The following is a 72,089-nucleotide window of genomic DNA, read 5'->3' as shown; positions in this document are numbered from 1 at the left end:
TCTCTCCTCACGAGTAGCAGTTATATCTGATTGGACAGTCGATAGGCTAGTGGCAAGTTGCGCTAATTATCTAGTAAGTGCATCAATTTGGGATGAATCCATGGTCAATGTATTGGAAATAGAGACGACAAGACGACCACTATGCAACTACATGCAATGTAATACCGGCTAAATGATGTGCTATGATGAGATCAGTGAACAATAGGTGCAAGCAATGAAAAATAACTTGTACCAATTTTTTTTATTTAATTTTAAATATTGGGATTAATTAAATCCAAAATAAGCTAATACTGCTAGTACATGTAAAATGACAAAGCAAGGGTCAATACACTAGTCAAATTCTCCAATCAATTTAAGTGGCTTTTAAGGTTAAAATTATCACGATAACAGCAGCACAAGATTTTAATTGATGCAATTTTAAAAATGAAGCAGTAGTATAAACCAATACTAAATAGAGATCAAGGACTCCCTGTTGTTTAGTTTTGATTATTTGTATGCCGATTGATCTGAATTGCCGACTTATGAGCCCCAACTATGCTTCTGTTCTTCCCTTTGTGTCCAATGGTTTTAGCCCTTGTTGACTGTAACTTGTGCTGGTTCTGGTGTGGACGTAAAACTGTGTGTAGTGACTGTGGCTTTTACATTGTTGAGATGAACGAGGAAATATATGAGTGTGGTAATTGTGGTGGAAGTGTATGATCTTGAGTTGGTGGTGGTGGCCTATGGCGATGAAGCAGTAGTGCTCTGGTGCGTGGGTACAATAGATAATGAAGTGGTAGCGTGATGGTGATTAGAGGCGACAGCGGCAAAAGAGTGGTTGTGAGAGAGGAATCGGGTGAAACTGTGGGATATTTGATGTTAATAGATTGGTTATAATCGGGCTTGGTTGGATATTTGGGACTAGGCCAGATGGGAAGGGGTTTGGATCCTGTTATAGAGATGGGCCAGCTAAGGTTAGTGTTTGGGGAATAGGCCTGGGTCGTAGAGAGTAGGCTGGGTTAGTTGGGCTAAATGGGCTTGAATGCTAGGGTTTGGGATTTGTGGAACAACACTGCAATTTTTTTTTATTTATGAGCAGCAGTAGCAGGGAAAAAAGATGTCTTTTTTTTTTTTGGCGTGAACAATACCAGTGAACAGTATTTTTTTTTTATTTTTTATTTTTTTTGAAACTGACTAAAATACTAAACTGAAATTCTAGGTGAATAGTACCCACAATGAACGGTAACTTTTTTTTTTTGTAACAACTACGAAGAAGCTGGAAAAATAATAACTTGGCTGCTCATGCTAAAAGTTTATTTGTTTGTGCTGCTCCACAAGTTCTTGGAAAAGAAATAGGAAGAGATTTTTGGTTTGGAGATGAGAGATTACCTAAGTTTAGGTTCTGATACCAAATTTGATGCAGGACGAATAAAAAAATATAAAGAAGAAGCAAGAAAGAAAGGAGAACCGGAGAGAATAGGGGAAGAAACTGGAGAAGAAGCAGAAATTCATGGGGGAGGGGGAGGGGGAGGAAGGAGAAGTCATAGGCAACAAACCACCAAAATATTCTTCAATTCATCAAAACTAATGAAATTACATCGCAATTAGATTTAAATAGTAAAGATTAAAACCCAAAGTAGAATGGACTTGGGCCAACACAAGCACAATTACATAAATAAAATCTAAAACATAAATAAAGTCCAACTAAAAATAAATAAAAAGTTGAGATGTCCTCATCAATATGCTTACTATTTCTGATCAGCAAAGAGTACCAGCCTACCAGGCTTTGCAGAATAGTATGTATGTATGTATGCATGTATGTATGTATGTATGTATGTATATAAACTCCGATTAGTACAGGGAACTGCATGCTTATTAATAAAATGCCATTCTCATTTTTTTTTTTCAAGAAAATTCATTTGGTGTTCAATCATCTCTTGATCCTATATACTATGTCATTATTGAGCTTTATGAAGACAGACCTACCTGTTAAAGTAAAAACCTGCATTTACTGAAGTTTAAACAACACAATATTAATGCATCTGAGCAGGATGGGAAAGACCGCATAAATAACTTCGAACTTCCTATCAAACAAGGCATGATAATTCAAATACCTGACTGAAATTTGGCGCTTATAAGTCCGATGAAAGAGAATCCACAAGATCCAATAACCTTCAACATCACTTGCATTCTGAGCCGCCAGTTGATGCAAGACCTGTTCAGCTATTCTTTCCACAGAATAGGGATCTTTTATTGTCTCCATGATCTTCAACCAAAAGCGAGAACCAGGTCTTGACTCAATTGTTTCATTAAGCGTCAAAATAGTGGTGGATGATAACAAGCTCCGAATGTGCCCAAGAATCCGTGGTATAACCTCACGTAACAGAACATCTGAAAACAGTAAAATCTGCTATTATATTTTATTCTTGAAACAAGCTTATGTTAAAAATCAGTATAACTCCAAGAACTTCAGGCTCAAATATTTTAGAGTACCTGCAGATCCTCGGCGACAAATGCGGGCAAATACTTCTCCAACAAAAAGAACAGCACCATCCATGTTAATGTCATTAAAAGTATCTCGTTTGTCAATTAAATTCATGTCACATTCTTCTATTCCATTTAGAAGCTGAGCTGTAATTCTTTTGAAAAACAAACTGGAACACTAGTAAAGGATAAAAATTAGAACACAAAGGGAAGTTGAAAAGAAAAAGAACGGGTAATTAAAGTAAAAATCTAAAACTTGAGTTGCTTTTCTATCCACAATAACTTCCCGCCACTCCAAGTGTTACAGAGTGGATCCTGCTTCATGTGCGCACGATGCATGCAAATCAGTATATACTATGAAGAAGCAATCTTATTTAGACTAGGATACTGAGGTGAAAGTGAAATAGGGGCTCCTCTTCTTGCTTTGTCAGGAATAGCTGTGACAAGTTGTGCCACCCTAGAAATAATCTGCTTGAGCTGTTCATGACTCAGATCTTCAGAGTGACAATAACCAGTAAATTCTTTAACTATCTTAAGTACCCCATCGTTCTCGAGCAAGCAAAGTACAAGTAACCTGTTATGAACATCATGTTAGAAAAATTTTGATATTCTATTAGTTTTCTTTTCTAAAACATCCTGAGAAAGAGAGAAAAAAAGCTGGGATGTGTTTTCATCCTGATATGTCAATTTGTATCAGATAACCACATATACAATTGTGATAAAAGTCACGGAAAGCACACAGCACCAATATGTGCGTGATTGCTATAATAATAACCAATACTACATTGCAGGAAGCCACATTCAGTCGCTCAGTTGTGATAAAAGTCACAGAAAGCACACAGCACCAATATGTGCGTAATGGCTATATTAATAACCAATACTACATTGCAGGAAGCCACATACAGTCGCTTGGAATTAGAAACCAAACTGCTCAAACCAGACGATATATTGAAAAATTTTCAACTCAAGTCTATGGCCCAAATTGCATTCAAACTGATGGGGAACGAAGATAAGAACAATAGATATCCTTAGTAGATTAGGAATTAACTAAGGAGCCGTTTGATTGCAAGAATAAAATTTGGGTGGAAAGAAAATGAATTTCAGGGAATTGAATCGCTTAGAACTTGTTTTAATGGGAATTGTTAATTAAATGTATTTGATTGGTATAATTTTTCATTTGAAAAAAGCTGAAATTTTAGATCTTTTGGTGTTCATTAGGCTTTGTTTTCCATGAAAATTGTCAATTAAATGGATGAAATTTTTTACATTTGAGGATAGAATTTGATCTTATTGCTGGAAAAAAAAATGCTGGAAAAGCATTTTCCCACCAAAACCCAAAGAAAACTAATTCCTTAAAACCATGGAAAATCCAGTCACGTGAGGGGTTGAAGGAAAACAAATTCCATGGAAAAAATTGCTATCAAACATGTCATTTTGGTTGGAAATGGAATTTAAATTCCATTTTCCATGGAAAACATGGCCTATCAAATAGGCTCTAACAGTTTTATAGTTTGACTGGAATGAGGGTTTTATTTTATAGATTTTCTAATTTGACTTAAATTAGGTTTTATTTCCTTTGATTTCATTTTAAATTAGGTTTTACTTAAACAGTTAAAATCTATATAAATAAGGTCTATTCATTGTAAAACTTAGACTTGAATGGAACGAACTAATATTTTCTCCCTCTATACTCTCTTGATTTTCCCCCTTTCTTCTCAAGTCCAGTTCTCGTTTATTACATTCTGTTTCACTAACTTAATATAAACAACAACTAGAGATAAGAACAATAGATATCCTCAGTAGATTAGGAATAAACTAATAGTTTTATAGTTTGACTGGAATCAGGGTCTTATTTTATAAATTTTCTAATTTGACTTAAATTAAGTTTTGTTTCCTTTGATTTCATTTTAATTTAGGACTTAAACTCTATATAAATAGGGTCTATTCATTGAAAAACTTAGACTTGAATATGGAACGAACTCATATTTTCTCCCTCTGTACTCTCTAGATTCTCTCCCTTTCTTCTCACGTCCAGACCTCGTTAATTACATTCTATTTCATTCACTTAGTATAAACAACAACTAGAGATAAGAACAATCGATATGCTTAGTAGATTAGGAATAAACTAATAGTTTTACAGTTTGACTGGAATCAGGGTTTTATTTTATAATTTTTCTACTTTGACTTAAATTAGGTTTTATTGCCTTTGATTTCATTTTAAATTAGGTTTACTTAAACTCTATATAAATAGGGTCTATTCATTGTAAAACTTAGATTTGAATATGGAATGAGCTCATATTTTCTCCCTCTATACTCTCTTGATTCTCTCCCTTTCTTGTCAAGTCCCATTCTCGTTTAATACATTCTGTTTCACTAACTTAATATAAACAAGAACTAGAGATAACCTATGTTCTATATGAATCGTGCTTTTACTAGAAACAGAACAGCTAAATACATTACAGGAAGCAAAATCAATATTCCCAAAAATAAACTACACTGCAGATGAAATAACACTTCTCCAGGAAGCAGCTTCACTGACCGCTGGTTTGCCATTCTCACCGTCTAGAACTAGAAACTTTAGTCGGAACATTGGTTTACCAATGCCAGCATTTCTTTGATTGCTTGTTGTACTCCTACCATATTCCTTTAGCTCAACTAGCGCTTCGCACCTTGCTTGATTGCCTTTTCACACTCACATTAGGAGTCAAAGAATGAACTCTTTACTAAGCCTTAGATATTTCAAATCAAGTCTATCAGATAACCTTTTTCAGTTAAAGTTTCAAAGCTGACACGGTTCCTTCCTTAGACTTAATCATGCAGACCTGCCTAATAATTTTAATCTCAGAAATCAAAAGTCAAGGTCTGAACACTAAACCTAAATTATTTTGACATGAATACAAGAATATTCTAAACCTCAAAAATAGCAGTATCTTTGCCTCCATTCAAGCACAGGACCATAGTCCAACATGCAAATTTAAAAAAAAAAAATGAATTACAGTGTGTCAAAAACAGATCAAAGATATCATAGATTCTGTGGAAAATATAATTTTCCCAACTTAGGAAAATTTTGTGAAGTTATGTAATATTATGTAATCTTTATAGTTGCTTATTTTTAGTATAGTTATTGCAATCCCTGATTTCTAGGCATTGAATTTCTATGTATCTTCTATTTTTGGGTAACTTTCCTTATTTTGCTGATTCAGTTCAGCTATATAAACTATTTTAATAATGATGGTATATCAATACAATTCATATTTTCAATCTTCTATTCTCTGTCAGATTCGATTATCGAAAATGTCAACATCATGCAATTTAACGAATTATTTAATCTATCTTGTAACTGTATTGAAAACAACTTTGCAAATAGAACATCAAATGTGCATAGCATAGACATGCGAAACAATGAATTACAGACTGGCAGATATAAAAGCAACATAATCAAGAGAGATAATTGAGTTAAATTAGTTCTTTCTCATTACCTCTCAGCACTTGCGCACACAGAATCAGTTTCGGTACTGTCATTTCTAATGTGTTGTAGACAAGGAACAACCACCTGAACCACCTCGGCAGTGCTACCATTCACAAAGAACAAATCATACACATCTTTCCTTGCAGAAATTGGGAAGCATGCCAGCCAACTGGAAGCGATATCTATACACAATCACATGATTTGTAAGAAACCAAAGGATGAAACTGTACAGAAAATTAGCACAGTCGATCAATAGAACTTGTAAAAGGAATAGAGAAACAGAGAGACCAAAAGAGATTATTGATAGGTTATTTCAAACTAAGTGGTGAACATAATGATTTGGATTGGCTAGGAATTTTGAGTCAGAACATATAACAATAATGATAAGGAGGTTTTAGATAATCAAGATCAATTTATGAGTGGATGAAACCATGACGTAGAGACATAAAGCATGAATACAAGTGACTCTAACTAACTGAGATATGATGTTTAGCAATATTCTTCCAGGGTAGCAAGGTATATAACATAGTTGTGAACAGAATCTCATTTTCCAAAAGTTTCAGATTAATTCATAAACATTTTTGTTAACATTTCAAACCAAAATTGAGTTTTATTCGTTTGGCCACAATCCAATTTGAAAATAAATACAACCATTTACGATGATGGGCAAGCATACTACAATCTCGAAAACAGCATCATAGATTTTAAGATTTACACTTTTGCCCTAGCTGGAGAATCTTTTTTGGCATTATTCATTTTCAATCAGGAACTTGAACAAAAGTTAATTTGCTATTATTTGACAGCCCTTAAGACCAGATTGAAATAACACTTCGGACACAATAATATAATGCACATATGAAAACTCTAAAGGCGGAGAAAATTTACCATATAATAAAACGCGGGCAAAAGCACGAAATGAGGAACCTTTGTAGAAAACCTGCCACCATTCGGTCCTCTCATTTTCACTTGGCAACTCCACAGCATGTAACTACCCAAAAACCAAAAAACAAAAATATTTCTTTTCTTATGATTTAAGAATCTAATCCCATGAACTACACAAGAAGAATATGCATGTTCCCATACCTTATCTCTGTATTTCTCACTAACACTACCTATATTATCAAAAAAATTAATTAGTTAATTAGTACTCAAGAATCACAATATTAAATATATAACCTAGTTCTAAAATTTCTTGCAGAAATGCCGTTTCACACTATAACCAACGAAATTAAAATTTCCAAAATGAAAAGATAGTATATTTAATCGAGAACCTGAAAACGAGTGGGGATTCAGAGGGAAGAGGCAGGCGGCGAGAGAGTAGAGGGCTGTGATGACTTCGTCGACGTGCTTGGAGACATTGATAGATGTAATTGTGTGTTCCACCTTCTCCAGTACTCTTCTCTCCAATTCTTTACTTTTCTTCTCCGCAGATTCTTCGCTTTTCATGGCTGATGGAGAGGTTAATAGAAAGCAATAGCCCAAATTGAAACGAATGAATTTATAACTTTTATTGCAGGAGATTGAAGTGAATTTCACCGTTTCTCAAGTTCTGTTTTTTCTCTTTTCCGGTTGCCGGAGCCGATCGCCGGTTTCTTGGCGGAACGAGACCTTTCGAGAAAGTGCTAATTAAAATTCATAATAGAACGAAGCATAGGATTCGACTTTCTGTACAACTGAAGAGGAATTTCCCTAATTGCTATGGCTGCATCAATCAAATGAATGATTCAAATCATTTTTTCAGAAAAAATAAATTTCTGTTTAAAAGGACTCATTATGCGGGGTATTTTAAGAATTGTCAAATTTTCACATTGAACAAATTTTTTTTTCCATACATCAAAAGAGCATTTTGAAGAGTAAATATCATTTTTGTCGTTATTATGTGTTGTAATTTTAAAAATATATTATTTGTCCAAAAGATAATAATATTTTTTTTAAAAAATTAATAAATCCAAACAATCTTACTTAAATTTCAAAACGAAATTACTTTTCTTATCAGATTTTTCAATACAGTTAAAAAAAAATTCCTCTTCCATCTGCTTAAACATTGAAATCTCAAAAAATTATCAAAAGCTCAACAAAAAAATATTACTTACAGTCGGCACTTAAAATTGGTAAGTATAAATACGTATGTTTAATTTCATTTTAATTAAATTAGTACATTATTTGAATATTTAAATTTTATTTCAACATATGATTTTAGAAAAATGAAATATTACAGTCTTAAATGGATGTATAATTTTTTTAACAAAAACAAGGAAAAAAACTTATCTGTTCAGATGCAAAATGTAGAAGACAGCTGACCAAAAAGTGTCCGGGCCGGATGTTTAACAGCCTGCCCGAACACGTCGTTTTTCTCCTCCTTGTGTCATATTTTTTTTGTCATTTTATTCTCGTAATTACAATTTTTTTAATAAATGATGTTTTTTAATGCAGATATGGGATCAGCTGCTATCCCGATTTGTTACTTTGATGAATTAGAAAATAATGACAATGATCGATGGGTGTGAAAATGGACAAGTGAAAGACATGGTTGTACTGCAATTGCAATAACATCAAATACATCATATGCAGAAATGTACAATGAGATACAGAACTTGCTGAAAGTCGATCCCTCTGAATACGACATGGAATTGGAAATTCTAATGGACGAGAATACATCCATTTTAATTCTACCTATAATGTTTACTTCTGAAACTAAAATGAAAGTTTTAATTGAAATGAACCAGAAACGTGCGATTCCTATTTGCGTAACTTTGATGAAGAAAAATGCCCTCGAGAATGAACTTCGATAGAGGGAATCGTAATGTGAATGAGTTTTGGGACACAGTGGAAATAGTGCGTGATGATGTTGTAGTTGTTCCAGAGACAGTTGCTCCTCACTATGATCTCACTGTTACACAGAATTTATTCGGTAGTTCAAGACAACGAAAGAGATAATGACTTTACAAATGAGAATTTGATTGCTTTATCCCGTTTGAGACATGCGTCGAGTGGAAGCTCACAGGCTAGACCGAGTGCACGGTCCTCTAATTGTTCGCGTATAGTGCTCGATGATGAAGATTTGTATGTCGAGCAACTGTTTGACACGAGGAAAAATTTGCAGGAAGCTGTTCATCGGATTGCTTTGAAACAAAATTTTGAGTTTAAAGTGAAGAAATCAAACAAGTCGACTTACACAACTATCTGTGTTGACGACAGTGGCCTTTGGCATTTGCGAGCAACGAAAATAGACACAAATGAGTTCTTTGTGGTTCGTGAACATACTTGCGAAGTGGATATTCGTCGAAATGATCACGGGCAAGCCCGATCATGGTTCATTAGTCGAGAAGTAATGTACAAATTTCAGGACCCACGAACAATCTACAGACTTTCGGACATTATGAATAACGTTCGTCGAGAGTATGGGGTGGTCATGGGTTATTAGACGGCTTGAAAAGCTAAAGAATACGCGTTGGAGGACTTGATGGGTTCGACCGAAGAGAGTTATGTTAAATTGGCCAGGTATTTCTTTGTTTGGATGTTTATTTAATAATTATCTAATTAATTCAATCATTAATTTCAATTGTTTTTTTAATTATTTATCAATTCTTTGTCTAATGTGTAATTAATTATTTAATAATTTTTCAGTTTTTTGATATTGTTTATTTAATTATCTAAATTATGATTACTGTTTATTTAATTGGTCAGGTTTTGCTATACATGGAAAGAATTAATACTGAATCGGTATTTTTTATTGAGAAGGATGACGAGAATCGCTTCAAGTATTTCTTTATGGCCCTTGGACAATGTGTTCGAGGATTTCGAAATGCAATGTGACCATTAATCCTAGCCGACGGTACAATCCTCAAGGCGAGATATGGGGGCAAGTTGATTATTACAACATGTCAAGATGCTAACATCCAAAATTACTCTCTTGCATTGAGCATAGTTGACTGAGAAAATGATTTGGCAATGCGTTGGTTTTTCACGAAGTTGAGAGAAGTAATTGGGGATGTCGAGAACCTTGCATTCATAACCGATCGAAGGCAGTCAATAATTAACGGTATCTCCGAAGTCTTCCCCGAGGCACATCATGGTTATTGTATGTACCATATACAAGGAAATCTGAAGATCAAGTATCGAGGCAAGGGCATTGTTATGTTGTTTAGGAGAGTTGCAAAGGCTTACAGTTTTCAAGAGTTTGAAAAGTTTATGGTTGAAATCGAAACTAAATCCTATGATGCATGGGAGTATCTGACAGAGATGGGGATCGAACATTAGACACGATCACATTTTTCAGGACGTCGATATAACATGATGACGTCGAACAATGCAGAGTCACTCAATGCCTTATTTAAGAAGGATCGAGAGTTACCAATTCTCATAATGCTTGAGAACATTCGTGACAAGTTGCAACAATGGTTTCATGATCGTCGTGAGGAATCACAAAGTTGCACAAGTGTGTTAACCCCGGCTCAGGAAGATAAACTCTTCAAAACTCTAGAGGTGGCAAGAAAGGTATATGTAGAACCACTAGATCAGTTTCGCTTCTCCGCAAGATGTGCACGTAATTTCAGATACATCGTCGACATAGACACTTTCAGTTGGAGAGTTTTCCGTATACACATGCAGTGGCGGTGGCTATGTATAGAGGAATTTCACCACACACCTTATGCAGTGCTTATTACACGACTGGTTCTTAGAGAGCAGCATATGCCGAAACCACATTTCCTGTACCGAATGAAGTCAAGTGGGAAGTTCCCGATCACATTCTCTCATTGAATAACTTGTTGTCACCAGTAGTCGGTCCACGTACTCCTGAACGTACACGTACGTCTAGAATACCATCAACCGAAGAATTTTTTCGACCTCGTAAGTGCGGCAGGTGCGGTGCAACAGGACATACTAGAAGATTTTGTACAAGTCAGATCTCACTGCATGACAACGTAACGGATGTATAATTGAAGTCTATGTAACATTATTTATAACATTGATATTAATTATTCACGCATATTCTTAATGTTAATTATTTATGTTAATTATTAGATTTAGTTTTTTTATTTTAATATTTCATTAATTAGTTCCGTAATATTTGAGTTAATCCTTTTTTAAAAATCAGTGCATTCTCCACAATATATCCAAACATTATAAATACGTCATGAAACACTTAAATAAACACATAAACTAAAAAATAAAAAATAAAAATTAAATATTAAAAAAATAATATATGTTTTATAATTATTTCGTAATTACAAATGAATAAATGAATGAAATATACAATGCTTAAACATTACAATATGTACAATTATTTTAAAGAAATACGGCTCAATATCTACGGATTACCATTAAATTCAAATAAATCACAAGCTAATTTATTTCTCCAATTTTGTAGCCTCGCCTGGTTGATTGTATCAACCTTCTGTACTACACTCAAAAATTATATGTACTTGATAGCGAATATGCCACAATCATCCCTACAATTACAAAATATTGTATTAGCACATCACCGTCTAACTAGAACGTAAGTTGTAAATTACAAAAATAAAATAATAAACACTTCCGATATTTGTTGTCTCGTCGTCATCGTGTCCCGTACGGTGACTAGTCTGTCCTGCACAGTAATGTTCGCTCGTCTAGTTAGTATGGGGACGATCACAGACACCGACTACAGATTTTGCTCGAGCTGACCTTGTGTCAGGTATGAATGATCGGGGTCATACACATACATAGTCGAGTCGACAAATACCATTTTCATTGCAATGTAGTAATGATTGACACACACCGGAATGTACAGATGTGTACAACCCTCCTATGGCTTTCCCTCGACACTCGGCTACATTTCTACAACCCACTCCATCATGTATGTAGGCACTGTGTACTTGCTACCCATAGCTTGCAATGTTTGGTACTCAATGTCAACGGCACATATGAACTTAGTGTTCAATATGAGTCGGCCAGGAATTTTGAACGATTTTGGATGTCGTTCAGCTCGATCTCGTAGCAAATCCATGACGAAATCAATGTGCTGCACCAAGAAGTACCAATTAAAAAATGAGTTATTTAATTTCATAAATGCAAAACGCAAAAATATGTATACGTAATAATTAACAATATTACTACTTCACTTGCATCATTGAGGAGCTAAGCCCTCTAAGTTGTGATGTCGTAAAACCACTTGTAAGTGTCCGAGATCGTCTTATGAGCAATCCTGCGACTGACTCTGAAAAATAAGAAAAGAAATTGTTAATAAAAAATATAGATGTATCAGCATCTGCGTAATATACTAATCCTTAACGAATAATACAATACTTACCTGGGCATAAGTACTCTCCACTCCGCTTCGAACGCTTTTCACTTGGCGTGGTCTACCTCCCTGAATAAATTCGGGTGCGTGTCATCAACGAACTTCCTCATTTTTGCCTTCGCGGTAAACGGAGAACGACGTACTGTGATGGTGCCCTCGGTCTCTTGCCAACCACCAGCTCCAACACATCAACAGTACGTGAAACCCTCCCAATATCCGACACTCCCTCACCTACCATCGGGACCACCTCTTTCGTCCTCTCCGACACAAAACTACGTTCAGTGAGTCTAGCGTCTGATATGGTACCCTCTCTGCCTCGAATACCCTCTCCTCCTCCGACACCCTGATGACCTCCGCCTTGGGTATTCCCTCTTCCTCCGGCACCCTCTTGACCTCTGCCTCGGGTACCCCTTCCTCATCCGACACCCTCACGACCTCCTCCTTCGGCACCCCCTCCTCCTCCGACACCCTGACGACCCCGCCTCCGGCACCCTCCCGACCGCCGCCTCAGGTACCTCCTCCTCCTCCAGCACTTTCCCGACCTCTTCCTCCATCTCCATCGGGGTCCGATTCTCCATCTCCATCTCCATATCTATCGGGCCATCGAGATATGAAGCTAATGCATCATCCGATGCCCTACAACGAGTCAACATACCCCGTTTGACCTCCTCGACCCTAATAACCACCGGTCCCTCTATCACCCCCTCTATCCCGATAGCCGCCTATCTCTCCGTCCTGATAGCCACCTGTTTCTCCGTCACCCCCTCCGTCCTGATAGCCGCATGTCCCTCTGCTACCCTCTCCATCCAGATACTCGTCAGTCCCACGTAGGCCTACTATGTCGCCCCGTATCGCTACGACCACAACATATAGGTCTCCTAAACCGACCTATACCATCCCGACATCATGTCGTAAGTTCATAAGCCAGCTACGTCATCTCCATCATAAGTCGGAACATATCATCGATGGAAGCACTCTGACCACGTGCAGCTGATCCACATGGGAGGTGTCCAGATGCAGGAGATAGTGATCTCATGCAGGGAGGTGACACTCTCAATAGAGGTGATCGCATGTAGGGAGGGGACACCCTCGACGGAGGCGACATCCTCGGGGAATGTGACACCCTCTGCAAAAGCGACATCCTCGGGGAATGTGACACCCTCGGTGGAGGTGATAGTCGACGGCACTCCTAAAAAAAGAAACATTACAAATCAATAACTTAATTAAAAAATTATAACGATAATCAACATATTATATTCAATTAACATACCGTGTTCCGATCGACGATGGACTCAGGCTGCTTTCGAGTAGCATGATCTGTCAACAACTCACGGATATAAGTCTGATCCTCCTCCTCGATCGATGGTGTCAGCTCAGTGAGGACTTCAAGTTGACATATTGACATTTCATCGAATTACTGACCACGTATCTAGCTTCGAAAAATGACATACAACAGAAAGTGCAAATATATAATACGTACCTCAGGATCGTTTACGATAACTGATAGCTGTTTTGTAAGGAGCTTGTCTTGTACTCACCAGCGGTGCATCCGAGGGATGCATGTATCCCCTCTCCTCGCATACCGACCAGCCAGGACGGGAACAGCATCGTAGACCTATATCTGCAACAGTCACGATTATTATATGTACAATTTAATAAAAAAATGGATAACGTGTTATGTTAAACATTTACCTGTAAAGCTAACGGTAGGCCATATACATCGTACTTACGCTCCGACCTATCTTCCCTAGGCATCGAATGTCCCCTCCTAAAGACTTATAAAGTATCGAAAAAGCATCTCTCTCCCCACAAATAACTGTTGAACGTGTCGATGTCATCAACAACTTGCAAATGAAAAACGTCAATTGACGTCTTCCTGTGATGACACCTCAGTACGCTCTCTAGTATAAACACCATCCCCAACTTCAACTTGTCGGACATCTGGTCGCATCCCCTAAATGCATCTCCTAATCGTGTCAGTGTCACTATCGTATGCCCATTAAAATAATCATTCAGCAACCTCTTGTCTGTCGAAATACTGGCCCTCACTACTTCTTCGCCCGTACATCTCAATCCAGTGATGAGGGCAAACTCGAATATAGAAAATGTAGCAACCTTACCCCCAAGATCAAAGTGGAGGGCATCTCCGACCGACACAGTAATGAATCAATCAACTGTCCAGAGAACTGTACAGATTGCAGTGAATACAGGGGCCATAGGTAGGATCGACGTAATATCTCTGCGTGCTTCTCGTCCATTGAATCCAACACTGCTGTGAAGCTGACAAAATCTGTAACTTTGCCAGGAATCTCTCTTAAGGTTGCGTCCAAATGTTAATCCATCTTGTAAAATTTCAAATGTTAGAACATTTGAAACATAATGTCACAAAATTCAACTAATCAAACTGTAAGTAATATACACATGAAATAACAGATAATAAAGAAAATGAATAAAAAATTACACAACTTATAAAAAAGGAAAAAACTAATTTTTATAAAATTATTTATTTCATAATTTATTTTAATACATGTTAGAAATTTATTTCAATTCTTTATTTAATTAAATTTGATTATTTATATTTAATTACATATTTAAATAAATTATTTTGAAAATTTACATTTCTTACTTATTTAAATTGTTTATTTTTATTTAAATGTTCATTATTTATTTCAATTGTTTATCTAAATTATTTATTTTGATTGTTAATTTGTTTATTTAACATTTATTTTAATTGTTTATTGAATGCTTAATTTTAATTATTTATTATAATTGTATATTTAATTATTTTCTTTAAATTATTTATTGAACATTTAAACGTAAATATGTAATTATTTGTTATATTTTTCTTTAGTCATTTATTCAATATTTATTTTAACTATTAAGCGAATATTTAATTATTTATTTTAAATGTTAGATATTTATTTCAATTGTTTATCTACATTTGAATTACTTACTTTGATTATTTTTACCCAATTGTTTTTCATTTAATTGTTTCAGTTGTTCATTTAAATTATTTGATTTAATTACTTATATTGATCGATTATTTACATTATTTATTGAACAAGAGCAAACGCAAATATTTCATTATTTATTTCAAATGTTAGAAATTTATTTCAACTAAACATTAATTAATATTTTGATTATTAACATTTATTCATTTATCATTTAATTATTATTTAAATGTTCATTATTTATTTTTTGCGTTTAAATTAATTATTTATTCCAATTGTTTTTGGTTTATTTGTTTCAATTGTTCATTTAAATTATTTGATTTAATTACTTATATGGAAAGATTATTTAAATTATTTATTGAATAAGCAAACATAAATATTTAATTATTTAATTTAAATATTAGAAATTTATATCAATTAAATTTTAATTGCGTATTTTGATTAATAGCATTTATTTATTTATCATTTAAATAATCATTTAATTATTATTTAAATGTTCATTATTTATTTTTGTGAGAAATTAATTATTTATTCCAATGATTTTTCATTTCAATTGTTCATTTAAATTATTTGATTTAATTACGTATATAGATCAATTATTTAAATTATTTATTGAACTAATAAACGTAAATATTTAATTATTTATTTCAAATGTAAGAAATTTCTTTCAATTAATCTGTAATTAAATTTTAATTGCGTATTTTGATTATTAACATTTATTCATTATTTTCATTTTTCTTTTATCATTTAAATAATAATTAATAATAATTTAACAACATTTCAATTATTTTAATTCTCATGAAAAAAATTAAAATAAAAAATTAATACTATAGAGGACCCAGGCAGTCTGTTAACAGATCGCCTGGGCCGTGTCTTAACAGACGGCCGTCTGTTAACAGACGGCACAACCCGTCTTCCTTCTAGCAAAACAGACGGCCTCTGCCCGGAGATCGCCATTTCCGGCGATCTCCGGCAACCAAACCCTAAAAAAACTTAATTTTTAGTAATTTTACATATTTTACAAAGATTTCTACCACTATTCCCAACAAAATAAACCTTTAACATTCAGGTTCAAAGATTAATGGGGGGAAAATAAGCAAAACTTACTTTCTTCGCTTCTAATGGTGGCCGGTCGATCTTCTCCCAAGAAAAACTCGTCGGTTTCCTTGTTTTTTCTTCCCCTTCTTTCTCCAGACGTAGGTTTGAGAGTGAAATGTTAGGGGCAATTCTAGGTTTTCAATGTCTTTAAGGTTTTTGCAAAATTTGTTTTTTTTTAAACAGCAGTCAACAGCCATTTTAGAAAATTGTATGTTTTTTTTGTGGCTATCTACCACCATTTCCTCCTCATTATGCCCTGAGTCCCATTTTTTCCACCAAAATATATCATTCAACAGTGATTTGATATCATTTTAACCACACATTCTTCAATAAAATAATATTACACTCCAATCAAAAAGTTTTCCTTATTTTTTAATCACACAATTCCTATCAATACATTTTTCAAAAATTCATTTTCTCTCTCAAAATGGGACTCAAACAAGGGCTATATTTTCATTGGGTTAATTCCACGGACGGTCAATCAACTTACGCGAAAATTATAAAACGATCACTTGAGTTTCAGGACACTTTCAGAAACAGTCACTAAAATTTAAAAAAACACTTTTTTTGTTTTTTAGGTTACTTTTGCGGCAACTTTTCAGTAACATCAGACCACCAATACCGTCAGATTTTGATATCTTTGGAAAGCCCACAATGTCTTCTTCAATTACCACTAAAAATCTTCTCCAAACTCCAAAGGATTCGACCAGAATAAATCCATAAAGTTATCTACCTGAAAATACGAAAATCTTGGCAGATTTTTCAATTTTTGGGGCGATTTTTGCGACAATTTTTCGACAACTTCTGACATACTAATTTTGATAACGTTTAAAAGCCCACAATGTCCTCTTCAATTATCACCCAAAATCTCTCCATAGCTTCAAAGGATTTAGCTGGAATAAACCCACAAAATCAACATCTCGAATTTGGGCAGATTTTCGCCTTTTTTGATAGCCGAATTTGTGGGTTTATTCCGGTTGAATCCTTTGGAGCTTGGGAGAGATTTTGGATGGTAATCAAAGAGGACATTATGGGCTTTCAACTGTATCAAAATCCTACGATTTTGGTAGTCGGAAATCGCCGAAAAATCTCCGCAAAAGTGGCCAGATTTTTAGATTTTTTGGGTAACTTTTACGAGGATTTTTCGGTCAAATCCCTTGGAGTCGTGGGGAGATTTTTGGTCGTAATTAAAGAGAACATTGTGGACTTTCCAAAGTATCAAAATTCGGCGATATTGATGGTAGGAAATCCCCGAAAAGTTACGGCAAAAGTAGCCCAAAAAATTGAAAAAAGTGTTTTAAAACTCAGTGACCGTTTCTGCAAGTTTTTAAAATTCAGTGACCATTTTAAAAGTGCCTCAAAACTTAAGTGATCGTTACTGCAAGTTTTAAACTTCAGTGACCATTTTGTAATTTTCGCGTAAGTTCAGTTACTATTTGTGAAATTAACCCTATTTGCATTTATTAATTCAGAGCATGTTTGATAGTATTTATTTGACAATAATGAGTTATTGAATAATATTTTTTGAAAAATGTGTGATTTGAAAGTAAGAAAACTTTATTAATTTGTATGTAAAATATTTTATTGTATGAATGTGTGATGAATAATGATATTGTAGCAAACAATTTAAATTTTTAAAGGATAACAAACAAGGATTCAGTAAAAGATGACACGTTTTATTTTGAAAATGAATATTATTTGAAGGTCCAATTTTTGGAGGGGAAAAATCACGTCTCACATTTTATGCAACAAAGCAATTTCAGACATTAAATTTCAAAATCCAAAAGTCAGGTTTCTATTTTAATTTTAAATAATAATATTATCAAATTAATCAATCCACACCCATTCCACCAACACAACCGTCCCTATCTTACCCGTCGACGACTTCTTCAGAGATGAACTAATCGTCGACGACTAATCATCTTCTTCATTCATAACTTAGTAGGTATAATTTAAAATTGAAAAACAGTTCACCGTGTAATTCATGAAGTACTTACTTGAGCATATAATTTCAATTCTCTCTGTAGAAATCTAGTTAATTGAATTTGTGACCAATTTGAACAACTAAGGTCAGAGAAATCAACGGCATGTGACTATACCTCTGGACCTGTGACGACCTAAGCCAATAATCTGTGACCAAATCTCTTGATTCCTCAACTTGTGATCTATGCACAAGACATTTGACATATGACTTGATTTAATGGTCTGTGACCATATCTCTTGGATCTGTGACAAAATCTCTTGAATCTATAACATATGACCTATGTATTTTGATACATGCCTTGTTATATGTGACAGTGACCTGATTCAATGACAGGTGAACATCTCTCTTGTATCTGTAACATGTGATCTAATCCAATGATTTGTTACCAAATCTCTTGAAATTGTGATCTGTGCTCTATGCATTTTAACATGCGACCTGTGCACTTTGTTACGGGGGTACTTTTACGAAAGGCTAAGTCAAAATTCCATTTTTTCACTTTAACCAAAAATTTTTGCCAATCATCAAAATGGCATTTTGTTGAATAAAAGACAAAAATCTCTTTAAGTAGTTTATACAAATACAAAGATAGAATTTTATTTAAAAAGACAAAATTTCCTTAAATTACAAATTAAAAAACCAAACACTTTTCGTTTTATATTTAACTACTTTATTTAATTATTTTTTAAAACACTCACTTCAATAAAAAATTAATATTGAATCTAACTTCTTCTTAAAAAAACTCAGAGATTTAATATTTAATTACTTTATTTAATTAATTATTTAATCATTTATTTAAATAAAAATTTAATATTTATTTAAATATTTTTTAATTAATTGTCTTAATTAGTTATGTATATTATTAGTAATTAATATTTAAATACTTTATTTTAATTACTTATTTAAATAAAAACATTTTACCATAATATACAAGTGGTATAACATCATTGGAGTGTTGAAAAATAAATCTTTTGATGCTCCATCCATGAAATTCCATATGTAATGGACGTTCTTATGAATTAGTACATGTAGAATTATCCAATATTTAATTTGATTTCTCGTTTAAATATTTCTTTATTAATTACCTTAATTATTTATGTATATTTAATTACTTTATTTAATTATTTTATTTTAAAGACTTTCTGAAATAAAAAATTAATATCTAATTTAATTTCTTCTTTAAATATTAATTAATTAATTATTTTAATTGGTTATTTATATTGTTTATTTAATATTTCATTACTTTATTTAATTTTTATTTAATCACTTATTTGAGTAGAAAATTGATATTTAATTTAATTTATTCTTTAAATATTTCATTAATTAATTCTTTTAATTGGTTATGTATAGTATTTATTTAATATTTAATTAGAACATAAATCACACGGTGCATGAGAATATCTAATAGAGATGAGAGTCGAACATTAGGCATGATCACATTTTCAATACATATACTATTATTCAGGAATGACGAAACTATATTTCCTCTACCAAATGAAGTCAAGTGAAAAGTTCCCGATTATAGTATGTTACTCTCTACCCAACAGATATGTAATATCTATTTAAATCGTATGTACTCTCTATTTATAGTATGCTACTGATTTCCTCAATTTTCTATATTTATAGTGTGTTATTGATTACATGAAAATTGACAGGACGAATATGTAATATCTACTTAAATCGTATGTACTCTTTATTTATAATAAGTTACTAATTTCCTCAATTTTCTTTATTTATAGTGTGTTATATATGTAATTAAAAGTAATTAGTTATTGATTATACAATTACATAAAAACTAAAGTATTACAAACGTTTTAAAAAAATACTTACATTTTAAATTATTATAATTACGGATCACAATGTACATAAAAGAATGCTTACATTTAAAAAAAAATTCTTACATTTTTAATGTGAGTTTGGTTTATCAGCTCCACGCCACGTCTGACACTAAAAATTCAATGTACTTCAATGCAAAGACTCCACAATTGCCCCAGGTCGATTTCACAGAAGAGGTTGGACAACGTACTATCGACGAATGTTCTCTGTTTTGCCTCGATCGTGTACAGAGAATCAATATGTTATGACAACAATCTAATCCTTTTACTAACCATCTGTTCTAGCACATCAATAACATGTTTCTTACAGGGTGTCACTTCCATTACCCCTCTCTGATATAGTTATGTATATTATTTATTTAATATTTAGTTACTTTGTTTAATTATTTATTTTATCTCTTAATTAAATAAAAAATTAAAATGTAATTTAATTTCCTATTTAGATATTTCATTTATAAATTATCTTAATTGGTTCCATTGGATCTGTTCTTGGGAGTAGCCCAACTAAATGGTGATTCAACATTGCTAAACAATTATTTCATAAAAAAAAAATACAATTATTACAATTATTTCGTCCCCTTTACCTGCACCTTTCCTATTCCCACTGACATCCATGACGATTCTAATGAAACATCTGTGTACATCCTCATCCCTCCTCCACCAACCTTCCTGTTACCATCTTCGTTACCCTCTCTGTTACTGTTTGGGATCCCTATCACCTGCCGGCTATATCTCCTCAAATATGACTCTGACCCTCCTCTTTAATCAATGGTGTCAGCTCAGTGAGCATTTTAAGCTGACATATTAACATTTGACCGAGTTAATGACCATGCATCGAGATTTTAAAATGACGTACAACATAAATCATAAATGAATAATACGTACTTCAGGATTGTCAACAAGAACTAATAACTGTCAGCTCTGTCCCCATGGATCGTCGTTGAATGTGTCAATGTCATCAACAACCTTCAATTAAAAGACGTTGATCGATGTTTTCTTGTGATGACACCTCAGTATGCTCTACAGTATAAACACCATCCTTAACTTCAACTTGTCAGACATATTCTCGCATTCCCTGAATGCATCTGTTAGAGTTACCGTCGTAAGTAGGATCGATGTAACATGTCTGCTTGCTTCTCATCCAACAAACATATGACTAATGTGAAACTTGCAAAGTTACATTTCGACGTAACTTTGTTGGGAATCTGTCTCATGGCAGCATCCAAATGATAATCCATCTTATAAAATTTAAAATATTAGGAACTTGTGTAAAAGACAATGGATAAAGCATAATATTTGAAAATTAAACTGTTTATTTAGTTATTTAAATTGTTTATTAAATATTTAACTGTTAATTATTTATTTAGATTGTTTATTTACTTATTTAAATTATTTATATTTAAATGTGTATTTAAATTATTTATTTTAATTGTTTAGTTGTTTATTTAATATTTATTTTAATTTTTAATTGAATGTTTAATTGTTTATTTTAAATGTTTATTATTTATTTCAATTGTTTATTTAATATTTAATTACTTATTTTTATTATTTATATTTATGGTTCATTTAAATTATTTCTTTAATATTTAAATGCTAATTATTTATTTCAATGTTTGAATTGTTTATTTAATATTTAATTACTTATTAAACTATTTTTTTATTGTTTATATTTATTTTTTATTTATGTTAATTAATTATTTTTATTGCTTAATTAATATTTAATTTACTTTTTATTGAATTTATTTCAATTATTTATCTATTATTTAATTACTTATTTTTATTATTTATATTTATGGTTCATTTAAATTATTTCTTTAATATTTAAATGCTAATTATCTATTTCAATTTTTTGTTTGAATTGTTTATTTAATATTTAATTACTTATTAAACTATTTTTTATTGTTTTAATTAATTATTTTTATTGCTTAATTAATATTTAATTTACTTGTTTATTGAATTTATTTCAATTATTTATTTATTATTTAATTACTTATTTTTATTTTTATATTTATGGTTCATTTAAATTATTTCTTTAATATTTAAATGCTAATTATTTATTTCAATTTTTACTTTGAATTTTTTATTTAATATTTAATTACTTATTTAAACTATTTTTTTATTATTTATATTTATTTGTTATTTATGTCATTTAATTACTTTTATTACTTAATTAATATTTAATTTACTTGTTTATTGAATTTATTTCAATTAGTTATTTATTATTTCAATTAATTATTTTAATTGTTTTATTAATATTTATTTAATTTATTTCAAATAGTTTATTATTTCAATTAGCTATTTATTAGTTACTTAAATAAACAATATACAGAAATAATTAACATAATTCATGAAATATTTAAATAAACAAATAAAGTATAAAATTAATAATTATATAGTTAACAAATAATATACATAAACAATTAAAGTAATTACTTAAATATTTAAATAAACAATTAAATTAAATATTTAATTATTTATTTAATATTTAATTTAATTTTTTATTTAAATAATTCATTAATTATTTTAATTGATTTTGTATATTGTTTGTTTAATATTTAATTACTCTATTTAATTATTTATTTTAATTTTAATTTACTTCATTTAATTATCTATGTTAATTTCTTATTTATTTTAATTCTTTATTGAATATTTAATTGTTTATTATATTTATTTAAATTTTTTATTTCATTATTTAAATTATTTATATTTTAAATAAATTGAAATAAAAAGCAATTAATTATTTTACTTAAATAAACAATATACATAATTCATGAAATATTTGTAAGTGGCAACATCATTGAAGAGTTGAAAAATAATTTTTCCAATGCTCCACTCATGAAATTTCACACGTACATCATGGACATTCTTATAAATTAGTACATGTAAAATTATTCAATATTTAATTTTATTTCTCGTTTAAATATTTTTTTATTAATTACCTTAATTTGTTATGTAAATTTAATTACTCTATTTAATTATTTATTTTAAACTCTTACTCAAATAAAAAAATTATTATTTAATTTACTTTTTTTTTGAAACATTACTTTAATTAATAATCTTAATTGGTTATGTATATTATCTATTTAATATTTAATTCCTTAATTCAATTATTTATTTTAAACACTTAAATGAAAATTTTAATATTTAATTTAGTTTCATCTTTAAATATTTCTTTAATTAATTATCTCAATTGATTATGTATATTTAATTACTTTATTTTAAACGCTTACTTCAATAAAAAATAAATATTTAATTTAATTCCTTCTTAAAATATTCACAAAAATAAATGAAAAAGAAAAAAATTTGGGCCTTTAAAAATGCGGACTCGGATGGACATTTGGATCGGGAGAAATGGCGATCTCCAACAATGGTGATGAGATTTTTTTTCTCTCTTCTCTTAGTTTTCTCTTTCTTTCCTCTTCTCCTCTCTTAATTGGGGATATTTTCGACCCTTTGGTATTGTTTTCTTTTTCAGTTTTTTTAATGGGATTTTTCAATCAAAGGCTATTGTGGACTATTTCCTCCTTTGATAGGTCACATATTCAAGAGATTTAATCATAGAAACTCAATCGGTTGTGACCTACACATCGAAACCATCACCACCTATGGACATTGATCCACGATCAACATTCCATCATAACCATCACTATAACACTCCACTATAACAGCTTTGCTGGCCAGAGATTCGGTGACGATGTTGCAAGACTAGAAGAGTGAGAGATGAGAGAGAGCGAGTGAGAGATAGAGATAGAGATGAGAGTGATTAATTTTAATTTTGATTAATACCTAATATATGCTCAATTAAACTTAATATTTGATTTTAGAATTGTCATCTTTAAATACATGAGGTGCTGTAATTTCCACTTTTTGGAATAGCAATTGACCGATGCGCGGTTCATTTACACGTATGAGTTGTAAGAATTTGATTTGTGTCAGGCAAAGCTCGTGAATTGAACCAAGCTTGACATCTTGGTCAACGATTCAAGTCACATTAGTCAATGGGCGCTTGGCCAATTGGTAAGCCCATGTTGAAATGTAAAAATGAAAGAGACAATCACTAGGGAAGTGATGCCCGACCGTAGTAAAATGGTGTAAGGTCATGGAAGATTAGGGAATGAGTTGTGTAAACTTCCCTGGATAGGGAAAGTAATATATGCTTCATTGATGTACTAGAATCAGTCACATCAAATGTAACTCAATTTGTTTCCTTAATAATTCAAAAGACATTTTGAAATGTCTTTTTCTTTTTCTTTTTTTGATACCCAGGTATCTGCCTTACAGCGACTAATTTGAGGGGCCTACGATCGAGCCCCTTTTCACGCAGACCAGGTAAACCTTGGGTTGTGCCACAAACTGGCCAGGGTCCAAGATCTATCCCAACTGAACTGCCAAAGTGCCTAGTTTGATTTATTGTTGGGGAAGGCAAGACTACATCCATAAGAAATAAAATAGCGAATATTAGGATTGGGACGACAGTGTCAAGAGATAAAGGATTGGAATTTATTTGCACTTACGTAAAAGTTAGAGATTTCACTGTAGTTTTTTTATTAATAAAGTCTATTTTTACTATCAATTGCCCCAGGATGAAAGATTTGGTGATAAATTTTTATATATATATATTTTTTAATTTTTAGTACTTCGAAGTTCCAAATCTTTCAAAAATCTTGGTGTGAGAAATTAAAGGGGCCAATGTGCGAGTCATCCATTTTTTTAGAGAAAAAATAATTTGACAAGTATAATAAAGGTTAACTATATTGACACTACAATTTCTATTTGTCAAACTACATTTTAATTGTAGTTAAGCTTCTGATCTTTGCTCATTGTAACAATTATTTCATCAACTTTTTTCCTTCGCCATTAGATCATCAACCCTTCATCAATTAATAAGTCTTGTCATTGATCATAATTTGTATCAAAATATTTTGTTTTTTATTATTTGAAATGAGGAAAAATATTTTTTTCACTTTTATTATTTAATTTTTTAAAAGTACGATGAAAAAATAAGTTATTTTACATTATTTTAATAGACATTCGGACATAAAATTTTTATCAAATATATAAATATATTAACTAGTGGGAATTTTGAGGATAAGAATGATACGAAATTTTTTTAGGCACATAAGTGTTTTAATGACCAAAAATAAAAAAATTTAAATGCAATTAAAATATAATGCAAGAAATTGTGGTGGAAATATAATTATCCTATAATAATTTATTAGTTAATAAACAATTATTTTCATTTTCCTTTTAGAAAAAAATAAATATTCTTTTTTTTCCCTTGAGTTATGCCTATTAAAATTGTACAAAGGGTTTTACACGCACCTTTCAATCTCGTTGTAAAACCTAACGATGTCGTCGACTGTTCTTTCCCCATATTTAGCACAATCTCAAAACCTTCGCCTCCCCCCATCTCTTTCCCATAGCAATAGCGATAGTAGCCGATGTCGAGAAGGTACTGCATCTTGGGCGAGGCAGAGTAATCCCTCACGAACAATCGGAGGAGGAAGTCCATGTCCGTGCAATTACTGAAATCGTGAAAAACATGGTAAATCTCTCTCGCAAATAGAATAATTAAATATGAAATGAATAATATAAGTAATTAACAAAATATTTAAATAATAAATTAAATTGAATAATAGTTTTCTTACTTAATCAATTAAGATAATTAATTAAAGAAATGGTTAAAAGAAAAATCGAATTAAATATTATTATTTTTATTCAAATAAATAATCGAAATAGAATCATTAAATATGAAATGAATAATATGCATAATTAACGAAATATTTAAAGAATAAATTAAATTGAATAATATTTTTTTTACTTATCGAATTAAGGGGTGGAGGGAGGGACAGGAGTGCCAGAGGGGGTGACCGAGGAGGTAGCGGAGGGGACACCGGAGGTAGTAGTAGAGGTGAATGAGGGGGTTGCGGAGGACGAGAGGACGCCAGAGATGACGGATGACGATGTAGTATTCGTGTCAGAAGGGGCGACGAAGGTGTCGAAAGGTAAGAAATGTGCTAATGACACGCCAGAGCTAACGGTCGGTAAGAGATCGAGATTGCCGTTATAATACATCGTTTCCCCATACACGGCCGAGGCGAAGAGAAGGGGGGTTTGTGGATGGGACGTTCCCCAATCTTTTTTCGCGACGTCGACCCGGTCAGACAGAAGGAGTTCGATGATTGGTTCAAATCCCTTAAGTCCGAGTAAGTATTTTATAATTTTGCTACTCTTTTTTTGTATTTTTCGTAACTTTTTTTCATTTTTCAGAGATAGTTATACCATCGGCTGTATAACCGTGCCTAACGCTAAAAAGTGGTTCGAAGATGTACTGACGACCTCAACTTGGCATGATGTAAGTTTTTTGAGTTTCCATTTATTATATTTATAGAAGTTGTTGGTTCATTTACTTAAACGACTCTATCTTTTTTGTTGGTATTTTTTTGTTTCAGCATATCGACTTGGCTATGGAATTGTTGCACGATCGGGCTCAGAGATACCCGAGATCTTATGACAGTCCTAGTCGAGTTATCCTGAGCTCTGAGTTTGTTCGTATCATAGTTATTGAGCATCACGAGCTCCTAAGCAAGGGGAATGAATATGTTCTGTCTGAGTACATGCTATAGTGGGCGATTGGGCTACAACCGAGGTGCGGAAAGTCGTGGACGGATTGTACACATATGTACATTCCAATGATCGCAAACTCACACTGTTTTTCAGTGGAGATCGTATTTGCTAATTCCACTACGTATGTGTACGACTGTGATCATAGCTGTCTGATACAAAGTCAACTGGAGCAAATACTGGAGCCAATAGCTGTGATCATGCCCATGATGGTTAGTCAGGAGATGATTCGAGTAAATGACATATTAGATATTGTGCGGAACATGATGACGGCAAAACAAGAAAGATCGTAAGGATTTAAAACTTTTTAATTTTAAGATTTAATTTTCAGCTATATGTTATCGAACTAATATATTCTTCTTCGGTTGCAGGGGCGACTGTTGCTTATTTCCAATAAAGTACATAGAGTTTTTAAGCATTGGTCGCAATGTTGATACAATGAATCAGTCTTGAATTAATATGTGGAGGCATAAGTTAGCTTGCGACTTGTATGAATATAACTGTGATCCTTAGTGCATTTTATATTATTTTATTGAAATGTAAATGTTGTTTACTTCAGTATAATTCGTGTTGTAATGTAATAATTTTTTTAAATATTTAATTAACAAAATATTATTATTTTAATTTACATTGTTGTTGTGTCTGTAATTTCTCTATATTGTCAGTTAATTTATATTGTTGTCTCACTTGTATTAAAAGAAAAAACAAAATATTATTATTTTAAATTACATAAGTAATCGAAATATATCAATCAAATATTAAATAAACAATATACACGTTAAGATAATTAACGAAATATAATTTTTAAAGAAATATAAATAATCAAATATACGTGCCAAATGAAGATAATTAATGAAAGAAATAGTTAAACGAAAACTTGAAGTAAGTGCTATTATTTTTATTCAAATAAATAACCGAAATAAGTAATTAAATATGAAATAATTAATTTTTTACTTAACCAATTAATATAATTAATTAAAGAAAAACTTAACCAATTATACATAACCAATTAAATATTTAACTGCTGCAATATATCAATTATTAAATCATATTATTTAAATCAATCCTATTTTTTTTATTCAAATATGCTGTTAGAAAGAGTAATTAAACAATGTGATTAAAATTACATCCGATTTAAATTGAGAAAATAAAAAACATATTACAAATAGAGAATACATATGATTTATATAGATACTACACATTCGTCGAGTCATTGTTTAGTGGGATCTGACTTGTACAAAATCGACGTGTATGTCCTGTAACACCGCACCTCCCGTACTTACGCGGTTGTGAAAACTCTCCTGTAGATGGTATTCTAGACGTCCGTCTACGACCAGGAGTACGCGGTGGAACTTTAGGTGACAACAAATTATTAAGTGCTACAATATAATCAGGAACTTCCCACTCGGCTTCATTTGGTAGAGGAAATATAGTTTCGGCATACGCTGCTCCCCAAAAATCAGCCATGTAGTAATGATTGTGGAAATCCTCTATACATAGCCACTGTGACAGCCTGTGCACATGGAAAACTCTCCAATTGAAATTGTCTACACGTAAAGGTATTGTCATTCAAATCTACAATGTATCCAACATTACGCTCGCATCTCATAGACAAGCGAAATTGATCTAGTGGTTCCACAAATAGAGCTTTTGCCACTTCCAGAGTTTTAGATAGTCGATCTTCCTGTGTCGGAGCTAGCACACTAGTGCAATTCTGGGATTCCTCACGTCGGTTATAAAACCATTGTTATAACTTGCTACGAATATGTTTAATCATTGCGAGAATTGGTAACTCTCGATCCTTCTTGAATAATGCATTGAGCGACTCCGCATTATTCAACATCATCATGTTGTATCGACGTCCTGAAAAATGTGACTGTGCCCAATGTTCGACCCCCATATTTGATAGATATTCCCATGCACTTTCTGATTTATGTTCTATTTCGCCCATGAACTTTGTAAACTCTTCAAAGCTGTAAACTTCTACAACTCTACTAAACAACCATTGCCCTGGTACCTAGTCTTCAGGTTGCCTCGAATGTGGTACATGCAATAACCATGATGTGCTTCCAGAAAAACTTCAGTTATACCATTTATTATTGATTGCTCTCGGTCAGTCACAAATGCAAGGTTCTCGATGTCCCCAATTACTTCTCTCAGCTTCGTGAAGAACCAACGCATTGCTAGATCAGTCTCTCCATCGACAATGCCAAATGCAAGAGGATAAATTTGGATATTGGCATCTTGACATGTAACAATAATCAACTTCCCTTCATATCTAGCTTTTAGGGCTGTACCATCAACTAGAATTAGAGGTCGCATCGCATTTCGAAAACCTCTAATGCATTGTCCAAGAGCCATAAAAAAAATACTTGAAGCGATTCTGTCCATCGATTTCAATAAAAAACTCCGAGTCAGAATTAGTTCTCACCATGTTGTGGTAATACCTGGCCAATTTGGCATAACTCTCCTCTATCGAACCCATTAAATCTTCCAATGCACATTCTTTTGCCTCCCAAGCCTTCTGGTAACTCATAACTATCCCATACTCCCGACAGCTATCGTTGATGATATCTGTAGGTCTGTAAATTGTTCGTGGGTCCTAAAACTTGTGCATTATCTATCGACCAATAAACCATGATCAAGCTTGCCTGTGATCATCTTGACGAATACCCACTTTACAAGTATGTTCCCGCGCATACTTGCGAACTACAAAGAACTCATTTGTGTCCATCTTTGTTGCTCTCAAACGCCAACAGTAATTGTTGTTCACACAAATAATTGTGTATGTAGACTTGTTTGATTTTTTTACCTTAAATTCAAAATTATGTTTCATTGCAATTCGGTGCACAGCTTCTTGCAAATCTCTTTTCGTGTCAAACAATTGATCGACATGAAAATCTTCATCATCAAGAACTACACGCAAACAATTAGAAGACCGTGTACTCGGCCCAGCATGTGAACTCCCATCAAACTCATGTCTCTGTCTGGATAAAGCAATTAAATCCTGATTTGTAAATGGCCTTTCATCCTCGTTGTCTTGAACTTCCTCGTAAATCCTTTGTGTATCGATGACATCATGACGAGTAACAACTGTCCCGGGAGTAACCACATCATCATCACGAGCAATCTCAACAGTATCCCAAATATCATTCTCGTTACGATCCTCTCCATCGAAAACTTCGTGTTCACCATTGGAGACATTTTTTCTTCAACAAAGTTACGCAAATAGGAGTTGTCTTTCGACCTTGGTTCAATTGAATTACATACTTTATTTGCACTTCAGAAGTAACTTTCAAAGGTGAAATCGAAATTGTTGAATGCTTGTGAAATAAAAATCCCAATTACATATTGTATTGAGAGGAATCGACGTTAAACATGTTTTGTATTTTATTGTACATTTCCGTAAACGATATATTTTTTGTTATTGAAATAACAGCAACCCCTTCTCCTCCACTCATCCATTTCCATTTCCATTTCCATTGACCATTTTATTTTCTTTGAAATTCTTCGAAATAACAGATTGGGACACATGCTTTTGTCATAGCGGCATTACGAATTAAACAATTATTAGCGACATCATAGTAATCATAATACTCAAGTTCGTTGTTCTGGAAGTGTTCCATAGTTTTTTACCCTATAGAACACAATTAGTAACAAAAAAAGAATAGTACAATTAAAACAAAACTCAACATTTTTGTATGCAATAAGAAGAATTTGAATGAAAATCACAATCTTTTCAGGTGATTTGAAATTCAATGCCGTTAAAACAGCAAAATATTGTTCAGATTTCCCGAGGAGAGGAACCATGATCAAATAATATTTATTCGATTTTTCATTTAAGTCTTTTTTCAATTAATTATATTAATTGTTTCCATAATTAATTATTTTAATTTTCTTAAAATGTATATTATTTATTTCATATTTAATTACTCTATTTCAATTATTTATTTGAAACGTATATTTAATTACTAAACATATATTTAATTAAAAAAGAAAAAAATTAAAATTCTAATTTATCTTTAAATATTTCCTCACATTATTAATTTCGTATTTAATTACATTTTTTAACATAAAAATTAAAATAAATTCAGAAAATTTTGAAAAAAATTCGGGTCCGGTCCGGCCAAATGGTCTGCAACGGACCACGACGTTGAGGACCACAACATGGTCCGTTCCGGACCACGCAGTGGACCATTACGGACCATTTAGTGGTCCGTATGGTCCGTAACGGACTATAATTCGTTCCGTCGATCGGTGTTGGTCTTCACTTCAGTTCTAATATTATTTTCTCTGCCATTTAAAAAAATATACGACTTCAATAAAAATAAAATTAAATACTAGGAAAAGATACTTACCGAATTAAAGTGCTGAAATTTAACGAAATATTTTTGTTGAGATTGATAACTGATAAGTTTATGAAATTTTGAGGTTGAAGTGGATGAAAATGAAAGATTTTTTATCGTGTTAGAGTAAACTGATGAAAAGAGTGATTTCGTTTTCAAATCTCAATTGAGAGGTGTTTGGATTTTAATTTGTAACTTAAGGATATTTTAGTCTTTTTAATAGATTTCTATTTTTGTAATTGTATAACTCATTTAAGGATATTTTTATCTTTTACACAAGAATATGCCTTTATGATGAATGTCAAATTTTTTTGATTAAAGTGGAAAATTGGTTGTTTGACATGACTAAACTTAAAAATACCCCAATGACCCACTGCTACCTAAGTCATCGAAAAATGGTCCCTTCACCAGTAAGTTTAACCCACAAATGCCAAAAGCAAAAACCAAAACTCTTTTTCAAAAGGAACACCCCCACGCCGTCCTCTATGCCGTGGATGTAGATGGAGACTTACCACCGTTCTGATCTCAACCCACTACTACCTTCTTTTAAACTTATCGTCGCCCCCTGCCGCCCTCTCCAATCTTCAACCTGATGATACTAATCTTGGTTTTACCTATTCTCATATTAGTTATTTTGTTTTTTAGTTCATCCATTTATTTCACACACCACTCAAATTCTTCATCTCAATTAAGTGAAAAAGGGCTGGGATTCACTCATCATCGTGTTGGTATTGTTTGCAATTTTTTGTTGCCTCTTTGACAAAATAAACGATGATGTTCCATCCTCTGAAGCAGCTGGTCAACAAAACTTAAATGTTTCATAATTTTCTGAATTTGCAAGGCTGTCGCCGAGTGAATCTGTTTTGAGTTCTCAGTGGTATGGATTTTTCGTCGGGAAAGAGTACGACGATAATGTTTCGAGTACTCCGGTGCGAATATGGGGTTTTGGTTTTGGTTTTAGTTTTTTCTTCTTAAGGGTTTGATTTTTGGGATTTTGGTTTTGCAAGGCACTACTGATGGCTCCATTAGAGGGGAATGTGGTGTTATTTATTTATTTATTTTTAAGTGTATTATTGTGATTGATTTGTAATTTTTTAAAAATTTGGGATTATAGTTGCAATTAACTCTTTACTTTTTCTATTCTTTTCTTTTGTTTTATCTAAATAGGGAGTAAAATCGTCTTTTTATTGAAAAAATGGATAAAAAGTACTTTTTGCATAATAAAATGTGGAAATAGGGGTGAAAATGTCAAAAAACGAAAGATATGAAGATTTTGCAAAATAATATTGAAATGTAGGGATATTTTGTGCTATTTATCCCCTTAGTAAATATGTTTTTTTATACTATTAGAGTGTGTTAGATTGACATGAAAAATATCACCTAACAAAGAAAATGTTTTCCATCTTCTGTGGAAAATAAAAATCACATCTACCCAAGGAAAATGTTTTCCTTAAATTCAAGGAAAATTAGTTATATTTTCAAAAGTTGAAAAATATTTTCCATGAAAAAAAATATCAATCAAACACTTCAAGTATAAATTTGGGTAGAAAACTAATATTTTCTAAGAAAAATAAATGTAATCAAACACACCCTTAGTCTTTTTATACTATCAAGTTATAGTTAAACCCTGAAAGGAAAAGAAGGAGATAAAATAGAATAACTAATACTATTTGGTAAGCTCAAAGAACGGTTGTAGCAGAGGAGGAAGAAGCATTGTGTGAAAAAGTAGAAAATTGTGAATAATTTTCAATCGTGCCACATGACCTGCATGGATGATCGTGGGGATGAACTCACACACACACACGGGGATCAAGATTATTTTATTCACACGAGACTCACACATAGCATGTGAGGGTGCGGTCATCAATGATGTCAACCATGCGGGTTGAGTGACATTATTCTAATAATTTTAGTGGCTTAAGAAATAAACAATGCATTTAACATTTAAAAAAAAACGTTGGAGCATGATGATAACACAAGAATCTTACTTCAAGATGTGAGAAAAAACAGTAAAGAAAGAGAGAAAATAAGAAAGGACATGATAAAGCTGCAGTGCGTGAAATAAGGATTTCGTACGATTGTGTGTGTAAAGATGATTGGATTAGGACGCTCAAAATGGTAGTTTGAGTAAGAACAAAATCACCTAACCAGGCTTAAAAATAGGAGAGTGAACAGACAAACTGATGTGTTAGAAAATGATTAAGTATTTTTGTTTTAATTTTTCAAACTCCAATCATTGGTTAACACGTGTCTCATTTGGTTTTGAGCCTGGAGTTGAGCTTGAATTTGTAGTATGATTGCTTTAGTAAAATACCGAAGTTTTGAAGCATAAAGAAAACGTCAGCGTTTTGGCCATATATAGGCCAAAATGACGTTTATGGACAAAACGACATCTTATTCAATAGAAATTAGTGAAATATGAGTAGTAAAAATTTTAAGTGCTTGTATAGCTCCCGTTTGAGCTCCATTTTAATGAGAATTTGAGGAAAAATATATTTTGAAGTAATGTTTTTTTGAGAATATGTGGTCAAAAAATAAGAATAATATTTTGATTTATATATAATAATATTTTATTAGAGAATGTGTAACTGAAAACAAGAAAGAGAAAAATTCATTTTTTAAAATGAAGGCTAAACAGGAGCATAGTGTAGTAGAAGTAGAAGAGAGAACTATTAGCCCCCAGGGCATATCTCCAAGTGGTAAAAGGGGAGGGTGGAGAAATCCAGCTTTACTTGAGGCTGCTGCGTCAAGGGTTCGAATCCTGAAATATGAATTTGGCTCTTGGGTAAGTGCAAGTGTACAAGCAGCCTTCCACCCTGTACTCTTGGAGGTATAATCTGCGATTTACCTCCCTCACGATACTCTAGGGCAGGGGTGATGGGGGACCCTTAAGGTTAGGGTTTAACCTTTTTTTTTTTAGAAGAGAGAATTATTAGAAAATAGCGAAAGATGACTAGTAAAATTTAAAGGCTCTTATATGACGTGGTAGAAAAAGGCTAGACTAGTGAGTGAGGAAAAAAATTTAAATTTGCATTCTAATTTTTAGATACGATTTGTATTCATTTTTTTGCCTCTATATTGAATTCTCTTTTTTACTTAAAATTAAAATTTTCTTTGTTGTTTACGAGTTTCTCTTGTATTTTAAAAATAAATAAATAAGAAGTTTTTCTCATATCAATGATCCTCAGCACAAACTAAACAAAGAATTAACTTGGGTGTACTGACTAATTTTTCACAGAGGAATTCCAAAATACTCATATGAGGTGGATTCCATGTGAGTAAAATATTGTAAAAAAATCTCTCCCACCCCCCTTATTGTGAGTATTTACCCCCCTTATTGTGAGTATTTAGGTGGGGTTACAAAATCCCTCCCTATACATTAAGCATTCTTCCTAATCAAAAGTGCTTAGAAGATTATATTTAGCTTTTTATTTTTTGTCAAACATATTTGAAATAATATTGTTCAATACAATCTCAAATTTTGTGGTTATAAAATTGTCCTTTTAACATGAGAAAACAAAAATAGGCTTCACACAAACCCTGCGGCTAGAATGTATGAGAACAAATAATTATTTACTTTAATATTTTAAATGTAAATTTACTTAATTTTTTTAGTAACATTCTAATTGTTATTATTAACATGTTATATGATTAAAAAAAAAAGGCAGCCGTGAGGTAGACACTTGCATTTACAAAAAGGTCGCTACAATTGCATGCATATTTTTGCAAGCAACCACCAAGACTAAAGATGTGATACAACAAGCCCCACGGGCCAACTCAGGGTTGAGCCAACGTTAAAAAATGAGGCTCGATTCTCCCTAATCGACTATTTCTCGGGCCAAGCCACGACCTATTCGAGTCGACGAGTCAAATTAACATGCCTAAACTCATAATTAGGTGAGACGATTTGTTGATAATGTTTACACTAATATTTGATTGTAATTGTTCATCAATAAAATCGACTGATTTTATTAAGACAGTTAACTCGTTGATGTAGAATTAGATAAGAACACCTAACAGATATCTTTTCATACAATAAGGTGGAAATTACAACAATCTTGTTATGTGTACGGAAGACTGCTGATAGAATTTATATAGATAAGACACAGCTAGAGAGGGTGGGTTATTTTTTGTACTATTTTATGGGATCTTAACATAACTCGTAGTTTTAATTATCACATTTCATCAATAACAATCTCATTAAAATATTTCACAAAATAGGTGGTAAATAGATTAATTAAATATTAAAATATAATATAATATACATTAATTAATTTCACTCATGCCACCTCACCCATCTCATCCTATCACCCTACTATACCACTTTCCCTCCACCTCTTCACCAGAGACGGCTTCGGCTCTGGCGATCGCTCCGACCGTTGCTCCGGCGATCACTCTGACGACTACTCCAATGACTGTTTCGACAATCACTTCAACGGCTGTTCGACGATCCTTACGGAAAATTGCTCCAATGACCACTCCGATAATTATTCCGGCAACTGCTTCAGCTCGCTGATAGAAAAATTTCAAAAAATTGAAAATAATTCTCTCTCTATACCCCATTGTAGAAAAATTTCCAAAAATTGTGGTGGTTGTAATGGTGCATTGTAGGTGATCAAATTGCAACCGTGTTATGTGTGACCACAACTGTTTCATTTGTGACTATTTGTGATCAAATTTATTTTCAATGTGACTGTATGTGATCGTCTAATTTGTAACTATTTGTTACAAATTCACTAACCTATGTTATCTGGCATTAACCGTGACCAACTTTATCTTCGGTGTGACTAACTGTGACCAAATTTGTATTCAATGTGACTGTCTGTGACCAGATCAATCTCAAGTCGCAAGCAATCACAATCAACATAAAATTGGTTACAAACAGACATAACAAACACTTACTTAATCGCATAGGTTCATCACAAACAAATCTGCACACATCACAGATCCGTGATTAACTATGACCAACTTTGTCTTTGTTGTGACTAACTGTGACCAAAATTGTATTCAGTGTGGCTGTTTGTGACTAGATCAATCTCAAGTTACAACCGATCACACAACCATCATAGCCAACCACAGAACCATCATAGCCTACACCACTACCAACGAACCATAGATTAGAAAATTATCGCACCCGCACCACCAACATGAGCACCATAGCATCTATACTATTATGTCCACAATTACCACCACCACAACACCCGCAAAACTGCCGCACCACCACCGCACAACACACCCACAGCACCCCACAATCACCGCCACCATATCTTTTTATCTCTATCTACACCACATCACTGCCCTACCAAAAAATCCATAAACCCGTCGTCGCCACCATAGCACACTACCACTGCTAGCACCTAAAAAACCATAACAAAACATGCTGCAAAATCACCACATAAATTATAGAAAATTACAACCTGATACAATAGGTGATTGGTCTTGTGAAACACCAGCGAGAGAAGTAGTAGGTGGCTGGAATTTAGAGGGTGGGGTCGGGAAGAAGCCGTCAAATCGCTGAGAGTGGTTGCAGTAGCCGATGTAGTAGGCAACCGATTTCGCAAAACTCCGCGTGAGAGAAGCAATAGTGGTCGGAATCTAGAGGGTGGGGTGTGGAAGAAGTCGTTGACCTGATTTTTAAGTAAGAGAGTGACCATCTGATTTTTGGGGAAGAGAGAGACTGTGTAGGTTAGAAATGAATCAGGGTCTACGGTGTAAAATAAGTATTCGAGGGTGATAGGATGGGTGGTGTAATTAATTTGTTTTAATTAATTTAGAAATTAGTATTTACCACCTGATTATTGAAATTTAATCTTTTACCCACTTGCTTTTGAAATGTAATCTTGAAAAGAAGGGTTCTAGGTAACTTTTCCCGATTTTATTCACATGAAGCCTATCCCAATGTGAGAGATCTGTATTTATCACTACAACAAAAGTGGATTTTTTACGACATGAATTTACGGCGTGCATTTAGGGCATGTTGTAAAAGAAGACTATTTACGGCATGCGTTATATGTATGCCGTAAAAAATCAATAACTTGATATATTTAAGACGTGCACAAATGAACGTCGTAAAATGTGAATATTTACAGTGTTCTTTTAGGACATTATGTGTTTATTAAAAAAAAGTGAACTTATTACGGCATGCATATGCACGTCGAAAATGCTATTTTTCTTGCTTTTCTTTACCTTATTTTGTTTCGTCCCAATTGTTTTCCATCTTTTAAGAAAACAGGGTCGGCGTCTTTGTTCTTATCCTGTTGTGTTCGCGCCACTCTCTCCCAAATTACCACCTTCAATCAGCCACCAATCGTTCAATCAACCATCAGCCCAGCAATTTAGGAGCCTCTGATTTTTTTTTAATATATGAAAATGAAAAACTTAGATTGAAAGGCCTCATTCTATCCCTTTATCGCCTGTGCGAGAACAACCCAATACAGCAAAACCCACCCGTCTGCCTTGATGTCGTCTTCTCACTTCTCTCTAGCCTTCTGCTACCACCATGCCACACCACTACCGATCGCGTGTTTCTAGGTTAGTATTACTTCTTCTCATTTTTGCACCAGACAATTTTCCAAATGAAGTGGGCTGAATAGGGCTATTTTATTGAAATTTGCCTTTTAGTAATGGTGATAAGGAGTTTCATTTTTTTTTTCTATTGTCTACTTTTTCCATTGTTGCAGAAATTATTATCACTCTTTTACCTTTGTGCACTCACTCATTTGTATATGTGATCTGTCCCAGTAGACGAGGTCTATGATGCTTTAGAAGTTGCTGAAAAGAATGTTATGTCGACTACTTCAGTTGTGATAACTAAGCTCATTTCTTGGAGTAATTTATTTTACTACTTGCAAAAGATGTAACAGTTCCTGACCAATCATAGTTTTCAAGTGTCCATCCTTTTGCATTTTATAAATTAGTAATTGCACAGGTTGTGATATACTACTGGGGCTGCTGCCTAACTATACTGTAAGTTCAGTATTATGTTAGTAATATAATTAAGGGGTAAATAAACACAGTTGCTTGCTCAACTTATAGCAGCATTTTATGTTATTCAACGAACTTTATGTTGTTATAATTTTGATTATAGAGTTCACTTCTTGTTCCAGTTTCTAGAGGAATGTTAGATATTGATGCAATGTTTAATCCATGTTCGTCAAAATAACTAATGGAGTTACACTTCTTGAGTAATTCTGCAATCTAATGTTCATGATTTCCTTTACATTGTTCCCTTTCCACTTTTTTAATGGACCGCAGTTGTGCTATGATGCTGTGTATGTTTACTAAATTCTGCAGTTTTTGATGGTCTTGAAACTTCATTTGATGGCTATTCGTGATTTATTATATATATTGATTAGTTATATTTATTATTTCGCCGTTCTACGACGGACTCACTTGAATTCCATGGTTGGGACCATCCCAAGACCATTTCATTGAAGAGTGACCAAGCTTATTTTGATGATATATATAAAGAGAGACACTCCCTCTATTATTAGTAAAGAACTCCTTGCTCGTCCTTAAATATAATCAGCTAGGATTGTTTGTTTGGCTAAACATTAAAGACTCCACTTGTAAGTAAACAGGTAGATTCTCATATTAATAATATTTTGGAACTGTAACCTACTACTACCAATTAAGTACATTTTTTAACTTATAGGAAGAAAATAATCAAAACATGTTCGGAAGCTCAAAGTTACTTAAAATAAATGTGGCTTACTTTTAACTAAACATGCTTATATGAACTCATAATACAGATTTAGGTTGACTTGAGAAGCCATTAGTTATCAATCAGGCTCATCATTTGTTGAACTTATGTCTGTTGGTTGAGGGAATATTGGAAAGTATTTTTTACATTGATTGATACATTTTATTTATATGATAAATGTTTGGGTTACTTTTTTCATTTAAGCTTAGCATAATTAATTAGTTAATGTTATTTATCATGCTAGCTTGTATTAAAAAATATTTTAATTTTCATCTTAGTTGAGTTGAAATTAGATTTGTGTAATTATTATAGATGCTGGTAATCAAATAAATAAATAAAATTTTAAAATTAAATTAACATTTAAATGGTAACAGGATCACCTTTCACGGCGTGTGACTGCACATCGTTAAAAGGAAAAATTCGCATTTACGATATGTAGGCGCACGCCGTAAAAAATCATATAACTAATAACGGCGTTCGTAAATAGCGTACATCGCATGCCGTAAAAAGTCCTTGTCCACTTTTTATGGCATTGGCTGCACACCGTAAAAAATCCTTTTTGTTGTAGTGATATTCTGTCAAACCCATTTCGGTACAAACTGATTTTTTCTACAATACATGCATCATTATATAAACTTATTCCGGCTATTTTTATGCCACCATACATTCTTATTAATACCCCATTCTCGTACAAAATCCCCAAAATTACGTATCGCTGAATCATAATATCACCTTCCACAAGAATCATCTATAGAAACAACATAAACATATTCTTCATTGTTGACGTTTCATCTAATCCATTTTATTCATTTATATGCAATTTATACAAACTCTTAGTCTCTAGATAACGTTAATGAAGCTGACATAAATCAACAGAAACCTATTCTAAATCTGGCGTCATTCTCATTACAGTAGACGCTACCTACCATTACTGGCATCTCCAAGTCACCCTTCAACTATGAGTTTTTCCAAGAATCGACAATCAAACCAAGACAACTCTGTAACTACAAAACCAAACCCTCGTTTATCTGTGGGAGTCATAAGGAACCACCAGAGGGATGAAGCTACACCTCTTTAAGCAATCACAAAATGGTCGTCTTTCCATTAAGCAGAATCAGATGGATGAAGCCCCAAAATCGATTTTGCAAACCTCGAGCATGTGAGTTTAAGTCGTTTTCAAATTTTATTTTAAATATCTACTTTTTATGTGTCTAAACTACTGGATTAAACATCCATTTTGGCACCACTTAGGTTAGTTATTACATATTGCCTGTCGTTACACACATATGCATCAAACCTACAAAATGTTAAACTTTTCATGATTTTTTTAATATTAATTTGATGTAATCCCACATGACTTCGCAAATTAATTGTTGTTTGGAGTATTGTAATTTGTAATATGTTGGGGTAAATTTCATGTGTCTTTTTTTTCGGGGCAAATGATTTCCATTTGGGTAATTAGCACAAAACATCCCTACCTTTCGATGTTTTTGTGGAAAACGTCCATACCTTTCATTTTTTGGTGGATTACACCCTTACCTTTACATTTTTTTGCGCAAAACGTCCTTCTGTCAACTCTCCGTTAAAATGCTCCGTTAAATCAAAAAGGTAATTAGCATAAAAGGTCCCCACCTTTCAAAGTTATTGTGCAAAACGTCCCTACCTTTTATTTTTTAGCATAATTAGCAAAAAAGGTCCTTACCTTTCAATATTATTGTGCAAAACATCCCTACCTTTCATCTTTAGCATTTTTACCCCTACATTTCACATTTCATTGCGCAAAAGGTCATTTTCATCCATTTTTCAATAAAATGACGATTTTACCCTCCTATTGAAATAAAATAAAAAGAAAAGAAAAAAAATAATTAATTAATTGCAATCATAGTTCTAAATCTTTCAAAACATTACAGATAAATCCTAAATTCTCCACTACCGCCACTTTCACAACCCCACCAAGCCACCACCTATAGATTCATATAGCACCACTTTTCGACCACAACACATAGGACTCTACCACCACCAGCGTCGCCTCACTCTCCCCAATAACCTCCTCCATAGTATTGGTCACCAATCTGTCCGAAACAACCACATTTACGGTGATGGAGTCTAGTGGGCATGGTGGCCGAAAGGTGGTATTATGTGGATTTATAGTTGGCAGCTTGATAGGTTGTGAAAATGGTGGTGGTTGAGAATTTATGATTTTTTTTAATTTTTTAAAAATTTAAGGATTATGGTTGCAGTTGGTAATTCATCTTTTCTTTTTGTTTTATTTGAATAGGAGGGTAAAATCGTCATTTTATTGAAAAAATGGATGAAAATGACCTTTTTGCAATGAAAGGTGAAAGGTAGGGGTAAAAATGCTAAAAATGAAAGGTAGGGACGTTTTGCACAATAATATTGAAAGGTAGGGACATTTTCTGCTAATTATGCTAAAAAATAAAAGATAGGGACGTTTTGCACAATAACTTTGAAAGGTAGGGACCTTTTGTGCTAATTACCTTTTTGATTTAACGGAAAGTTGACAGAAGGACGTTTGGCGCAAAAAAATGTAAAGGTAAGGGTGTAATCCACCAAAAAATGAAAGGTAGGGACGTTATCCACAAAAACATCGAAAGGTAGGGATGTTTTGTGCTAATTACCCTTTCCATTTTTATATTTTATTAGTCTATTTGTTAATAGCAATATGCCTAGCAAACACTGCTGCTACGACATGTTTTATATTGTATTTCAGGATATTGTCAATAACACATTCAACAATTCCAATAAGCATTCATGAAATCCATTAACATGTAATGCTATGAGTACACTCAAGTTATTATGTAACTAGATATTCTGATCCGGACTCTCTTTCCACCTACATCATACTCTATTTTAAGACTAGTCATCTTCATGTCTATTCTTAATTCGACTAATATCATGCAATGAGGTCTACAAACTTGCAACCAATAGGTACAAGTGGACGAAAAATATTCATATAGCATGTTATGAACATGTTCACGAATTCTATAGTTGCAACAACACGAAACAGATAACATCACAAACATGTATGTTTAACCTTAAAAGGAATATTTGAGAATAATAACTATTATAGTCACACAAATCTATAAACCAATCCACCTAAAAACGTTACGAAAACAGTTACACACAGATTTACACAATTTCAATTGCACAAAATTAGAATGAAGGTCCAAAGTATAAAGAAAATATAAAATGGTGACCAAAAACCTAACAAATGTCATTATATACATAATCATGCGCGAAATTAAAGGAAAAATAATTCATCAAAAAAGGACAACTGTAATATTTCATGAATTCAACCAATCGAAGTACACGTAGCTGATTATCTACAAAAAAATCACAACAATTTGTAAATAATTCATACAACGAGGAAGATTAAGTACATGATAATGTCGATTTTGATGATATCTTTGCATTCGCACAGGTTCGGATCCAGCACCTGGCGAGCCGATCGCCCGTGCTCGATCCGTAGAGTTATAGCAATTTTTAATGAAACAACCTACAGGTCATATGGACGGGTGTCGCTTTTCCATGCAATGATACACAAGTTCGATTCCTTTCCACAACACTCCCTTCTTACTTTTTAAACACAATAAATAATAACTAAATATTAACTAATAATTACATCGATCTTCAACAAAAGAAAATGTAGCTCATATGGTAGAGGTGCCACCTTGTATTTGAGAGGTATGTTGGGGGCGGGGGTTCAATTCCATTTACTCCCATTTTTGTTTAAATTTTTAATACAATAAATAATGCCTAAACAATCATATATTATTAGTTTTCATTTTTGAAATAATTTCTTTAAAAAATTTATTAACTCAAATTATTATTTCATAAAATATATATTTTTATTGTTAGGTTTTATCAATTTATTTTATAAAATTCAAATTTGGACATACTAAGTATTGCCTTTAATTATTTTAAGAGTTCGAAAAACATTTTTCCTTTTGAGATTAAAAATTATTCTAATTCTAAAAATCATTATTTTCAAAATTTTGCATAACCTTTGCCTAAGCACAGAGCTTATCTTTACCGTTTCATCATACATTATGTATAAACTTCATCTTATCTCACTTAAATTCGTAAAAAAATTTGAAACTTGATCATATATATACACACTATTGGAAAATGTATTTTTTCTCATTGTTTTAGGTTGTATTTGATTATATTTTTAGATTAATATGATTTTTACGTTTTAGTGTATTTATACATTGATTGAAAGTTCGTTAATATTATTTAAATAAATATTAATAAACAATTTTATTATTGTGACCGTTAAGAGTCAATGACTGCCCTAGTTAATTACATATCCTAGATTCGTATTTGCATTCGCAAATTAAAAAAGTCTTTAATTACATACTACGCATTCTTGTGGACATAAATATGAATTTGAAATCCCACATCCTAATGCCCAGCTTGACGTAAGGTTTTTCAAATTTCAGTTACAAAATGAAAAAATGGAAGTTTTTTCCCAGAAATATTTATGTTCTTTTACACGTTTGTCAGATAATAATAATAATAATAATAATTTATTTATTTATTTATTTATTATTATTTTTTTTTAAAGGTGTATATGATTTTATTCCTTAAAATAAGAATCTCTAACAGGAGTACCACTACCAGACAAAAATCTTGACATAAAATAGGGATCGTCTCAGTATTCCATCCTCCCTCCAATAGCAAAAGGAGTTCAAAAGGCACCCATTTCACACACAGAGAGAACCAGATATCGTAGTGGGTGGCGATGGGTTGGGCAATAGCACTTCACGGCGGCGCCGGTAACATTCCACGTTCACTGCCTTTGGAACGCGGCAAGCCGCGGGAGGCTGCTATCCGCCACTGTCTCCAGATCGGCGTCGATGCTCTCAAAGCTCATCAATCCCCTCTAGACGTCGTTGAACTCGTGGTATACATAAAATTTGATTCTCTCTCTCTCTCTATTTGAAATTATATGTTTATGTGCAATCATTTAGTTCTTACATCTTCATATTTTTTCTCTTGTTCACTTTTAGTTTAGTTCAAATCCATTTTGAAAACCCATGAATTTGTTTTCTCTGTTATGAAATTTAGAAACTTCCCTCTAATATTTTATGTTTTAAATTAGGATGATGAGACTTTTATTTTTATGCTTTTTCCCCCTTCCATAAATGGGATCCCTGCTTGATCAAATGATTGGAAATAAGCGAAATGAGTTTTTTACCATTTTTTCTAAGGAAAAATTAATGAATAGTATTAAACTAATAATTAACAGAAAGATAGATGAGTTTCTAGTTTTTCACTATTTATGTATTGTAAAATGAAAAGAGATGATTGATTGATTTGATTCTGATATTTAAGTTAAAATTTTCAGGTTCGTGAATTAGAAAACCATCCGAATTTTAATGCCGGTCGAGGGTCTGTTTTGACTAGCCATGGGACTGTTGAAATGGAAGCCTGTATCATGGATGGAAATACGAAGAGATGTGGGGCTGTTTCCGGTCTGACTACTGTTAAAAACGCTATATCTTTAGCGAGGCTAGTTATGGAGAAAACTCCTCACATCTATCTTGCATTTGATGGGGCGGAGGCATTTGCAAGGGAACAAGTTAGTAGTGATTCTAATCAAGTTCTTATAAATTATGTGTACTGCAAAACCAAGTTTACCTACTAAATAATTGATTCTATTTCGTGATTTTTGATTGCTTCATCTGTTGTACGAAACTTATTGTATATGACATGGAATCTCCAACACAGTATTGACTTGCCATGTGGCATATTCTAATATAATGGGAGATCACCTCCCATAGACTCTGGCGGATCCAGGAACCGAAGTGAGCGCAGGCTGCCAATATAAGGATTTTATTTATTTATTTATTTTCGGCAGAGTCGGTATGGGTTACCGCAGGGGTCCAGATCCTAGCTCCGCCCCTAGCCATAGACATGCTCATATGCACTTATTTTATGCATATAACTAAAAGGTAGATATTTACTTTGTATATATTAATATCTAATTTTTACCCCAAGAAGAAGTGTAAATTGTGTACTATTCACATGTGATGTCCGATATTAAGAAGTTATCTCCAGTGCGATCTCAATCACAACATACTGCAGATCTTGTGCCTTTTCAATTTTTATCTCCCTTTTTTTCTGGAGTTAGTCTCCGCAATATGGTATCTGAGCATATTTGTTTGCCACTTTGAATTGTTCGGGAAGTGTTTAGCTAATGAATGCAAAAGTAAACGTTAGTGTATTTCTTTAACTAGTTTACGATACTAAATAAGCTAATCATTCCTGTATTTCAAACGTTGAAGATGATCCATTACCACTAGTAGTTAATGGGAATGGTATTTTACAATTTAAGAATCTTGATTGATCAGTTGACTATATTCATTACATATTCTGCTGCCTCCTTCCGCATGCATTATCTTTTCTTTATTCCCTTGCATCTGATTGCTTGATACAGGGGGTTGAAATGTTAGATCCGACTCATTTTATAACTCCAGAAAATATCGAGAGACTGAAACAAGCAAAAGAAGCTAATAGAGTTCAGGTATGATCGGTTAAACCCCTTTCTTTGCTCTCCACACCTCTCTAGTTGAGCTTAAACCATTTTGCTGTGTTTATGTGCTTTTGGCTCTTCGTAAATCTGTCTTTGGAGGTTATCAGTTGAAAGGTAACAGAGATAAGTAACAATTGACAGATAATTCATGTTTGGGAAGTGTTTATAAATGGTTTAAATTATAAATATATAGAAATGAGTGGTGAATAATCGGGTATTACTTATGGTCCATGAAATGTGTGGTTACACATGTTTATAAATATGAGCCAAACATAGGGAAAGGACTCACAAGAGTGATCGCTGTGAAATTATTGTAGTTAAATTCTTAGGTCCTTTACCCACTAGCAAAGTTCCTTGGGATTTTGAACAAAACTATTTGTCCATTAACTTTGGAGCAAGCCTTGTAAGTTTTGTCCTCAGCATTAACCTAAGAACTCACACTAAAGTTACTAGAGAGGAAAGATGTTATAGCAATTGTTAAGTTACAGAAGAGAAAGAAGGTTAAGTCGTAATCAATGTGATTATACCTAACAAAATCGAAAAAAAGGGACCGATTTCTTCTTGATTAAGCTCTCCAAATTGGGCTCTCAAATAGGCCAAGGCTTATTTAATGTTGAAATCTGTCACGAGGACTTATTACAGTATGTGATCGTTATGACAAAATAACACCTTGTTAATTTATTCTTATGGACTCGATTTAATAGACGACCTTTTACTAGTTCTAAATAGCAACAACACCCTACTGAAAATAGACTGAAGTTCACCACCAGAATTGCCCGTTGAATTACCAGAAGCATGACTTATATATATTCCTTTTTGTCAAATCACAGAGAATTCCGCAAATTACAGATTGTGTAAAATTTACAAAAGCATCTGTAGTCTGTAAAGATTGCTAGCAGCAATTCAACACTAGGTCTACACTTGATCTCTAAGATTTCCTTATGAACTCAATTGGAAGACGACTTCAGTTTATCTTCCCTGCAGCCTGCACTCTCAAGAGTCTCTCATTTTGATCCTTTCAAATCTTGGTTTTATCAACTTCCGTGATGCAGGTTTACGCACAATTTCTTCCCTTCCTAACTCACCAAAGCTGAAAGTGAATAGAAAGTAAAATAATAAGGATAGTTGCATCCTCTAAGATTAATGTAAACAACATATTAATACTTGGTAAGACTAGAAATCTTATCTGATATTTATTATAAATTTGAAGCTAGACTATACACAACCCATAAAAAATGTTGGAGATGAAATACCAGTTTCCGAAGGGGATGGTCAAATTGGCACAGTTGGTTGTGTGGCTGTTGATGGTCATGGAAATTTAGCCACTGCTACATCTACTGGTGGATTTGTTAATAAGATGGTTGGGAGGATTGGTGATACACCCATCGTTGGGGCAGGGACGTATGCGAACAAATTTTGTGCAGTCTCGGCTACTGGTAAAGGAGAAGCTATTATTCGTGGTACGATTGCAAGAGACGTGGCTGCACTTATGGAGTATAAAGGGCTTTCTCTGAAGGATGCAGCAAAGTACGTCGTAGAGGGAGCACCAAGTGGCACCACTGGCTTGATTGCTGTCTCGGCCAAAGGGGAAGTTACAATGCCATTAAATACAACTGGTATGTACAGAGCATGTGCTACCGAAGATGGTTATACTGAAGTGGCAATTTGGGCAGGTGAGACATGTGATTGATTGTTTCGGAATTTTTAAGGTTGTTGTTGCCAAAATGTAATGTATGGGATATTATGCGCTTGAGGCTCGGAGATTGACATAATAAATGCTTGCTGAATAAGATTGCGCTTAGTTTGCCTGACATTTTATTGTTTGCTGCATACCTTTCTAGTGTTCCAAATCATGCTCCATAGGTACTCTTTCGTTAAGAACGTTAGTTTATACTTTGAGTTACCTCTGTAGAACGAAGATGCATCTAGGCTTTCGCCTTGACTTGTTAAGCACCGCGCATCAGGTCATGAACCTTAGGATGTGGATGCGCATACCCTTTTTTGGATTGATGTTTCCGCAGCCAAAATTTTTTGTAAAGATTTTTTTTGGGCAGTTTAACAGCTAAATATTAAAATTCCCAAAAATGAAATAAAAAATTTAGAAATGTAAATCGAATATTTCTCAATTTCTTGTTCATTCGCAACAAATAATTCTTTTTAAATCAATATTCTTTTTTTGGGCCAATACAATATTTCCATTTTTCATAGAAATGTAAATCGAATATTTCTCGGTTATGTTGAAGAACAAACAAACCAAATCCAGCAATTAAGAATATGACAAGAAGAGACCAGATACAAAATGACAACCTTATTCGACCCGGGTGCCAATAATGGAACAGTCGCCGCCTCATATTAGCCGGAATCTTCCAGAATTCAGTATCAGTTCAAGAATCCAAGATAGCCCTTTACTCAAATCAGATGAATCCAATCAAAATCAACAGTGGTTCACAGCTAAAATCAAGACGACCCACAAATCAATTTATACTATGAATCAAGAACTGCACGACATTTGATCCATAAAGAAAATAAGAAATGTGGGTGCTTCTCAATATTGACCTATGTACACCAAGAAACCTATCAATGAATCGTTCATTGAGATGGAAAGTGAAATAATTGGTTCAAGAATGGCTTGATTTTGAAAGTGAAATGATTTGATGGAGTGTTTTCTTGGAAGGGGGCCATTTGGCGAATCTAATTAAGAATGTCACCACACAGCTTAAAAATAATTATAACCTATGTTTTGAAAATGAGTAACGAGTAAATTGAAGTCAGACCAAGTTCGAACACGTGCTAAAAGAATTAGACTAAAAATAAAATAAAATTTTTATGTAAATCAAATTAGGACGGAATCTTGTCAATAAATGGATCGATTCTTGACCCTTTTTCCTTTTTTCTTCTTCATTTTTTTTCCCCAAAACTTCTATGCATCAATTCTTGCTTTTTACGTTCAGTGGATCTTGTCTTGTCCGATCCAATTTAGACTACTTTACTTAATAAGAGTCAATTTTAAAACGAAAAATTTGTTTAGTGATTAAATTAAAAAGGATGCTGTTATTTATATATATTGTTGTAAAATGTAAGTTTATTAACGTTTAGAAGTGAATGATAATTATATCTCTGCAGCGTTAGAAATTATTACTATTTTATCACTGATCCTGTCCTATAAATACAAAATTTTGGTTCTTAATAAAATACACACAAGTTTATTGACTTCTCTAAATTATTTTCTCATTTCTCTCTTTTCATAACACCTTATTAGCACGAAAAGCATAATTCTTCAAAATTTTTTGAAGGTAGTAAAATTTTTTCTTTCTATTACATGTATCAAAAATTAATTTGGTAATATGTGAATTTTTTTTGTTATGCATATACATACAACATGGAGTTTACAGAATTTGTAAGAATGAATTCATGCTAGTTTGTATCGTAACTATAATTTGTCAAAATCTGTTCTTTATTCTCTTCCATGAACCAAGTCCCATAATGATTATTTAAATGAAGTATAATGATTACCTTTTTGCGTATAGACAAGGAGTCACCTGCACAAGAGTCAACCTATTCATTATGTCCTCGTTTGGCCCCCATTTTCTGAAATGAAAATGGGTGGAATAATTTTTTTTTTCCGAAAAATTAGTAGTTAAAAAAGAAGGAAAAATTTTCGATTGACGTGTAATATTATTTTATGAAAGATTGTGTGGTTGAAAATAAGAAAAATAAAAATGTAATAGAATTTAATGGGGGCCAAACATGAATTATATTCTTATTTCTTCCAAGTAACCAACTAGATTTTTTTTTTTAATATTTTGATGGCATGGTTTCTGTGCAAAGCTTTATATATACAATTGCTGTATCATGTTAGCATGCATTATATGCCAATTTTTCTAGTGATTGCATGGTTAATAATAATTTATCATATGGTGAAGAACAATTTTAAAGCATATCTTTTCAAGATTTTTTTTATTTTTTATTTTTGGTAATACATGTTTGGTGATTAATTTTAAAATATAAATTCATATCCAATCTATTTGGTAATTATTTTTTATTTGCATGGTAATTAATATTCTTTAACTCGATTAAATATTTGTATTGTTCTATCATAAGTTTTAAATTAATATTCTATCATATTATTGCTCTTGAAATATCACAATATTGTAATTAATATTCTAAAAGAATATTAATCGAAGATCTATAAATTATAAATAGTTTGTTGATACTCATGAAATAGAATAATATTATAATTAATATTCTTGAAGAATATTACTTGCTTCTGAAGAATATAAATTATATTTTTCAATATTCCAGATTAATATTGATATATTTAGTTTTGAAGAAGTAATAATAAAATACAACGTGCTCTTGAAATAACACATATTTCGAAGAACATATTATTTTAATGTTTATCCTTGAAGGAAAACATGTAATTTATGTTATGTTACTTGATGAACTATTATATAATATTTAATCATATTCTTCGAAACTAATTATATTTTCTTTTTACTTTATTGTGCAATTAATCAAATACAAATATCACAAAATAAAGTTTGCTGCACTTGACATCTCTAGCACAAACTATCTATAATGAGTATTTGACGCTGATATCCATCTTGTCTTAAAAGATTTGGAAAAGACAATAAAAGAAGGAAACAAAGAATCATTGTAGGATCGTGCAAAAGCACTTATATTCCTTTCCATCATCTTCACGATGGATTGAAAATTGAATATCTCACTGAGAAAGATCCACAGATTCTTTGGAAAAAATTAATTGAGAAATTTAATCATCAAAGGATTATAGTCCTCCCAAAACTCGCTATGAGTGGATGCACCTTCATTTGCAAGACTTCAAGACTATTAATGAGTACAATTCTGAATTGTTCAAAATATGTTCAAAATTGACACTGTGTGGAGAAAAAATCAATGATGAAGATATGTTGCAGAATTTTTTTTTTCCACCTCTCGAATGTGCTCCTGTAGCAGCAATATCGTGAGCATGGTTTCAAAACTACTTAGAACTTATATCTTGCTTGCTTTTCTGAACAGAATAATGAACTGCTAATGAAAAATCATGGGTTACGTCCAACTAGTTTTGTATTATTGCCTAAAGCAAATGGTACTATATTGTCTGAAGTAAATGCAATATCAAGACAATGACGTAAACGTGGATGTCGAAGCGGACGCTGACGTGCGCGTGGAGTAAACATGGATAAAATAATCAACAAAGTTATCAACAATAAGACAATAATTTCAAAAGGCACAAAGCAAACGAAAGTAACACATTTAAAAAGGTACATGAAGAAAGTTGTTTTAGATATAGAATGAAAGGGCATTAGACATGTACCTGTCGTACGACAAAACGCCTTGTGGATCTCTACCAAAAATTAATCAAGGAAAATAGGAAAGTGGAGATAAATTTTGCTAACTATGATGGTCCAATTGATGTGACTCATTTGTATGTCTCCGATTTCTTTGTTGATCCAAATGAGAATATTGACCATTTGATTGGGTGTGGTGTGATGGAAGATATATATTAATTTTTTCTATGTTTCTAATATTTCCCTTTATTTTAGAAATTTAGTTTGAAATATGTTATTACTTTTTACAAAAAATTTGAACTTTATTATGCATCGTTAATTTCATAGTATTAATTATGTTTATCATTTTGAATTTAAATTCAAGTTTTTTTTTAAATATATCAATTTTGTAATATTGATAGATTCAAGACATCTGCTTGATTGATGTGCAACTACATATACTATTATTGAAGATAAAAAATATTTTTTTGGACTTAACATTAGAAAAAAAATAATGTTAATACAATATCAGCTGTATCGAATATCGTTGAAGTCTCCGAAAGACCTTGTATTATTTTACCAAATAATATAAAATTATCTATTGGCGATACACTTTATTTTAGTAAATTCAAAAGAAATTTGCTTAATTTTAAAGATATCCATTGTAATAAATATCATATTGAGACGATGCAAGAAAATAATGTAAAATATCTTTACATCACTTTTTTTTTATATCTGGTCAGAAGCAGATAAAAGAAAAATTTCATACACTTCCATCTGGTATGTATTATACATTTATAAAAATGGTTGAATGAAATAATGTCACGAACCAGAAGTTTGTTGACCCAAAAAACTTTATACTTTGGCATGATCGATTTAGATATCCAGGAGCTATAATGATGTGTCGAATAGTAAATAACTCACATGGACATCTTTTAAAGAATTAAAAGATTCTTTTACCAAATGATTATCCATACGTAGTTTGTTCGCAAAGCAAGTTAGTCATTAGACCTTCGACTACAAAGGTCAATATTGAATGTCCAACTTTCTTGGAAAGAATTTATGGAGATATATGTGGGCCAATACACCTACTATGTGGACCATTTCGTTATTTTATGGTATTAGTTAATTCTTCTACTAGATGGTCACATGTTTTTCTACTTTTCACTGGGAATGTAGCATTTGCTAGACTACTTGCTCAAATTATAAAATTACGAGCGCAATTTTTCAATTACTCAATTAAAAATATTCGCCTTGATAGTGCTTGTGAATTTAGATCACAAGCATTCGATGATTATTGTATGTCAATTGGAATTGTAATTGAGCATTCAGTTGCGCATGTCCACACATAAAATGGTTTAGCGGAATCGTTTATTAAACGTCTACAACTTATTGCTAGACCATTATTATGTAAACAAAACTCTTAATTTCTATTTGGGGTCATGCCATCTTACATGCTGCATCATTGGTTTGTATTAGACCAACTGTCTATTATGATTATTCACATTTGCAACTGGCATTCGGTCACGAACTTGTTATTTCTCACATACGGGTTTTTGATTGTGCAGTCCAAATCCCTATTTTACCCCACAACGTACTAAAATGGGCCCCCAACGAAGACTTGAGATTTATGTGAGTTTTGATTCACCATCAATTATTAGATATTTTGAATCTTTAACGGGCGATTTATTTACTGCACGTTTTATAGATTGCCATTTTTTTTATATCTGGTTCGTATCGATATGTTGGTTGTCGTTGATTTTCTTGGAATATGATTATATCTTTTGATTGATAGTAGTTTATTCATCGATTTCATGATGGAAATTGAAAAGGATGATTCACTTCAATCCATTAGTGTTGTAAAAATTATTCACATTGGAGTACCATGATGAGGAAAATTTAAACAAGAAAAATATTTTGGGGTTATGTTAGTAAAACTATTGTGAAACCCGAGAACATTTCTGAGAATTATGTGACATAGATAATTGGAAGTTAAACAAAGCAAAAATTCTTACTTGGATTCATAATTCTATTGAGCAATCCATTGGTATACAATGAAATTTGAAACAACAAAGGAAGTTTGGGATCACTTTTAGAAGCTATACATTAAATCTAACTTTGTAAAGTGGTATCAGTTGGAGATTGATATATTGGCATTACAGTAGAAGACTATGAGTATTCTCGAGTTTTACATGGCTATGAATTCCATTTGGAATGAGTTGACTCTTATAGAATAGCTAGATTGAAAAAGCATGTGATGAGTACATTACTTTAAGAGAAGAGCAAGGATTAGTCAATTTTTTATGGTACTTCACAGTGATTTTGAGGGATTTAGAGGCTCTATTTTGAGTCGCACTTTATTTCCCTCAGTTGATTTAGTGGTTAGTGAACTTGTAGCTTAGGAAACACATTTGAAATCTCTTCCTTCATCTAGCACCTCCGTGTTTGCTGTACCTCCCGACCGTCCACATAGAATTAGAATAAAGGTTATGTGCAAGTTGCTAGTAATGAGTGTATCTTTTGCAAACAAAATGGACATTGGAAGTCTCAATATCCTATGTTATTGAAGAAGCAACAGCCACAACAGTGATTTTATCGTCCTCATACTAGCATAGCTACTTCCATGCCAACTAATGACTCATTTATACTTGAACACCACCTTCCTTTAGTTCCATGTTGGATGATTTAGCATAGTAGTTTCAGAAGTTCTTAGCTACATAGTCACATACTATATAGCCTCTGCTCATATAAGTTTGTCATCCCGGAATCCCTCATGTATTTCCTAATGAAATTTTGACTCATAGGCTTCCAAACACATGCCATCTAACTTAAACTTCTTTAATGACTTAATCCTTCAAAATGTGTGGAAAAGGGGCTATATATAATGGAACTATTAAGAAAAAATTTCTTGTGTGACCGTTGATTGAGTAATTTGTGTCACATGAATGTTGATTTTTGTTTGGCTTCATAATGGGTTAGATTGGAGAACAATTATTATTATTATTATTATTATTATTATTATTATTATTATTATTATTATTATTATTTCTTTAGGAATTCAGCTTCATATCTATATACCTTTTATTTTCTATTAAAAAGAAAAAAAAGGTTCCGTGGTCTATGTTGTTTCATATTTCCACCACAAATAATTTAATTTACTTTCAAAAATCATAGCAATATATATAAAATAAAATAAAAGTCTTTAGTAGTAAAAAAAAAAAATGTTAAACGAAAAACAATTCAAGGACAAGATTTATCTCTCAGCATCATATATATATTTTTTTCATTTCGTCTTTTTTTACACAAAATTATATATTATCATTAGTTATATTTATAGTTCTACTCTTTTATAAATTTCTTATGGAAAAGTAAGAAAAAATTCATCTACAATCACTACTAAAAATAAACTTTTCACCTACGGATTAGAAATTGATTATCCGTTGGAAAAAGTATTAGACTTTTAACTACGAAAATTACAAATGAAATTTCCGTTGATAAAAATGGTAGCTCTTTTCCAATGGATATTCCATGCCTAATATTATTGTTTAATATACATACAATTTACCAACAATATTTTAGTAGGTGATGTAATTCAACTGTTTTTTCTAAAAACTGTATCAACCTTTCATCTGCGAATTTACCATGAGTAAATAGTTGTTCATATTACCAACGAAATTGCCATTGCTAATATTAATCAATTTCAAAGGAATTCTTATTCCACATCGAAAGTTCACAACAAAGTCTTTGGAGTTGCCATCTATAAATTTGTGGTTCAATAAGTAGTTAAACAATTTTTTGGGCCTTTCAACTCAGTTTGGTAAAAGTTAAAAAAATATAATTATTAAATAAATAATAAATAAATAATTTTTGTTTACCATGCCTCACACCTATGTAGTTATTTACAACACTGATTTTTACCAATTGTAATGGTAGACATTTATCAACGAAAAGTTGGTTAGTAATGGTTAAGATTTTTATCAACGAAAATTTCATTTGTAAAATATTTACTCTTTATCAACAGAAAATTCGTTGGTAAAAGATTTACTTTTTACCTACGGCACAATTCGTTGACAACTATCAGCGACCCTCCAAATTAACAACCTATTTGTGGTTGCTAATATTCCATTGGTAAAAAGTAATAGTAACATATATCGTGGTTTCAGGAACGGACAACTGTGCCCGAAACCATATATTTTTGTAGTGAATAGATACCAATATAATTACGCTTTTGCATTTTGAACAATATTTCAAGTTTAGAAATTATAGCAACTTAGAATGAATAAGAAAAGTTTTTAGCTACATAATAACCTCTAATATAAAAAAATATTTTAATTTATTCTTTTTAATTTTTATTCGTCAAACAAGGTTTTTTTTTTTTATGGGTCAATTTCACAAACGGTAACTTAAGCGAAAATTACAAAACGGTCACTGAAGTTTAAAAATTTTAGTAACGTTCACTTAAGTTTTGGGGCGCTTTAAAAAATGATCACTGAAGTTTAAAAACTTTCAGAAATGATCACTGAAATTTAAAAACACTTTTTTTCAGTTTTTGGACTACTTTTGCGACAACTTTTCGGCCATTTTCGACCACCAATACCGTTGAATTTTAATACCATTAGAAAGTCCACAATGTTCTCTTTAATTACGACTCAAAATCACCCCATAACTCCAAGGGATTCGACTCGATAATTGCCGCAATATTCGCCCAAAAAATTTGAAACCTGGCCTAGATTTTCAGTTTTTTTTGGCGATTTTTCGACGACTTCCGACCACCAAGACCGCCGGATTTTGAAACTATTGGAAAGTCCACAATGTTCTCTTCAATTCTATCCAAAATTTTCCCCAAACTCCAAAGAATTTGGTCGGAATAAACTTACAAAGTCGGCTACCCAAAAGGCAAAAAGCCGGGTAGATTTTTCAAATTTTTTGAGCTACTTTTGAGGCAACTTTTCGGTATCTTCCAACCATCAATACTGTCGGATTTTGATACCATTGGAAAGCTCACAATGTTCTCTTCAATTACCACTAAAAATCTCCCCAAACTCCAAAGAATTCGGAATAAACCCACAAAGTTGGCTACTCAAAAAAGTGAAAATCTGGGCAGAATTTTCAGTTTTTTGGGTGACTTTTGTAGTAACTTCCGACCATCAAGATCGTTGAATTTTGATACTGTTGAAAAGCCCACAATCTTCTCTTCAATTATCACCCAAAACTCCCCACAACTCCAAATTATTTGGCGAGAATAAAACCACAAAGTCAGCATCCTGAATCTGGATAGATTTTCGCCTTTTTGGATAGTCGACTTTGTATATTTATTTCGGCCGAATCTTATGGAGTTTGGGAGAGATTTTATATGGTAATTGAAGAGGACATTGTGGGCTTTTCAACGGTATCAAAATTTGACGGTCTTGGAGGTCAAAAGTCGCCACAAAAGCCATCCAAATTTTCAGATTTTTTGGGCTACTTTTGTGGCGATTTTCAGGTCGAATCACTTGGACTTACGGGAAGATTTTGGGTCTTAATTGAAGAGGACATATGGGCTTTCTAACGATATCAATATTCGACGGTATCGGTGGTCGAAAGTGACCAAAAAGTTGCCCAAAAAACTGAAAAAGTGTTTTTGAACTTCATTGGCCGTTTCTGAAAGTTGTTAAACTTTAGTGATCATTTTTGAAAGTGCCCCGAAACTTAAGTGATCGTTACTGAAAGTTTTAAACTTTAGTGACCGTTAATTTTTTCATAAGTTCAGTGACCGTTTGTGAAATTAACCCTTTTTTTTTTATTATAAGATAACAATTAAGAATTTTTATTTATTTCTATGCTAGAAGTTAGGAATAGAAGATAAATTTTTTTATAAATCTTTAAATATATCAATTAGAGAAAAAATAATATTTAATAAAAAATCAATACTTAGAAATATAGCAGGCAAAATGTTGAGTTAAATGTTTCATTAGCCACCGAACTTTACACCTTGTCATGGTTTAGTTACTGAATTTAACGAAGCTTCCCAATGGCCACTGAACTTAACTCTGTTGCACTAAATTGACCACTGGACGGATTCCGTCTATGGTTGATTCTACGTGGAGGATGGAAAAGTGACGTGGTAGTTAAAATTCTCCACATGGACGCCAAATCAGCAAACAAAATTTTACACATGCGAAATTAAAAAATACTTTTGCAAATCAACTCCAAAATCCCTCTCCCATCCCCATCCCCCCCCACCCCCACGCCCACCCCACCCCAAAACCCAAAACCAAATCCACAGCTACCTTACCGGCGTCGATGCGGTTATGTTTTATTCAAAAACCCTTTTACACAAATTTTGTTTTATGTGTTCTACTTTTCCTATAGAAAAACACTCTCTATCTCCAGTAACCCTTTTACACAAACACCAATAAATGACAAATAATTATAGGGGGGGAGAGAGGGAGGAGCAGAGAGGAAAATCATAACTCTTAATGACATATTCTGCATTCTATCTCCTTCAATTGCTCCAAAATGAAAGACCATTTAACGGTAATTTTTTGCTTTTCCTAATCAGTTAATTTCATTTATGACTTTGGTTGATTATTTAAATGTTGGAGATTTTTATTTTCACGAACCCTGCTCTTTTCATTTTTTTTAGGGTCGGGAAGGTTGCTGCTGCCGTCGACGGCGGCGAGGTGGCCGTGGAAGAAGGTGGCGAGTTACCTTTGGATTTGGTTTCTAGTTTGGCATGGCGACGGGAGTGGTTTTGGAGTTAATTTACAAAAGCTTTTTTGAATTTCATATGGGTAAGACTTTGTTTGGCTATTTGGCATCTAAGCAAGCAAATTTGTTAACATGTGGAGAATTTTAACTGCCACGTCACTTTTTCATCCTCCACGTAGACACAACCACAGACGGAATCCATCCGGTGGTCAATTTAGTGCAACGGAGTTAAGTTCAGTGGCCATTGGGAAGCTTCATTAAGTTCAGCGGGTAAATCGTGACGAGGTGTAAAGTTCAGTGGCTAATGAAACATTTAACTCCAAAATGTTATACAATCACTTTTTGATGTAGTTTTAAAAATTGATAAAATTTTAAATCAAAGTCAATAATTAATTTTAACCATACATTTCATTAACATTTATCAAATTTTACTATTAAATGTAATCACATCATATAACATGGTGTATTTTCTAAGTTTTCTTAACATTAATAGAGTATAATTAGTGTTAAAATAATATAAAGTGGGAGGAGAACTAACTGCTGAATGGAATTGTGTATTTGAAATTTGAGGAAACAATAGTGAATTATAAAGATAATCAATTTGTTAAAAATGTGAACATTTATATGAAAATGTTAAGCGACCGTTATTGATTTATATTGTTTACATTCATTTGCAATACAAATTCTGAAAAATATGTCCATTATATAAAAATGCAAATGTTAACATTATGTATATAATATTAATATTTTTTTAAAGCAATAATATTAGTAATTAAAATTGAGTTTACGGGAAATTTTATTTGCTGTGTGTAACTTGTATATAATAATGCTCGTAAATCTGTGATGGATATAAAACCCAACATTTCAGAATTTTTGCAATTTGAATGTTTTATTCATTAAAATGTTGACCGTAATTATTTGTTGGAAATAAATTAAATGTTAAAAGTATTTTTAACCATAAACTAATAAATGTGAATATGAAACGAGAAGTCGAATGTTTCTCACTATCCACATGTTTTATGTAATGTAGATTAAATCATGTAAGTTTATACAAATTAACATCATTACTGATTTAAAGATTGAGACCACTGATTTAAAAATTCAGATTTTGATTTTTAAATTTGGTGTTTATGCTGAGGTGTTTGAAATGTTCTAACCAACTTGTGGTCGTTCAGTTCGCTGATGGTGGACTGTCGGTTTTTGTGGTGTTTTGTATAGTTATGATGGTTTTTTTTAATGTTTTTGTGATGATGATAAGATGGCTTGGGTGATGAAGTTTGTTTTGGTACGTCTTGGGGATAATTATGATGGTGATAAGATAGCGTGAGTATGAGGTTTTATTTTGGTACGTCTTGGGGATAATGATGATGGTTGTTGATGGATTGTGATGTAGACTTGGTCAATTTGATGTTGGCGATGGTGACAGTGGAGATCGACGTTGATGATAGTAATGGTATTGATAGTGACGGCTGGCGGTATACATAGATTTTATAGGTGGTGGTGAAGATGACATTAGTGGAAAAGATGATAGTGTGAAAATAAATATTATAAGTAGTGGTGGTGGCGTTGTTTGTGTAACAATGAATGCTAGCAGCAATATCTGCGATAATGATGAAATTATATGGGAAAAAATGTTTAACCCATCAAGATACAAGTGATAGTGGTGGTGAAGACATGTGGTGAAATATGTGTAATATAATATTTTAAATTATAACAAACTGTTATAAAATTTGGTAAAAAAAAAAAAAAAATGCTGCCAAAAAAAAAATTAAAATTAAGACATAATTATGAAAACAAATAACACTAAACTGGACATATAATGGTTTTCACACTCTACTTTCTCATAGATTTTATTTATTTATTTATTTATTTAAATCACAACGGCACATTTCTATTTTACTATCGTTCCTCTCTCTATTTGTCACCCAAAATTATTAGGGCAATAATTGTCTTCTTAATAGTGGACCTACAGATTGTTATGTTGATAGGTGAGAGTCCGTAAAAGAGTATTAAAAAGCATTAATTGTTACTTTCATTATGATTTGCTTCAAATTTTCAATAATGAAAGCTAACACAAATAATTTTGTAAAGGGTTTGGACCCCCTCAAGTTTTATAGAAAGGGAATGACCTCACGCATGACCTAATAAGTGTGAAATTGAAATACTCACTCACATTGTTCATCTCGTCCAATGAACACGACACGAATGACGAAACAACACAATACTTTGTAAATGTTAGACGAACAATCACGTACAATACTATAGGAAAGGAATTCAATGTTGCATTTTATCGAAATGAATTTCAAGATTCTTGTCTCTCAACTTTTGTGCTCATAATTCTCCAAAAGGTGATTTTGTATTAAGATTACTATAACTTCGATATAGTCCTTGTTTAAGCATTAAAATTAAATTTCCTCCCAACCCCAACAGATTAGGCACAATTATGAAAATTTGAAATTACATGCATACTTTTTACATCCACATTCATAATTCCATTATAACATTTTATTATTATTATTATTATTTTTATTTTTTTGAAAAAGGGAAGTGAAAAATTAAGCCAAAAGCCAGAAATTTTTGTGACTTCTAGTAGTAATCAAATATCCTCCATATTTCTTGTTCTTCTTTCTCACTGCAATTGTCATGCAATTAGCATTTTGAATGCAGTAATCCACGACCCTATTTTTCTTCCTTAATCTGGTCGACCAAAATCTACGTAATCTCCAAATTATCGTGCGTTTTCGCTGTCCCAAAACTAGTAGTAAAACCCGTCTATGCTTAGCTTCTTCGACTATAATTTCTCCCTTTTCCTTGCCTTCTCGAAACACCATCTCCACGTTCACCTAATTCATCATAGCATAAATTAAATCATGAGGATGAGACTCAGCTTTTGATTGTGTAACGACTGAAAAATAACTTGTGCAAAAGATTATTTTGAAAAGACATTCATACAAAAAATATTAATAAAATCTGTTGTTGTCTTATCCAAAAGGCGACCTAGCATGTGTTGAGGTTGTTCCACATCGGTTGTGCATGAGGCTGATATTTAGTTTAAAAGTTTGAGGAAGAGTCTTACATTTTGAGCTAACTTTTTGGGTAAAAGAAACCTGATACCATCTAACACTGGTATCAGAGCCCGATTTATCAACAAATCTTCGGCCCAACAGTCATGAAGATACGAGTTTGAGTGAGGAGAAGACGGGTTTGGTCTCCTGCAAGGCCCGATTGGGAGACGTGTTTGGTCTCCCGCAAAACCGATGTGTGAGGAGGAGATTGTTGAAGTTATCTCACATCGATTGTGGATGAGGTTGGCATTCAACTTATAAGTTTGATGGAAAACCTTACCTCTTGAACTAGCTTTTGGGGTGAGAAAGATCCAATATCACCCAACAGCTCGTTTTACATTTTATCAAAAGAAATAAGACAAAATTAATATTAGACCGACATATATTTGTCATACAATGAAGAATATTTGAACTGAAGTATATAATTTACTCACCTCTGGTTTTCTTAATTGACATATATTTTTCATAGAATGAAGAAGTTCATATGCCCTTTGATTTATATCTCCACGATAATTTTCATCTGTAAAACAAATTTTCATCATGTAATAAAAGAATTTGCTGTCACGATCTCCAAAACTACGCCCCTCGACCGGAGCACTAGGTCGGTCTCCGAGGGGTAATTTGGGAACCATGACTAAAATTTCTCGGCATTTTTCCCGATCAAGAAAATAATGCAAAAATAAACAAATTACCTTTTTTGGTAACATGCAAGAGTATAATTGAATCCTTTGCTTGAACAGTATGAGAGAGTGCCCATTCTAGAGCACTTTTAGCTTCCGGGCTCGAATCGACCACTACCATCACTCTATTCCCACATTCAAATTCTGATTTCGACAAATTATTGTTGAAATTCAGTTCATTGACTTCACTTGAAGCATCGGATTTCTCTCGACCCTCTATGAAACTCGCCCTCTTCTTATACTGCACAGAGGGCGAACGGACACGAACACGAGCACGAGCACTAAAACGGATCGCAGCTCCATTCATGCACAATCCTGTCATTCTTGTATTGATTTTCAGTCACCACTCCCCATGAATTTGTGTGTGTGAACTGGTGGGTTTTTGGGATAGAAGAAATTTATAGAGGGCGTGGTTTGTGTAGGACATGTACGGATTTGCCCTCTATTCTTTTTTTTAATAATGTTTCATTAGACATTTGATAAGACCATGGGTATCATTTTCTTTGTTTTTTTGTCTTTATTCTACATTTTTCCAATGTGGGGTTTCTTGAAAGTGACTACCATAGCCCTAAATGACTAGTATTTAGATTGATTGTTCGATTTATGTACTGCTTGGTACTCATTCTTGTAAGAATGAGAAGGAAAAATATAGTTGTTACGAGATTCACACAAAAAGATAGAAAGTCAAATTGACGAATTGATGTAAAGGATAACGATCATATTTTTCATTTTTATGAGCCAAATAATGAGAATCGAACGGGCCTTAATATTATCACGTTAGAATAAACTAATTTAACTTAGTCGACTTTATTAAAGATGCCTATTAATAGATGTTAAAATATTATATGTCAAACCTTAGCTACATTGGTGGCGGGCAGACAAAACTCTGTAAAGCATTAAATGTTTCATTAATTTATTTTTTATTTTTTATGTCACAATCTAGTGGATAGGAAGAATTCCATGATTCTACTTCATGACTTGCATGTATACATTATGTCTATTTTGTGGAATTTTATTGCATCCTCTTGTAGTTTTATGTTCCCAATTTTATTGGAGAGAGAGAGGAGAGCATTAGCCATAGGTAGCAATAGGTCCCTATTCTTAATTAATAGGAACGAAAAAATGACGTCTAGAAAGTTTTGTGAAACGTCATTTGCCTATTTTAAAAGAATCTTTAAGTTGAAGTGTTGTTTTTATAGTCGATCGGGACAAAAACTCTTTAACTTGAACTTTATAAATTAGTTTCTTACATTCATTTCTTTATCAAAATCATATAATTATTCTTTAGATCTGTTGTATGTACAGAAATGGCTGTCAAAATTTCATCAGAAGACACATGGCAACAATCCATTGGATAATGACCAAAAAAAAAAAAAAGAAAGACAGATAATTTCTCAAACTCATTTTAACTACACATTTAATAGGATTTACCAATTGTATCAACTTTGCAACCTTACATTTTATCAATTTCTATCAAAATCTACTAAAAATTTATTTATTTTTATCAAAACCAAACAGGGGCTAAATAAAGTGAAACTGATGGTTAGCCCTGTTTGACAGCCATTCTTTTGAATTTAGGGGAAGAATGAGCTATGAAAGAGTAATTTTTTAAAAAATGTTATGTTAAAAAGTAGGAAAAATTTTGAGTTTACTTGAAAAATATTTTATTGTGAAAATTTGTGGTAAAAAATGAATATGAAAAATAGAGAGTTTTGAAAGAATAATTGTGAAACAGGGTATCGATGAGTTTTCATGACGTCATTAAGATAAATTTGCTCATTCGAGTGCTAAAAGTTTCAGCAATTGTTTTAGAGTAAAATGCATTTTTCTTCTTAACCTCGAAAGCACTCTTGAACTAAATTGTGTCATAATAAGTGTTAACCTTTGTTTGAGCCACATTTTTATCTCATTAAAATGAAAAATATGACAGTTATCCATCACATCAAGCCACCATTTTTGAATTTCTATATCTGGTGTGGGGTCAATAACGGCTCTATTTCTTATTCTCATTTTCGTTATAATGTGGCTCAAACAGGCTCTTAATTTCTCTAATGGTCAATGAAGTACGTGTGAAATTTAAATTTCGGATTGATTATTGAAGTATTATTTTAATCATATATTCACTAAAGTTAATAATAGTTTTACTGATGTTGACTTGATTTCACAATTGATCACTCATATTTACGTTACTTTCAGAGAAAATTCCACTGATGCCTCTAACCTTTATGAAATGTGCTAACCTTCTATTGAAGTAACAAACTAGGTCCTTGAAGATTAAATCCTTCTAATAAAAGTCAAATTGCCATGTGTAGTGCACAAGTCTAACTTTGTAAATGGCCAACAAATCAATACTTGATTTTATTTAAAACAAGAAAAGTAAATAGATAAAATTTAATAACAAAGAAAACTCTTTGCCTTCTCCAATATCCCACCCCTACTAATCCTGTGGACCCTTTGGGTTCACAGGAGACTTACAAACTCATTTCAATGCCTATTTAACGTCAAAATAGTCAGAGTTGAACGTATGATTTTAAGTCAATTTATAAGTGCGGTAAAAGTAATATTTAATACCAATTTGTTCGAAAGATTCGATGAGTCTCAAACGAGCTAAAGAAAATAAAATTTAGAATAAAAATTTAAGAGAAGAAAATTGCACTTTCAATACTTAACTTTCTATGATTCAAATTTTTTGTGGTGATCAAATACTATAATGAACTATATTTTATACTGTATTTGGTACATAAAAATCATTTGCTAATACATGAATTTAAACACCCATTAAAATTCCTAAATACACGAACAGAAATCAATTTATCTATAATAACTCTAGATACATATAAATCAAGATTCATAAAGTCAAAATTTATTGAGTCTAGATTAATGCGAATGTTAATTAATTAAGAATTAATAATAGGTATTTTGTAGTATTTAATACATATTGAAAAACAAAAAGCGAGGTATTATTAAAATAATTAAATTGTAGTAAGGTTAAAATCATCCAAAAAATGATTCTGAATTGACGTGATATTTAATATAATGTAGATTAGATAGATTGCATCTACAAATACCTCTTCTATTATATTAATGAAAATTTAAGGAATGTGACGTCAAGACTTGAATTTTTAGATATATTTGCAAAAAAATTGTTACAATTTCCCTTTACTTTTATTAGTCGAGTGACCATCAATGAAATCATTATTGACTTTAATGACAATAAAAATAAGAAAAATATTTTAACGATCATTCATAAAATTTCAAATATACTTCAGTGACCATTAGTAAAATTAACGAGTCTTGTAATCAAACTCGAAGAAAAAGTATTATAGAATTGAGGTAACATAATGAAAATGAAATCACACGANGTAAAATTAACGAGTCTTGTAATCAAACTCGAAGAAAAAGTATTATAGAATTGAGGTAACATAATGAAAATGAAATCACACGAAAGAAAGGGGAACAAATGAAATTTCATCATTAAAAATGCAACCTCAAATTCACGATATAGGTTTGAACGCGTTGTTTGTCAAAAAGTTGTAATAATGTTTTGTTTTAAGTTCAAAAATTAAATTATTAGGTGAAACGTTTTTCTCTGGACATGCAAAGCTATTAGGCGAATTTAAATTCACCATTTTTATGAAAAATGATACATAAGCGACGCTTCTAAAAATAAAGTCTTGCACGCAAAAAATATTTTTTTTTAATTTCTTTAGATATCATACGATAATAATGAAGTTCATATAACATTAGTCAAATTTTATAAAACATTTTTTTTTTGTTTATATGAATCAATATATGAATTTATTATTTTATAAATTTAATACTGTTTAGACGAGGAAGTTAATATAAATTTTTTAGTCGAAAACAAAAGGTTAAATTTCTCTTTAAAATTATCAGAATTTGGCCGACAGGAAATCCTATAGAGTTTGACATTATAACATATTAATTAGGGTAGAAACTTACGTCAACTATATTATGGAGTAAAAATTAAAAAAGGGGGACAGTAAATGGATGAGTCTAACGGAATCCAAGCAATGGGTCCCTCACAAAAGTTGGTATGGCTAGATCCACGCCATGATTGACGCAGCTTAATTAACAATTAAGCACTTCAAAATATATAGATCATTCGAGTTTGAGTTCATAAAAATAATAACGTAGATATTGATAATTGTATTTTATACACTTATTTGGACCTTTAAGTTAGAGTATTTACTAGTTATTATGATGAATTATGGTTTAATTTCATGTATATTGTGTTTGTTAGGTACAATTTGATATAAATGATGAAATTGGAGAAAAATTGTGAAAAGTGGCTCAATTGTAAGAGAGTTCGGGAAACAAAGTGCAAATACTCAAAAATTATGTTGAACCTCACAATGAAAATTCAAGAGTGCTAGGGATCAATTGGATGAAAAAAAAAGGAAAAGGGGTGAACTGTAATCAAAGTATTTTCATCCATCAATTTCCAGTCGAAAAAGTTATGCTTCGAAATTTCAGCTTCAGATTAACCCATTTTTGGCATAGAAAATGTTCGAACTCAAATAATGATATTCTAAAAAATTGTACTCCTTTGAATTAGCGTTTTAACGTACATTGAATCCCTTCAATATTCTAAAAAATTGTACTCCTTTGAATTAGCGTTTTAACGTACATTGAATCCCTTCAATTAGACATCGGGAGAGAAAAATATGTCAAAAATAGTGATGACTCCTTGGAATGTAACTAGGCAGTCGGTACAAATTTTCAGGCAAACTTATGCAGGCAACTTAGAGGTGTGCACCTCACACTATGCTAGGAACGCGCCTTCAAGAAATCTGGGAAGAAAATTTTGTTTCCTTATCTTGATTCGACAAGTTTTGAGATAATATCTTTGACATACTTTATAACCCAAGGGAGGTCAAGAAAATAAAAGGCTTGTTTTATCGTAGCTTTTGAGTCTAGCAAGAGGCAAAGAGTGAATTTATAACGAGAATTGCAAGTACAAAGTTCACATTGAAGATTGAAGTGCAAGAAATCAAGTTTTTGAGTTCTACATCTCTTTCTTTGTTTCGAGTTATGCCTTTTCATATATTTTTGTGTAATTTTAATATAATAATGCTAGGCTAAACTTCTTGAGTATTGGATAAATGATGAAACCTATTGATTCCCCTTTTTAATTAATTGATTAATTATTTTAGTGAAGTTTTTTGTTCTTGATCACTTGTGCATGCTTATTTTATTATTTGAATTCTTAATCATCATTTAGACAATTAGCTGCTCATTGTAGTGTTATGTTAAAATATTGTATATTTAACAAACGGACAATAGGTGTTAAGAATAATATTTATGATGTGTGCAATCTAGATAGATAATCGTGTGATTGAATGCATCTCTTTGCATATGAATTCAGACTAAGAATCGAATCCTGTTTAAGATATGTTTAATTTATCTTGGAAAAGTAGGTTAAACATGTGATGTGATCCAAGGGGATCAAAAATTATTAAGAAGCTTAAGGACTCGGCGCATGTTGACAAGTAGCCAAGACCAAGAATCGAGCTAAGTTCGAGACCTTGAAGAGCCAATAAAGTTGTCCAATTACTTGATTGAGCTATGGAGTACAAAATGTTGAAGTTAACATGCCAAACAACAACTTACATGTTGGTCAAGAAGGTCAAATCATGTTTGGTGTGTAGGATTCAAAGTTTTTGAAGATATATGGAAAAACTAGCTACGTAGATTAAAATGGGTATAACTTTAAGCTCGGGTGTCGGATTTTTACTCATGAGTACAATCCGAAATCATCACGAAATTCTGCACAAGAAAAAAGAGGTTTCGAAAATAAAATTATGCAATCGCATAGCTTAATCCATGCTATCGCATACTCTATGGCAGAACCAAAATTGAGGCTAAATGTTTGTTCTATGGGACTGCATTGATTTATACTTTGCTACCACATAGTACAACTTCTAGACGCTAATTTTCCTTTTCTTGTGAGTTTCCTAATTAAACTAGAATTTTATTTTAATTGATCTTTTGTAATCTTTTCGAGTTTATTTCCATTTTAGGTTTTCCTATATGTAGAATTATTATTTCTTATTGTAAAAGAAGACTTTTTGACATGAATTAATTGAGAGGTTTCTCGTGAGGCATTTTACTTAAAAAATCATTTGTTCTTGTTTGAACAAATTTTCAAACTTATTAAAAGTGAAATCTTGTGGCGTTCACAATCTGGGTGAGATTCATAAATTGTGTAATCAAAAGATCGACAAAATCATCGTTTGTTGATTGCTTGATTCATCGTTTTTTCGTTAAATCCAAAACCTTGACCCATTGGCTTTCTTGGGATTTGGTTTCAATCTAGTTATGGGTTTTGTAGCCGCCATTACTACGTGGGTTCATATCAACATGAGTGGATTATCGATTATCATAAATACTTGAAAAACACAAACTTACATGATTTGAGAATTGGAAATAGAGATTAATAAGTGAATTCTGAATCCCAATACATTCATCACATTATTTGATAAAAACCATATCTTTAAGTAATCTTAGTTAATCTAGATACAACAAAAAATCAACTCTTTTGTGTTACAATTATCTTATTTGATAGAAATTGGTAATTATAATTACAATTATTTCTCGTGAGACAGAGCGCTTAACTCACTAAATCTATTACTTGTCAACGATCTCATATGCTTGTGAGTTTTTACCGAACAAATTTTTAGCGTTTGCCGTAGAATAATTTTGTTTAATTGTAGCTATTAGTTCATATTAGATTTGATTTTCCTTTTGTTTTAGGCTACTTCACTTTCTTGTGTTTACTTCTTTTAGGTTGTCAATTTTATATGCAAGATTCGAACGAGAACTAGATCATTCTGATATATCGCAATAACAAAAGAACATTTAGATGTCGTAGAATAGAATAGAGAAAAGCAAGAAAAATGGCTGAGAATCAGAATCAAAATCAGAACGAGGTTTAGGATCCAAATCAATTGCCACAACCAATTTAGCAAAGACCTATTGCCAACAAAGACCCAATAATAGTCGAAGATTATGTTAATTCAGTTTCTAGACCTGTAGAATCTATTATCATCTATCCTCTTTTTAGATAGGCTAACTTCCACTTTCGACCAAATGTCATCAACCTCTTTCAGAATCATCAAGTTCTTGCAAAAAGATACAGAGAATCCACATGAGCATATACGAGCTTTTTTTATGTTGTGTGAAGTTGTCAACCACGAGGGGATGTCAATAGATACCTCTTCATCCGTCTATCCCCTCACATCTTGAAGAAAGTTGCAAAAGAATGGTTTCGCTCTTTACAACCAAGAGTATCATATCGTTGAATGATATGGTACAAAAATTCACCATAAAATTCTTCTCACCAACTCAGGTCATTTAATCCAGAATAAAACTCCCACTTTTTAAACAAAGGAAACTCGATAGTTATCCAGAGTCATGAGAGAGGTTTAATGATTTGTTTAGGAATTGTTCCAATCTTGACATTTTCAAGCAAGCTCGGGTATATATATTTCACTATGGACTACGAGTAGAGTAACATAATATGACAGATGCTTCGACGGATAATTCAATGATGAAGATGGATGTTGATGACGTCTATGAACTATTTGAGAGGATTGCTGAAAATCAAGCTAATTGGCAGACTAATAGGAACTTTCCTAAGAAATCAATTGGTGTTCATAATATTGGTGTAGCGACAGCATCAACAGCACAAATGGAAGTGGTAACAAAGAAGTGAGACATCTTGACTTAGTCTATGAATAAGGTGACAACAGTCGACACCAAGTTGTATATATAGGTTGCAGGATAGATCATACCATTACAAGTTGTCCCTTAGCTTCCACTCATATAGTTCAATTTGTCGAGGTCAGCTATACACAGAATTCACAAAGATAGCAAAATTGCCCATGCTCTAACACATAAAATGTAAGTTGGGAGATCATTCCAACTTTTTATGTACTGATAATATGGGTCATATTTGAAGGATCTACTTGTCAAGTACATCACAAAGATTGAGACTATATTCTAGAATCAGTGGTTAGGCAGGACAGATCGCAGTTACTTTGTCCAACATAACACATGGTACCTTGCCAATTGACACAAAAAAGAACCTAAGGAAACATGTTTAAGCAGTTGAAACAATGGATTATACAATAATGGAGACATCATCGGTTAAGCAAACCACTTGTGTTCGATCTTATGTGTCGCCTATTCCATTTCCTCAAAGAATTCAAAAGTAGAGTGTGTTTTTGCAAACTTATTTAATACCTAATTACGCTTACTATTGATGAAAACAATGATATCGACTCACAATTGTGTAGTTTTGACTTTGGTAGGTTATAAACCCTACATGAAAATAGAACAACGCAAAAACGAGAAGAAAAGGACAAAAATCGTGCAAAATTGTGAAGTTGGGGACCAAAGTGCACAAGTTAAAATTTTGAAAGACTTTGGGTTGCAAATTTTGGTAGACATGATTAATATAGAAGTCAAATTTTGAGGACCAAATTGTACAAGATCAAAGTTGAGGAATGGGTGTACAATTATCTTAGGGACTCGGCTGCAAAATAAAAAAAGAAAACAGAAAAAAGGGGAAAAGAAGAATGGGTCAATTGACGGAGAAAAAAACATAGGGATATTTAATTATTTTGAGTAATTTCAAGGAACTTTTTGTAATTTTTGAAAAGGATTTTAAGTAGAAAATGGGCAGCCACCTGCAGATTCTTCTTTCTTCATTTTTCTTTTCTTTTTCTCTTTTTTTCTTAGATTTTTCTTCGTATTTTGGGGAAAACCATATATTACACAAAGGAGAGTCAATCAAAGATTTGGAGAGATTAAGATTTAGTCATTATCTTCACAAATCTAACCAAAAGGAGTTGTATCTTGAATCTTGTACTTTCTTCATTATTATCTTCTATTTGCAATGTATTTGTTGACACGTTAAAAGTGTAGCCCAAATCGAATAGCTCAAAGAATGAAGTCCAACTGGGCAATTCAGGATAAAGGCCCAAATAGGGTTATTAATGAATGTAGTGGAAGCCCACAAACGCAGTAACACCATTGCCCAACTTGCAAGACGCCCAAGATCTGAGCGAATGAAGTGCCTTGCAGTCACCCAGAGTTATGACCCTGTTCTCGTCCAAACTTTCGAATCGCCCAGGATCTTAGCAAACATAAGATGTTATGGTTATCCAAAAGTGCAGTTATCGAAGCAGTTATTGAGTAATCTTATCACGTTCCACGATTCAAGGAGTTTAGTTGAAGACGGTTGAACGACAAAGAGTAGTGGCAGCAGTTAGAGACGGTAGTTCCACGATAAGTTGGTCAGCATGAAGAAAATGGGTAGTTATAAAACAGTCAAGCAGTTTCTAAGCGGTTGATCACGAAGAAATCATCAAGGGAATATAAAAGGAAGAGAAGACATAGAGCAAAAGACCCCGAATCAAACACTCTCAAACAGAGAACATGTAATTTCAATTTCTTAATTTAGACTTAAACATTTCTTTTCAGTACTCGTGTGCTTGCGCCCCTTGGAGGCATTCTGTTTAAGTTCCAATTGTAAAGTCATCGCCAATAAAACACCCATTTTTGAGACTTTGTCTCAAGAGGTTCGTTCCTTACACAATCGTCTGATCCCTTTTAAATTGTTAGCGACTACCTGCACGAAACAATTTGACACGCCCGGTGGGACATTGGTGTTTGGTGTTGGAGATACAAAAGGTGAAACAATATGTCTCAGAAATCTGATAAGAAAGTAAGTCAGGGAGGAGTCCAGTCTGTGATCGAGCGATATGAGGAGCAACATAGCTCTCCACGAACAGATGGACAGAATCAGAGCAATCATAGTCGTTACGAACCAATGACAGAGTTGAGTCCTCGAACCATGCGTGCATTACTTGGAGAACTCACACAAGATGTCATTGAACAGGTAAATCTACGAAATATTCATAATATGGAAAGACTTACCCAGAATGGGATTGCACATTATGACAACATGGTCAAACAACTGAATACTTTAAACAAAATAATGAATAAGTTAGTAGGCCAAATTTGTCAGCCAGTTGTGCCTCTTGCAAACCACTTTCAAATTAGGACAATTGTGGGACATAATCCCCTAGTCCTAAGTTTAAATCAAGGGGTAGAATCACCTTTTGATCCCTCTACTTCAAACCAGGGGGTGGTATAATACTAAATCAGAATAGTGGCAATGGTACATCTAACTTGGGGGGTAACTTAAACGTAAGAGATAATGTCCTAAATAATGGATAGAATACCCCAAGTGTTAATGATGGAATAAATGTTCAGGCTAATGGTAACAATGACCCAAATCATGGCAACTTTGTTGTCAACCAAGGACCAAACATCAGGCTTCAAACAAATCAACCGGTCAACCAACCTGTAGGAATTCCATATGACCCCAATGTCATGTTGAGGAATCAGATTATGGAAATAGTGCAGGACCATATGGCTTTTGGTGTACGTCCTGTCATTTGGCCGACTTACACAAAGCCATTTCCTGATTGGGTAGACTAAGCATATCCATGGCCTAGAGGATATAAAGTGCCAGAATTCTCACTGTTTACCGATTTAGGAAAGGTGTCTACTCTAGAACACATAGGGCAATTCACATTGCAAAGTGGTGACATAACTGATTACCATAAAATGAGGCTGTTTCCTAGTTCATTAACAGGAGTAGCCTTCTCCTGGTTCATCAATTTACCAGCAAACTCTGTCCAAACATGACAACAATTTGAGCAATTGTTCCATGCTCAGTTTTATAATACTGAGTCTGAAGTTACTTTGGCCGATTTGGTGAATCTACGTCAAATGTCAAACGAATGGGCAGAAGGTTTCCTTCAAAGGTTCAAGACGGCAAGAAGTAAATATTTTGTACCTTTGCCCGAAAAGGAGTTTGTCAAAATCGTTCAAGGTTGTTTAAGCTTTGATTTGAAAAAGAAATTCCAAGATAAGGAATTTTCTGATCTTTTCTAATTGAGTGCGAACGTGATTAGGTATGAACGATTAATAAGAGAAGAAGAGCAAATGAAAAATTCTAGT

General features: G+C 32.5%; 3 protein-coding genes across 3 annotated transcripts; 1 reads left to right on the top strand and 2 right to left on the bottom strand.

Annotated features, from left to right (window-relative positions):
• Window positions 1-1,972: 1,972 nt before the first annotated feature.
• LOC111372399 lies at window positions 1,973-7,711 on the bottom strand. The gene is made up of 8 exons (XM_022994743.1): window positions 7,469-7,711; window positions 7,204-7,380; window positions 7,016-7,044; window positions 6,818-6,920; window positions 5,943-6,114; window positions 2,852-3,037; window positions 2,473-2,633; window positions 1,973-2,370 (listed from the first exon to the last, which is right to left on the bottom strand). The coding sequence occupies exons 2-8, from the start codon at window positions 7,376-7,378 to the stop codon at window positions 1,988-1,990; spliced, it is 1,209 nt and encodes a 402-aa protein (XP_022850511.1). The 5' UTR covers window positions 7,379-7,380; window positions 7,469-7,711; the 3' UTR covers window positions 1,973-1,987.
• Window positions 7,712-43,423: 35,712 nt separating this feature from the next.
• Window positions 43,424-47,124, top strand: LOC111372397 (isoaspartyl peptidase/L-asparaginase 1). Its single transcript, XM_022994742.1, has 4 exons — window positions 43,424-43,679; window positions 44,124-44,357; window positions 45,216-45,302; window positions 46,522-47,124. The coding sequence occupies exons 1-4, from the start codon at window positions 43,518-43,520 to the stop codon at window positions 46,999-47,001; spliced, it is 963 nt and encodes a 320-aa protein (XP_022850510.1). The 5' UTR covers window positions 43,424-43,517; the 3' UTR covers window positions 47,002-47,124.
• Window positions 47,125-59,553: 12,429 nt separating this feature from the next.
• Window positions 59,554-61,465, bottom strand: LOC111372396 (universal stress protein PHOS32-like). The gene is made up of 3 exons (XM_022994741.1): window positions 61,047-61,465; window positions 60,789-60,874; window positions 59,554-60,132 (listed from the first exon to the last, which is right to left on the bottom strand). Exons 1-3 carry the CDS (start codon window positions 61,354-61,356, stop codon window positions 59,845-59,847), a joined length of 684 nt encoding a protein of 227 aa, XP_022850509.1. The 5' UTR covers window positions 61,357-61,465; the 3' UTR covers window positions 59,554-59,844.
• Window positions 61,466-72,089: the final 10,624 nt, after the last annotated feature.

The sequence above is a fragment of the Olea europaea genome, chromosome 23, assembly GCF_002742605.1.
Source record: "Olea europaea var. sylvestris chromosome 23, O_europaea_v1, whole genome shotgun sequence".
NCBI lineage: Eukaryota > Viridiplantae > Streptophyta > Magnoliopsida > Lamiales > Oleaceae > Olea > Olea europaea.
This window is presented reverse-complemented; position numbering and strand designations above follow the sequence as displayed.

What these genes read in the sequence shown, in the direction of transcription:
- LOC111372396 (XM_022994741.1), bottom strand. Translation starts at nt 61,356, where the DNA reads ATGACAGGATTGTGCATGAATGGAGCTGCGATCCGTTTTAGTGCTCGT. An exon ending in CTTGCATGTTACCAAAAAAG is followed by an intron (nt 60,875 to 61,046) that starts GTAATTTGTTTA and finishes TTTGTTTTACAG; the next exon opens with ATGAAAATTATCGTGGAGAT. An exon ending in GTCAATTAAGAAAACCAGAG is followed by an intron (nt 60,133 to 60,788) that starts GTGAGTAAATTA and finishes ATGATGAATTAG; the next exon opens with GTGAACGTGGAGATGGTGTT.
- LOC111372397 (XM_022994742.1), top strand. Translation starts at nt 43,518, where the DNA reads ATGGGTTGGGCAATAGCACTTCACGGCGGCGCCGGTAACATTCCACGT. An exon ending in AGGCATTTGCAAGGGAACAA is followed by an intron (nt 44,358 to 45,215) that starts GTTAGTAGTGAT and finishes TGCTTGATACAG; the next exon opens with GGGGTTGAAATGTTAGATCC. An exon ending in AAGAAGCTAATAGAGTTCAG is followed by an intron (nt 45,303 to 46,521) that starts GTATGATCGGTT and finishes ATAAATTTGAAG; the next exon opens with CTAGACTATACACAACCCAT.
- LOC111372399 (XM_022994743.1), bottom strand. Translation starts at nt 7,378, where the DNA reads ATGAAAAGCGAAGAATCTGCGGAGAAGAAAAGTAAAGAATTGGAGAGA. An exon ending in GTGAGAAATACAGAGATAAG is followed by an intron (nt 6,921 to 7,015) that starts GTATGGGAACAT and finishes GTTTTTGGGTAG; the next exon opens with TTACATGCTGTGGAGTTGCC. An exon ending in GTGTGCGCAAGTGCTGAGAG is followed by an intron (nt 3,038 to 5,942) that starts GTAATGAGAAAG and finishes TGTTCATAACAG; the next exon opens with GTTACTTGTACTTTGCTTGC.